Below are 71652 nucleotides of genomic sequence, written 5' to 3' on the forward strand. Positions count from 1 at the left end.
CTCCATAGTCTTCATGCGATGTCTTCTCTTGTCATAGTCTTCAATGTGAACTAGATGACCCGTTGCACCCATGGCGCAAAGGTCGAACGCAAACCAACTATTGGAAGAGTGTGCATTGTAATATATAGATACAGAATGAAACATATGGAAATAAACGCATAAGAGCATTTTCAGTTGGCATACATTTGGATTTATTCGAGCTAATATTCTTGATAGAGCAAACAAAAATATATTTTTTTACATCAAGAATTTCAGAAAGCAGAGCTTGCATACCTGCAATGAGCAGAGCAATAGACAAAGGAACAATATTTTAAAGTATTGTTGCTGCCAAAGCACAGCTTACGATACTGCATGCAGCAAGCAAGTGATAGTGATAGACAATTATGCAGAGGCCCTTGGATGTGCACTTGAAGGGAAAAACATATATTTCTTTCATCATAGCCTTTTCAAAAGCATACCACACAACAGTCTAAGCAGCAAATGACCGACAGTTAAACACATAGCATGATCTTAGATGATTACATAAGATTCAGAAGGATGATAAACGTAGAAGTCTTGGTAGGCATACATATATTAATGCTAAATTATATAACAAGGGGCTCTTGCAACTTGCTTATATTGAGTAGACGATCATCCACAATCCCTTGAAAGTGCATTTGAAGGCGAAAACATATGCTTGACCTTTCTCCATGCTAGATGGATGGCGCAAAGGGCGATAGCATACAAGTTTTCAAGCCATGAAAGTAGGGCCCGTGTGTCCCATGTTCTACTCTTTCTCCCCGGCGACCGCACTTTCACTCCGAGGGGCGCAACCGGCTGCTAAATGTGGACACGACCGAAACAATAAGGACCGTCGCCGGCGAAAAATTATAGTTTAGTTGCATATAATTGTATGGATTTGATGATTTGCAAATGATGTATCTGGTCATGAATATATATTTTTTTTGTGCTGACTAATCACTATCCACGGACGAGCAGCGCGTCCACAGGCGGTTGGGGCCAGATTTTGATACTTGTGGCTGTATATGCTCTTATATTCTAAGAATAGTAGTTGGAATAAGTCAGACAAAACAGTACAGATCATACAAGTGCTACAAATTAGCACCAAGATAAAATTACAATTGTGACACCGTGACAGAGAACCACACATTCTGGACACCTATACACACGCGTGGCGCATATAGCATAGAGTCACCACGTGGTTGACTGTTGGTCTTGGTTCCATCAACCAGTTCATTGGATTCGTTCCCCTCTCCCCACTGTACTCGTAATGGAGAGAAAGCACGGCTCCATCTTCACGGCAGCTCACTCTGCAGCTTGACGGCGGAGCGGCTCTCGCTGCAGCTCAGAGGCGCTGCGGCTACATCTGCATCTCGGTGGCCCGGCAGATTGGAGGCGCAACGGCTCGCCGGCTCCATGTGCATCTCGGGGGACCAGCAGCTCGGAGCTGCGGAAGTGGGTATGTCGCCGCCGTTGCTCGTATCGGCTAGCCAAATCCTCGCAGTTGCTGCTGTTGCTCCCCGTCGAAGGTGGCGTCTATTTTGGCTGTGCTGGCACTCCCTGAAGCTGATGACTTTCGACTGCAAGCGAGGCTCCAGCAAGACCACGGTGGCCGTCGTTGCCCCTCAGGTAAAAACTAACCTCCTTCATTGTTTGATGAATCTATAGAAGTTTTTGTGATTCAATTCCACTGTAGCACGAGGGGCACCATAATCTGCTCTTTTGCCAAGATTAGTGGAACGGCAAAGTACATCTTCATTTTCTGAAAAATAGAACAAAAAACAGAAGATGCAGGGAGTGAGCACTCGTAGAAGTAAACTCCAAAAGGAGAAACTCATGGTCTCGTCATTTACAATAGGCCCAGTTGGAAAATGGCCTGTCAGGCCGTCGACGTTGCTGACGTGGTGCACCGGCCGACATTATTGGTGAACTGTTGTCGGAGTTGAACTTGTTCATGGACAGTGATGGAAAGCATCCCTAAGGCCTGGACGAACTGAGCATAGTCGGAGAACAAATAAGCATTTTAACATAAGGGCATCACATAATTAGTTACAAAATCTGAATTCAAAAACTATGCTAGATCTGCAGTTTTTTTCATGCATCATCTGAGTTAACTATACTTTATGCGCAGCAGCAGCCTGAAGCCAAAGGAATGCAAAACTGTACAAACTAAGGTAAAAACATGTCCAGATCCTAATAACTTTGAAAGTCTGAGTCCTAATAGAACAGTTCAAATAATTAATAGTCAGAAGAGGCTAATTAAGGTACTTGTATAAGGTACTTAACTGGGCATACATAATATCTAGGATCAAAGAATTTAGATAAGATGCCAAGGGTTCGTCATTCTATAAATGGAACTCACCTGAACACTAAAGCCATGGTTGTCATTGCATAGCTCTAGATTAAATAATAAGGGCCATACCAAAAGATTTATGCATTAGTGCATGACCGAAGAGAAAATAAAATGACTCTATAATGCCCCATGCTATATGAACACCAAATCAGGGCAACAGAAGATCACCCATACAAAAAATGGAACTATGTGAGTATAAATTTTCAGGAAAACAATAGTATGGTGAGATGCATTGTGCACTAAGGATTATAAGCTCATGTATGTACATTTGAACAAATAGATGATTAAGAAAGGGGAACATGCAACAAAAAAAGATTTTGAAAAGTAGTAGTAATTTTACCTCTGTAACAGAGGAAGTACAAAAATGTATTGGTTGGCATTTCCTCCGGTTGGCGAATTGCCTGGGATAAAAAAGCAATAGCTATAATGATGGTGTTACTTTCTTGTGCAAGCACCAAAACTTCGCCAAAAAGTAAAATATACCGAGAGCATTACCTTTATTTTCCCTATAATCCTTGCCCTTGCTTCTAGATTATATGATGGCGGTGCAAGCTAGCCAACATCTTCAGATTAGTCCATCCAAAAAGCACCCCAAAGGTACCAGTTGGATTGATTGTATCATTCCTGAAACACCATTTCAGAAATTCAGTTGGTGCTTAATAGTAAATAGAAGTGCAGGACATGCTTATCACGCTTACTTAGGACTCATAGGCCTTATCTAATCCCTCTCCAAAGCAAATCATCTATTCGATGTGAAATAGGCAAGAGGTAGGCAAAAATGCTATATACCAAAGAGTATACGTCAATCTAAACTGAAGTATTGCTCACAAGGAACAGAGTATGATAACATGTCGTTGCTCACTCTAAAAATAAAATAAGTTGTTGGAAAGGAGGGGGGGGGCTATTTTATTTATACAGTTTAGTTTAGTGATTTAGTACAAATAAGAACATGTCCAAACCTGATAGGCACGACAATCTCAAATCTATGGGGTCAGTTTGGTTAGATCAGGATGAGCAGAAACGAAATGCACCATATACATTTTTAGTTTAATCAACAGATGTGCTATTCTCTGAATATGAACATCACATGGCCAATTTCTAATAGTACCCTACTTTTTTCTGTATGGCTCCTGTGATTTTTGAGTGCAAACCGATGAGATTAGCTTAACTAAATTATCTTAGAATCCCATAGAGACTACAGCAGCAGCAAGAAAGCATTATGGTTTTTCCCTAAAAAAATAAAGCATCATGGTTAAACTTATGCAGTTACCAACGCCTGTTTTATTTAAACAGAAGAAACTTAAATTAACTACAGTCTCAAACAATGCCATTAATTAGAGACTACAACAGCGGCAAGAAAGCATCACGGTTTATGTTTTGCAACTATCAAAATGAGAGCTCGTGCGAACAAAAGATAGTAAATTATTCAGCCTAGGATCATGGTTCAGTATACAAAATCTGAAACCTGAAAGTATCATGGTTTATGTTTTGCAACTACCGAAATATGAGCTCGTACGAACAAAATTATGTTTTGCATGGAAGTATGGATTGAGAAATCTGAAACCTGAGCAAGAAGGTCCATGCTTTAACATGTAAAATAAAGAAGAAGAGAACATCTCGAAAAATACAACTTGTCCTTCCGCTGCTTATCCTCTGATTTATGCATATGCATCCAGTAATATAATCAACCTGTACCAAAGTAAAATCATATGCTTGAGATAACTTGGCAGAGTATAAACAGAGAAGAATTCAAATGTACAACTTAGGTCTATCTCATGAAAGATGGGTGCTTGCATCCAAATCTTCCTCGCGATTTATTTATGCAACCACAAAATTCTTTGAAGAAAACATGAGACTGTTATGATTTAAACTGATTTAGACTCTCATGTGCGCTTTAGCCATTTTACCAATACTATTTTAAAAGCAAGAGATATTTTTAAACGACACTAACAGTGCAAGCTTAGATAATGCACCACAATATATAGATTCCAAATCAATTAATTGGCTTCTTGGACAATTATATCAATCTAAATCAATGAACCAACCTACAGGAGAGTTTTAGGCATGCAGTGTCACTACCAAATTTGAATTTGCTACGGGCACCAATGAAGAGGGGCCAGCTTGTCTGGATTAGGAGAAGACGGAACAGCCTATGTTTTTGAGCCTGCTAAAATCAAACATGTGTTATTCTTGTAGGAACGCATTCCATCTACGAAGATTAAAAAAAGGAACATAGATAAACCAAGTTGCTTCGGTTTCTTCATTATCAGGAACTATTTAATTTGAATACAAAGGCATCATTTACCACTTTAGATGAAACTGCATTGCTAGTGGCCACACCTAAGAGTTTGTATTATTTCTTAAATATTAACTCGTCCATAATAAATGACAGAAGGCTCTTCGTCTATGATTTAAGAATTCAATCAGATATGTAAGGAAACACTTATATACGTATATACATAGGCTAGGTTCAGAAATGTTCTATGAGGTTAGGAGTAAAGGAAATTGTATACTTTCGGAGAATTATATATTTAAACTTGCTCAGCTACAACCCAAGGCACGTGTGTGGATGTAAGTAACATGTATCTGTACATAGGCTTTATTGAGCATGATTTAGCCTTTGCTACAGCCTGCTATGGCGAAAAGGCCTAAATCTGAATATATATGCCACTAAAGTATCCATGTTTCTCTACAAAAAGGGTCAACTGTAATCCTAAATTGTGGTACTGAATTTTATGCACTCACCGGATAAACAATGGTCATAATACAAGTTTATGGCTGACACGTCACAACCAGCAAGCTTCAGTTTAGCTCCAACCTGTACACTATTTAGGAATGCATACAAGCAAGTCCTGTACAGAGCAACAACACGGACAAGTGCGTGCTGTATTTCAGAGATTAAAAATTGAGATTTTCAATCTGGGACAAATTAGATATATGTTGCAGCTAGAATTCTAATTGGAGTAATTTCCGCCGGAATGTGGTTTTTATACTAAATCCAATTAGATGGATTATTTTGTGTTTATAGCCGCCATAATCAAGGCTCTGAACCTGGTACTATTTGCATGATAATGGGGGTGCTCTCACACATCTGCAATAGAGATACTATTCTTTTCATAAGCTCTTACTTTTCTACCCATATTACTTAGTTGTGCCCCTATTTACTGCTGACACTACAAACTTTAGTTTATGTGGGTGTATACAAGATGTATAAAACATGAACCTGGCAAGAAAAATACAAGGGATTACCTGAATATATGATGCTACAGTATACATATCTTTCTAACTAAAAAATAAGCCTATCACTTTCTGCTCTAAGATTTTCCATGACAGAGGTCAGGCGTGGGCTATAGCTGGCGATCAACTTTCTTGTTTGATAGTCGTCGTTGACACATAAATGTGCAACACAAACTGAACCCATGAAACCATAGAAACATAAGTTCAGAAATAGAAGAACTAAAATGGATTTGTTCGGTTTAGTTTAAAGATGTGTCAGTTAAAGTAGACTACAACTAATCAAGTTGCTGGTCCTAACCACCGTACATAAATGAGCCCATACATATTTCACTAAATAGGAGAGGAACAATCAATTTTCGCAATAGCTAACCTGCAACTGTACATCTAAGAATCATTTTCCTGGGCATCCTCTGTCCTTTCCTTTTTATCTTCTCTGGATTTATCTTTTACCTCTACCAATGCATATACATATGGCATTCAAACAGAGTAGGTAATCGCAAGCATATGCAAACCCAAGACACAAAGAATCAGATTTGGAACAGAGAGAAGGATACCTCTGCAGTCACGGCACTGCAAATACGCAAAGAATCATATATATGCCTCTTCTCCATATAACGCCAACGTGTTCCGTATAAAATAATTAAACAACCTGAAAGCAGCAACATGTACTGACATAACAGAGAAACTCCAATCGCTAACATTCATAAGAACACATATCCAAAGGGTGACAAAGAAAGATTCAGGCTACATCACTTCCAACAGGAAGAAACCAAAAAAGGGAGTGGGAAGTAACATAACCTTGATAGTCAACGACATAGATGACCCAGCAACTAACCGAGGAAATAAACTCTGTTGAAGCAATCAGGATATGAGACAAGGAGTGGCAAACTCAGAGTCATTGAACAAATGGGATTTAGATGGTTCAGAGAAGTTTAATCTAAGAAGGGATAGAATCAACCATAACATCAAAATCAAACTATAGGAACAAACATGGGGGAGGCAGAGGGAGAAAGAGAATTCACCTTGTTCCCCATGACCCAATTCTTCGTCTAAATTCTTCCTGTTCTTTTCTGTCTCATATCTTTACACATCATGCTTAGAGAAACAGTAAACCAACGATTGAAATTAGATCATAAAAAAACTAAGGTAAAATTCGAAGGAAGAAGATGGCGAGATGGAGATGGGCAACCTAGATTGAGGACCACGACGAGGGCCGACGAGCAGTGTCCGACACATGACACGAGGGCCGTCTGGGCCTCCGGTCTCGCTGCTTCTTCCCCCCCCCCCCCCCCAGTGCCGTCCTCCTCTGCTCCTTCTCCCTCTACGGTCCTCCTCTGCTCCTTGGCAGCGACCTGTGACCGGTCCAGAACCACGGCCCACAGCGCTGGTTGATGGAAGATGGCGAGGCATCGTCCTGCAGGAGGCTGCGGGATGCGCTGGGGGAAGAACGACACGAGCGGCGACGCCGCCGACGACCATGTGCTGGGGCTTCAGGAGGAGAGAAGTGTAGGGGGAGGACGAGGCGGCGTAGTGGCGGCGGAGAGAATTGGAGAAGGGGACGCGAGCGATTGGTGTAGGGTTTCACCGTGCGAACCCCCACGCTCGCTGCAGAGTCTTTCTTTTTTCGAGCATGAAACAATAACGTGCGAGAAAACAGATGGTTGGATTATTGACAGCACCGTAAAACGCTACAGTAGCGGTAGATCGAGCGAACCACATTCATCGCACGACGTAGTTGCTCCAAAGAGGCGGGTTGCCTAGCATGATTTATATGTTCAATGTCTTCACATACCATCGTTGACTTCAATGTCTTCTTACATTTTTAGGGGTCATCTCTGGTAAGAAAACTGAATCAATGAGGGACTTCTACCTGTGTTATCCTGCAATTCTCACAAACACATGTGTTGGTAATGCACAACACTCATGCTCGACAACGACAACAAGCCAAGATCAACACCACCTCTGCTCTCGGGCGCTCAAACCGGACAAACATTGATGTTAGATATCTTTTGACATCAAGGAAAGATCCCACAATCTATGCCCAGAAATTCAACAAAGAGAACATAGCAGATCTGGACATATTTGGAAATTACACCATTTAGTACTACTTGTAATGACATTAGTTAACACTAAAACAAAACTACTCCCTCCATATCAAAATATAAGTCGTTTCTTTTAGGCTAATTTGTAGCCTACAAAAACGTCTTATATTTTGGTACGTCGGTAGTAGTTGGCAAGCCCAGCTTGCCAGCATATATGAATTAACATGAATGCTGCAGCTCAGATTTGACTAGAAAATAGATCAAATGTGATTTTTTTACAATGGTAACAAAATGGATCTTCTTACATATGATGCACAAAGCAGATCCAAGTATAAAGCTAACTACCGAAAGAACTCATGAAATAGGTCTGACATGAAAAAAAAAAGGACACTATGAGAATATACTCTACTGATCCCTGTCCAGGCAAGCTATGTCCTATAACTTTACAGTTCTGTACCATGCTGCACTGCACTCACTAACTTCTATCATTCAATTGAACACTTCTGTAGCTCCGAAACTTTTAGCCCTCTGTTCCGTTTGGAGACGCCCAATGTTGTGCCAACCTCGACAAGAGTTTCCAGTGATCTTTCGCTGTTGGCTAGAAGATCAGCATCGAATTGTATCGCATCCTGCCAATGTAGACAACATTTTAGTTTGGGGACTTGGAGCAAGAGATAACGTATTGTTTACGAAGTTGATTATCAGCATCTAAAAAGGGAAAAAAGCAGAGAGAAAGAATACAAACCTTCTCAAACACGCAGATTACCGTACTCCCTCCAAAAGAGAAATATCCAAACTGGGAGAAAGAAGATGAATTAGATAATTAACACACTAGCATAAGCAGCAGAACACCCGCAAGGACAGAGTATAAAGGAAACCTCATCTCCCTTGTGGACGTAGTCGCCCTCCTTTTTCACGAATGTGATGCTTCCTACCATAGTTGCTCCGATGGCAACAAATGCCACCTGAACCATGTGTTATTAAAAAAAGTGCATGATCAATTTATGCAAAGTACAGAAAGCTACTGGATGGCTGTACTAGGTGCTAGACTGTTGCATTAAATAAGAATTGATAATTAACGAGAAGCATATGGAAGTAAGGCCCTGTTCGGAAGCCAGGCTGAACGGCCTAGCTCCAGAGTTGAGAAGGAGAAGCTGGCAGCCTGGGTAGTGCAATTTTTGAGATGTAAAGCTGCTGATTCTGAGGATCTCAGCTTAAATATGGCAATGCTCAAGGCTTCTCAGTGCATTAAGTCATATAAGGGAAATGGAAAGCACAGACCATTTTTAAGAAGCAGTAGACATTGACATTAGTACTTTTGACATGCAGAGATAATCTAAATTGACAGTAGTACGATCTTGACAAATTATACTGTTGACCTCCGTAAGTGTGGTCCTTACAGCTGTGCGATTTACGCACAGTCCGCAAGGGTCATGCTATTAACATCAGACATGCCTTCAGCCTTCTCCATGCCAAAGCTTTTCAGCCAGAACGGGGAAAAGAGTACAGGCCATATGAGGAGTCACATTATATTCAATAAGTTTGGTCATGACAGGAGAGGCAAAATTAACTCAAATCTTCAATGGTCGGAATAGCAGTAAGCAGTTGCCTCATAGTATACAACAAAACAGGGTGAAAAGACAAACCTTCCCAAACTCCGAAGTTGAGATTATTGAGATAACTCTTTTATTTTCGGTGAACACATTACAATATTTGCTGTTTACGGCGATGGGATTAACCTGTCAATAGAAAGATATAAGCGCCAGTCATATAGTGCTGAAAAATATAGCACAGCACACAAATGCATCCCTTTCCACATGTGAGGAAGCATGTCAAGATGAGTATTCTTTACCGTGTACAAGCATCCAGGAATATCCACAAATTTCTCTACAGTTCCTGACACAGGTACATGAAACCTATGGTAATCCTGAAAATTGTACATGAAACCTATGGTAATCCTGAAAATTGTAAATTGAAAACTGCAAAATGCAGTACGTGTGCACGGGTTCTTGTAATGAGAATAAAGATTTACCTGAGGTGCAAGCCGAAAAATTACCAATGATCCATTTTTAAAAGCATTATGGTGTGCATCCGCCCCTAGGAGACCCTCAATTGAAAACTTGCGACCCTGGGAACAGAAGATAGGGTACAATGAGACTTCAACCAAAGAGGTCCCTTCATAGTTAAATTTACTCAATAAAACATGATGGTACTAATCAGAGTTTAGAAAAAATTACTGTGACTTCATATACTACCCTAGCATATAAAATCATAACTTTGTGAATCACGTTATATTTAATGTCCTGAGAGCACCAGATCAATCAACTTATCATAATTATCAGTACCAAACATGGCATACATCTGTATGGATCAAACGCCACTATGATAATAGTCTCAGAAACTTACCGATTATCGGCTTCAATATAAAGTATGTTATGAATGTCATTTAGTAACAAAATCTATGCCTTAAAGGCAATGCCTAATGAGTAACGATGGACAAGGAGCATTAAACACAAGATAAAAACTAACAGAAAATGCACTATATTTTATTTCTTATGATATGCACCAATGTTGTAGGTTATTTCCAATATAATACTGTCTCCCCCTTTACCATGCAGGCATGCCCCTGTCAAATCAGAATGCATTGCATGGAATGCACATAAATATTCAGTGAGATTAGATCAGTCATATTTCACAAGTACTTGCCCTTATATATGGACATTAAGATACTTATATCTTGTGATCCTGAACTAAAAAATACTCCCCTTATATATGGAGTAGTAGTAAAGCAATGACTTACCTTAATCCAAAATCTTGTGCTCTCATCGACAGAACTATAGGCCATCAAACGGCAATCAGCAGCACAGGTAGCAATACTACCATCATCAATGTGTGCAATGGGCCTGGCACTGGGTTTCAATTGTCTGATGAAAAATTCATTAAATGTCTGCAGAGACAAGTGTGGATTATAGTAACCTTGTAAGTACATACAGATACAAGGATAATAATGACAAGATACTTTTCTCAAATATGAAGATAAGCATATAACAGATAAAGTGAGCCTCCTTGAGTACTTCATAAGGACAACTAAACAAGGTTAAGAATGGATTAACCACAAGTCCACAAGTCCACAACAATCCAACATTGCTCAAAAATATTAGCACTTAAAACATGTTGTGAGATTTGTAGCTTTTTGAGGCAATGAAAACAAAGATAAACAGGCTCCTGTAAATGCATGGGCTATAATGCTGACGCACAACGAACATGTGTCATTTCAAATAGATGATGCATTCTTAGGAGATTTCGTGTTGGCTACTTATTGCTACAGAAAAGGAAAACACAACTGTTTCATGCTTCTAGTGGTTAAGCCAGAGTATCCACTATAAACACTCGAGAAGAAAAAAAACTGATTATTCCATTCAACATACCATTAAGACATTATTAAGATACGATGCAACGAAGAAACCTGACTATAAAGAGAGTGTATGCACTGACATACAAAGCTAGGACAAACAAGGGGGTGACATATGTCAAGAGGAGTGGAGGCATATATTGCACCTTAAAACTTTCAATAGGGTCCTTAGTCTCATCCATATTAATTTGACCCTGTATTCATATGGAAAAGATATCAAGGATGTCAACAGTAGTTTTATGAAACAAAGCCATAAACATTTTAAATGGAAGTGAGCGGTTCAGAAATAGGCAATTCCCGACCAGCTTATAGAAAAAAAATCTAGATTCAAGAACCTTGAGTAACCATTATAAAGGTGATGGGTTGAAGACCCTACTTTGAATTACTCCCTCCGTCCCATAATGTAAGACGTTTTTTAACACTACACTAGTCAAAAAACGTCTTACATTATGGGACGGAGGGAGTACAAGATGACATGCTTAAAATGAGCTTTCTATTCAAAGCGCAGTCTATGTATTTCCCTACTCACCATTTGAAGGTAAGTGGCCCAAAAGAATAACCGTTATGCTATAAGAGATGCTGCAGAAGTTTCATAAAACAACACTGTTTTAGGCAAGTTATTGCAATTCAACATTTTCCATGTTTATCATTGTGGATGGCCATTGATCCAAATTGCTTATGTCGCCTAAAAATGAGAAGTGAAAACTATTGGTTGCTACAACCGAAGTTCCTCCACTGCTAAAAAAAAGTGATCCAGCATATATATAATGTTACTTGCGGCCTTAAATCGTATTCCATGGAAATAAAATGGAGAAAATGTATAAAGGTTACATCCCACAGAGTACAGAAAAATAAACATTCCATACCGCAAATAACTCGAGAAACTTTGGAATATCTTTGGCAGATTCTGGCGAATTCATCTTCTTTCCTTGCTTCTCAGATAGGTTCTTCAAGATATCTTTGACACCTGCATATGGACAGTCCCAGTTAAACAGGTAGGTGTTAATGCAAAAGATTCTCGTTGGTGTCAGCATCCATCAAAAGACATAATACTAAGCCATGATAAGGACCAGTCGTGGGTAAGAAAACTTTGCTGGCATAACTGTACACTCTCAAATAGTGGCTCTCTGAGGTTGTAAAAAAGTTGTACCTAAAATCGTAACAGCAACATCATCCTCATCAATTTTCTTGTACAAACATGGTTTCTTAATGGCTCAAAAATTGAGTTATGTGTTGTCACCAGCATACACACAAGGGTATTTGAATTGGTGGTCAGAAGAACATTTAGTTTCAAGCTCACGTTGTCTCCAAGTGAACATTTATTGGGAACTCATCGTTATTCTAACTAGTAAAGATCCAGCAAACAAGATTCTTGAAATAATAATAGAAGTACAAACTTCGCTGTTGCTTGTCTAAGACAGTGGGGACCATTCAAATATATTTTTATCTGTATAATATTCATTCTTAAGATGATGTTTATTGTTCAGCATACCTGAATCAATGAGAGTGAGCCCTACTTTTGACTGATATAAAGCCCTCATGGACAACACTATCTTTCCATCTATTGCTTCTTCAACTAGCCTCTTTGTTCGCCGATCGAAAACCTAAATCATCGCCTTGAGTTAACGAATGAAAAGAGCAATGCAAATATGCAATTGAAATATATATACAATATCAAATAAGAGGTGGCACTTCGCACACCAATAAGAATATGACAAGTCAATATAACTAATGAAACATACCAGAATATGCGAGGCAGTAGAACCAGAGCGCAAACCAACATCATATGAGGAAAAATTAGCCCATTCACTAAGCTTAAACATCCACCTGCACATAACCAGTATTACTATATGACCAAGTATAAATTGCCCTTGCTAAAATGAAATTTCAAGAAAGAAACGTATGTGATAGATAGAAGACTAGAATCATCAGTACATGAAATGCCTTACCCATATGCAGCTTGCTTATCCGTTAGAAATCCCCCAGTCATAATCTGATTGCCAGTGCCCTCATCAAAGCAAAGTGTCATGTGTATCATATCATTTATTTTATCATACTTCCCCAGACTTTCACCACAGACAGGACAGTTACTGATAATTGGTTCTCTGAAATAAGGGACAGAGCATAACAAATGATACTATTAAATGTTACAGCCAATCAATACGGTTAAACTTGGAAACAGGACTAAACATGGAAAAGGTAGCTATTAATTACTTTTCTTGCTGATCAGCTAGTAGGGCTGCTAGTTCATCCATGTCAACTATGCCATCACCATTTGTATCTGCTTGGCGGAAAAGCTCTTCAATCTAAAGTATTATAGCAACTAGTAAGATATACTAACAACTTCAGAGAAGGAACCAGCTAAAACTAGAAGGGACATAACCTCTAAGAAAATGAGAATAAAGTTCAACCTTATTAACTGCTAGCCCATTACCAAAAGCTTTCATCAAGTCCGAGAATTCAGATAAGGAGAGCTTTCCGTCTTCATTGTAGTCCTGCCATAACAATAGTAATGTTGTGCTTTGTAGGGTGGAATATAATTACATACAGAAATGAACACAATACATGCAACGTGAAACTGAGTTTAAGGCATTTGAAAAGAATGTGGTTCTGCTCAAAGACTGGTGACTCAGAGCAACACACAATAAAGACTGAAGAAGACTGCCCTTGATAGAATGGCTAGTAGTAGCAACGGCAACACCAATAGTAAATGATGCACAACAATAATAAGACAGCTATGAACAGACATCAATTCATTTTGTAAAACTGATGAGAATAGATACAAGGAATAGCTGACAATTGTGAAGAGCTTTCGAATGATTTTTACTACTAAATCCTCAATAGATCTGATTTTGAACAACTCTGGACAGTTTATCTCGCTTCGCTATACTTGGATGATCCTAAGTTCAGATCATATTTTCTAACCACTTTCAGTTGCAGTATTCAAACGTCAATGTCTAAAGTTACTTAAAAAGACCATATGAAACTATGGTGTGCTCCGTTGTCAAGCGACAAGATAATCAAGTATCAATCATATATGAAAAGAGAATATGATTAACCAAGACTGAAAGCATACCACTATAGCTAAGACCCGGCGTGCAAAGCTTTGTTCTGTTTCAACAGGATCCTGCAACAGAACTACAAAATTCAGTACTTGAAACCTGGAAAATTCTCTGTGAGTGCTAATAGCAACACACAGGAAACAGAAAGAGCAGTTACTTCAATGTAGCAGGATACGGATATGGTTCCCATGGTGGTAGTGGACGATGATGGGTCCAACAAAGCAAGGTCCTCAACGTGTTCCTCCTCCAAGTCCTGCTAGCTAAAATGTTAGTCGATAATATTCAAAATGTCAAAACTTAAAATACCTCCAGAAAGTTGTACACATTACCAATTTATGTATTATGGTACATTAAGATCTGTTGTGCAGAAGTACTAGAAAGTTCCAGCCTAGATCTAGGAAGTAGGTAGACACGATGTGGAAATAAAGTATACATATCCACAGTTGGATCAAGATATTCAACAGTGTCACTCTCTTGAATCTTTAATAAAATGCTATCATAGTCTTCTCATGAATTAAGAAAAAGAGGAAGTGTGTTTCTTCATAGGTACATGAGGACAATCAAACCAGAGATATACTATAACTAAAGATTGAGACGGCAAAAACATCAGTGTTACCTTAGTGAGCAAGTCAAAGAGATCAACTTCACAGTAACCAACCAAGGTATTCTTAGAGAACCGGTTAGTCTGCAAAGTTGGCCAAAAAACATAATGTCATTGGATTGAACTGTTGCCTCGATTTACGGTTAAAAAGAATTCTTCAAAAGCTTCCAATCAGTAATTTGCTTATGCTGAAGCATACATGTGTGGACTGCTCACAGCGGAAATTAACACAATTAGCAGCATACCTCAAAAACAGATATTCGTGCAATATGAGGTCCATTTGTTTCTATTACAACTTTCTTTTCCTGCATATTCACAGAAAATATATGTAAATCTACACAGCTCCATAGTTAATAAAGTTAACCATGATATTACTGGATAAAGAGCAACAAGAAATAAAGATTACTCACTGAATTCCATACAGGCCTGTGAGTGCTGCAGGCAGTGTTTGTAGTTCAAAAACATGAGCAATGACAAGTAAGAAAAAGAGGGGAAAGGGTGTTAGATGTGTGACATACAGGCGTGCACGCTGTATATTCTAAAACAGAAGGAAAAAAATGAAGGCAGATTCACAAGGTGCAGCAGTTCAGCATTTTTCATATTTCGCTGTCATAGATCATCTGAATTCAAACACTTGTGATGAAAAGAATATTCGCGAAAAGCTAGCTGCGACCAAAATGCGGTGGGGTTTCTGCCTGTCACAGAACAGATTCCGATTCCAAGAGCATTATCCTGATTCCCAAGTCTTGTACTACTAGCACTCGCTATCATAGTAAGACCAGGAGCCTATCTGCTTGCTCCGGAACATGTGGTAGATTGATAGTAACACTTGCTAGGCACATCTATTCACGAACCATGAACAGCACGGAGGTTCATGGAAGCGTGGAGAGCAAGGGGAGGAAACATGGTACTGAAACAGTGTTTGTAGAGCTGTGTATCATACGAGCATACACAGGGTATATTTCGAAAGAGGAGAAATTTAAGCTCACGCAGATTCACAAGGTGCAACAGTTGAGAATTTCAATATTTTGCTGTCATGGTAGATCATCTGATTTCAGACAATTGTGATCAAGAGAAAACTCAGGAAATGGCCTGCTGCAACGAAAATAGGCTGGGTTTTTTGACTGTCAAAGTCTTTGTATTTCGGTGTCATAGATCTTCTGAACTCAGACACTAGTGGTGAAAAGAATATTCAGGAATGGACCCTGCTGCAACGAAAATAAGTTGGGGGTTTTCGCCTGTCGCAGAACAGATTCGGATTCCAGGAGCATTATCCTGATTCTTAAGTCTTCTAGTACTAGCACTCACTGTCGTAAGAAGACAGGGAGAGCTTATCTGCTTGTTCTGGAACGTGTGACAGACAGTAAAACTTGCTAGACACGTCCATTCACCAACAGCGTGGAGGTTAATGGAAGCATGGACGAGCTCGGATCCGGACAAGCATGGCCAGAAACTGATTAATTAATACTGTGGAAAACATGGTGTTGAACCTGTCGGTGGTCTCGGTGCGGTAGGTGCGCTCCCCGAGCGAGAGGCAGGCGAAGAACTTGTCCTTGAACCGCAGGTCCGCCTGCGCCATGGCACAAACCAAAATCAAACAACAGGAAATTGAAATTGAAATTGAAACAAAACCGCCAATTAGCAGCTCCACCCGCACGCGAACCTCCCCCGTCGGGGCCGGCGTGGGCGGAGAGGGGAGGGGAGCGGAGCGGAGCGCGCGCACCTTGACTATCCGGATGCGGGCGATGCCGGCGAACTCGTCGGCGGCGACGCCCTTCCCCGACTCGCTGGCGTCCCCCGCGGCGCCGCAGCGGTCGCGGCCGCGGTCGCGGCGCAGGCGCAGGCGGCTGCGGAACCGCGAGAAGCGGGACGGCAGCGGCGGCTCCACGCCGTTGCCGGCGCCGGCGCCGGCGCGGCCATTGTGGCGGGAGGTCGAGTGGGCGTGGCCCATCGGTCAGCGGCGGGGCGTGGGGCGCGGGGCGGGGGCGGAGTTGGTGCGGCGGCCTGGTCCGCCTGGAGTAGCAGTAGTCGGAGCCAGGGGGGGTTGGAATTGACGGCGGCCGGCCCAGGCAGGCAGGCAAAAAGGCGCGGCGCTTTCGACGCGGTGGGGAGGGAGGGAGGTGGGTGGGCGGGGCCCACATGTCGGCCAGGTGAGCGGGCGTGCGAGGACCGGCCGGCTTCCACGAATGGAACGGAACCGGCGCGCGTGCGGCCGACGTGTGGTCCCGGTGTACTGTCCAGCCGCATACCGCTCTTCAGAAGACGCAAATTATCACTCCTGCTTCTTGCCGTCGCGTCGCTCTGATGAACGAATATTTTTTGTTCATCGCAATTGCTAAATCAAAAATACTAAAGTCAGTATCGGTCAATTCTATGCAGATCTTGCACCAAGCGAACGATGTGGACGATGTAACGGGCGGCGATGTTATTGATGAAGGCGAGACGGGCAGTCGATGGGCATGGGGTTTGTGGATAGGGATGGGGGGTGTCGGACAGTCGGGGGTTTTAGGCGGATGATTGGGGCAATAGAAGCTTCGCCAAAGGAGAGGCCGCGCGAAACCGGCCAAAAGTGGGGTGGAATGGAGGCAGCTTACGACGGCTTTATAAATAAATAAGAATTCCAAGCAACCGATAGTTTCATTTTTCTTCTTTGTGTTTCTTTATTTTAAAATATATATATATTACATGTTAGTTGTCATGGGTCAAGTATTTGATTAGGTTTTTTAAAAATATCAACATTCAAGCAGCCAGGTCAATTTTATTACATTCATTGTGAAATCTATTTCGACGTTAAATGTTTATTGAGCAGCGTAGATTCGTTTTCATTTGTGAACACGGTTACTTAAGATGAAATAATACTTCCTTCATTCATAAATATGGATATTTCAACATGGAGTACACACGGACTGAAAATGAGCCTACAAGCATAAAAATGTGTCTATATACAACTGATGAAAGAAATTAGGACATTTTATACTCCCGACATCCCAAAATAAGTTACTGACTTTGTACTAACTTTGTTGCACGAGGGAGTGTATTTTTATTTTATTTTAACAAAAAAACACGAAGGAGTATATGTTACATTCACTTGAACCCCTTGACCAAAGTGAAAGCAGAACTTACCACAAATGTTCGATCTGCTTTGTTTTGTGGCCACCCAAGGTTGGTTTCGCCGTCACATGGACTAGCCTGGCCTTCCTGGTCCACGGTGCTACTCATGGACGGACGACCCGGTGCGTGCCTTCCGCGGATTTCCGGAAGCGGTCGTCGCTGATTGTGCAAGTCACGCGGTACCGCGAGTAGGGCTGTAGGTAGGCGACATCAGCGAAAGGATACGACGATTTTTGCAGCTTCCAGGCTTCTTGTGCTACCAGTGGGCTTTTCTCGCCTGTCCCACTTGACTCTGTCTGCTCTTTACAGGTTTTCTTTTTCTTTGCTTCGACCCATGGTTCTTTCCAAGCTGAGAGCATGGACCAACAACACGGACGATCGGATCAGAGCTTGCATATTCTATCTTCGTGTGGCAAATTTTCGTGTTTTGATCTTTTTCTAAAACCTATTCGAAATTTGACCCTAGTTTGAAAAAATTTCAAGATCTGACTCTTTGCTACCGCCAGAGTCCATGACGGTAGGGTCTAACAGCCTACCGTCAGGGACTTTGGCGGTAGGAAACATCGCTACCGCCAACCGGGCTGGCGGTAGTCTGCACAACCCTACCGCCAAGGTGCTTGGCGGTAGGCACGAGCATGCACTGTGTTTAATACTTAGGAGGTTTTTGCCGGTAGGGCATGCAACCCTACCGTCAGGGACCTTGGCGGTAGGCTGTTATACCCTACCGTCATGGTCCCTGGCGGTAGCAAAAGGGTCAGATTTCGGAAAAAATTCAAACTAAGGTCAAATCTCGAATAGGTTTCAGAAAAGGATCAAAACACGAAATTTAGCCTCTCCATGTCCAACATGGTGCCCACCCATATCATCCTAGCTAGTACTGTAGTACATTTTTTTCTTCATGTGATGGCAACACTGAGTTATATTTGTATCCTTATTTTATAGAGTATAGTAGTACTACTCTGTGGCTAAAACTAACTTAGCCTATACTTCGGTAAAAAAAATGATCCGTTCAATTTTGGGTTTCGATTCTGACTTAGCCTAGGCGCGGGCATGGAAGTTTTTTTTTGTTTGAGATATGGACGAATGGGAGTTACCCGGTGGTAGACGGGATGGGACGAACCAAAACTGGCGCGCACGTGTGACCGCGGCATGGTTCTGGCGTACCGTTAAACAGTGGACTAGTCCTACTGTCGGTGTCAAAACCGACGGATTTCGGATAGGGGGTCTCGAACTGTGCGTCTAGGCCGGATGGTAACAGGAGATAGGGGACACTTTGTTTTACTCAGGTTCGGGCCCTCTTGATGGAGGTAAAACCCTACTCCTGCTTGATTAATATTGATGATATGGGTAGTACAAGAGTAGATCTACCACGAGATCAAGGAGGCTAAACCCTAGAAGCTAGCCTATGGTATGATTGATGTGTATGGAGTTGATTCTGTCCTACGGACTACAACCCTCCGGTTTATATAGACACCGGACAGGATTAGGATTACATAGAGTTGGTTACAATGGTAGGAGATCTTGAATATCGCATCGCCAAGCTTGCCTTCCACGCCAAGAAAATTCCTATCCGGACACGGGACGAAGTCTTCAATCTTGTATCTTCATAATCCAGGAGTCCGGCTGAAGGTATAGTCCGGCTACCCGAACACCCCCTAATCTAGGACTCCCTCAGTAGCCCCTGAACCAGGCTTCAATGACGACGAGTCCGGCGCGCAAAATTGTCTTCGACATTGCAAGGCGGGTTCCTCCTCCAAGTCCTTCATAGAAGATTGTAATCACCAAGAGTAGTGTCCGGCTCTGTAAAATAAGTTTCCACATATTGCCATAGAGAGAATAATATTAACACAAATCAAATCTGCTGACGTATTCCGCAGTGCGTCAACACACTACAGCCAAGTCCTTCGAATCGTTTTTACTTTTTCACCTCAGCATGTTTTGCGAGGCGGTTTCCTTGGCACGTCTTGTCAAAGCAGAGATCGTGTACCCCTTTTACGGGATTCTCATCAATATGGACGTGGGTAACCCAACCGCGCCACTTATCATGGCGCTTGGGAGGCAAGCGAGTTTTACTAGGCAGGTGAGGACGCACAAACGCGTCCGCCTATATAAGGGGACAAGGATCCACCTCTTTACCTACGCCTTCTTCCTCCTCTGCCTACCCATCTCCTGCGCACCCGAGCTCCAGCGCCCCAGCCCGCACTTCCCACCTCAACCTTCTCCAGCAATGTCCGGAGCGGGAGGCAAGTGGATGGTCTCCTCCGTTACGGAGGGCAAAATCAAGAAGCTGAGGAAGGCCGGGTATCTGTCCAAGAACATCGCGCACCGGCTTCCCGAGGAGGGGCAGCTTATCCCCACCCCAAGGCCCCATGAGAGGGTGGTATTTCTCCTCCACTTCCTCCGCGGACTGGGTTTTCCACTCCACCCGTTTGTCCGGGGGCTCATGTTCTACTACGGCCTGGATTTCCACGATCTGGCTCCGAACTTCATCCTCAATATCTCGGCGTTTATCGTCGTGTGCGAGGCTTTTCTCCGTGTCCGCCCCCATTTCGGCCTCTGGCTCAAGACTTTCAACGCCAAGCCCAAGGTGGTGAGCGGCAGCCAGGCGGAGTGCGGAGGCGCCATGGCGGGCAAGATGGCCAACGCCCTATGGTTCGAGGGCTCTTTCATGGAGACCCTAAAGGGATGGCAATCCGGATGGTTCTACATCACCGAGCCACGCGATCCGGAATGGACCGCGGCCCCCGAGTTCCGATCCGGACCCCCCACGCGGCTTGTGTCCTGGAAAGAGATAGGCCTGTCGTGGGGTGACGAAAAAGAGGTGACCGGATTGCAAACATGCATCCGGTCCCTGGTGAACAAGCCAGTCCGGCTAGTTAATATAATCCAGGTTATGCTCGTCCGCCGGATCCTCCCGTGCCAACAACGGGATTTCAATCTGTGGGAGTTTGACCCGGCGCAGCATCAAACCCTCAGCAGGCTCTTCGACACAACGTACGAGGATGCCTGGAAGATGCTATTCAAGGGCGCTGAGGCTCCCGCATCCGCCTCCGAGGATCGCGGATACAGCTCGCAGCGTCACGCTAGCAAGGTATGCCATCTACACCTTTTATAGGATATTAAGCTTTTTCCATAGTTTGACTCTATGCGGGATCTAAACTCCCTTACCTTTAACAGGCTTGGCGGGCGATAGCCGAACCAATTAACTGTCCGGCTCCGTTGCCCGAAGACCCAGCCCCAGCTCTACTAGTGAAGCTGCTGGCTCCGGCGCCTTAGTGGTGCCGGAAAAGAAGGCCAAGAAGAAGAAGACCACGGGGACTCGAAAGAGTACCCGTAATGTGGTGCCGTCGGACTCGTCATCTGACGAGTCCGAGGCGCCCTCCTCCCACGAGAACGAGGAGGAGGAAGAAGAAAACTCTCCCCCTCCAGTGGAGGGAGAAGAGAAGAGGAAGGCCGCCCCAACGGGGGAGGCCGAGGGGTCTAGGAAAAGGAAGACCCCTCCGCCGGACTACGCCCCTGACGCCGAAGAGGGTGAAGAGGAGTGGCCGGACAGGGCCAAGCGTCCGGCAAAATCGTAAGTGTTCAGATACCAGAGTAACTCATAATATTTCTTTTGTTGCACAGCTTCCCCTAATGTCGAATATAATCATGCAGCCCACCCCGGACCGCACTCAACGAGTCGTCGAGCGGCTCCCTGGATTCATCAGACGTGAACTCTGTCCCGCCCGCTGTCTCCCCCCGCATTGCAGATGACGCCGAAGTGGCGTCGCAACGAGCTCCGGGGCAGGAGGAGGTGGTCCTGGAGGAGCCGCAAGGCGACCTCCCGGACCCCAGGAGTGAAGGGGGCAAGACCCCCCAGGGCTCCAAGTCCGGCTTTAAGCCGGACACCGTGCCGGAATCTTCAACAATTCCAGACCGCGGCAGGCGAACTCCTTCCAAGAGGAGCAAGCCTTCTGAGCCGGCAGCCTCCGTCCAACCGGAGGCGCCGGACAATCTGCTGGAGGCGCTTGAAGGCACCTCCATCGACGAGGAGCACCGTACTATTATGAGTACGGTGATCCAGAGGGTTCAGTCCGCCAAGAGCGGGCTGAGTGAAGTTTGCGCTAGCCTCCTAACAGGCTTCGAGGTAAGTAAAAATATGTGAAAATATTACCGCATAGACAGTAGCCCCTGATGCTCTGTTTGGCGTTCGGAAAGAAAAGCCGAATAGAGGATCTATTAAATTTCGCAGGAGTCTAATAATGAAGGGTCAATTTGCGTATGCAGGCTTCGCTGCTAGCCACCGCCGCACTGACTGCGGAGGTGGATGCCCTGAAACAGGGAATCGAGCGGTCCGAGCAAGAGCTCGGCCTGGCCAAGCAGCAGCTCGAGGAGAAAGAAGGTAAGAAATACCTTATAAAAAGGTGCCTATAGAGAGGCGTGATTGCAAAGAATAACAGGATTGAACTGCTTATTGTAGGGGCCACGACTGAGGTGGCGGCCCTCAAGCAGGCGCTGTCCGAGGCCGAAAAGAAAACGGCCGCAGAGCGCACCGAGCGAGAGAAACTTGGGTCGCAGGTCAGCGAGATGCAGCAAGAGCTTCAGGCTCTCATGAAAAAATATGAGAGTTTGGAGCTTGAGTCGAAGACCCAAGCGTCCGAGCTCGCGGCGGCCCTCGAGACTACCAAGTCTGCCAAGGCCGAAGCCCAAAAGGCCCTCCGAGAGTTGGAGGATATGAAAAAGATAGCAGCGGGTAAGGCATTCTTTATGCAAAGCAGAAATATAAAAGTAAACTACTTGTTACTTACCCGAATCCGGAGTTCTCCAGGGGCATTCGCAGATCTTCCCCGCAGCGTATCCGATGCCACCGCATTCTACCGAGCTGAAGAGGGCAACTCGACAGAGAAGGTGTTCTGGTCTCAGTATGCTGAGGCCGGACACCCTGTGCCCTTGAGCGACCAGCTGAAACAGCTGGTCGAACTCCACAAGGCGGCCGAACAAGCCATGAAGGGCTTCATAGTTCGGCTGTGGCCCGGAGAGGCCCTGCCTGGGAGCTACTTCGGGCTGGTGCGGCGGCTGGTGGAGGCCTGTCCAAGGCTCGAGGTCATCAAGCGCTCTGTCTGCATCGAAGGTGCCCGTAGGGCCCTTGCCCGTGTAAAGGTGCACTGGGGTAAGCTGGACGGTGAGAAGCTTGTGACGGACGGGCCGCCGCCGGGGAAGGAGCATCGCAAGACGGAGAACTACTATAAGGATGTTCTTGCGGGTGCCCGCCTTGTGGCGGATGAGTGCACCAAGGATATAATTTTTGAATGAATTCGCTCGTGTTTATCCTGTGCGCTGAAAACTTGTTCATATGCGCTAAGCAATGCTTATTGAATTTAAAATATTATTTTCTGTGCGGTCATTTATCAAAAATTGAGAGATGGCCAGTCGCCGGCTTCTGCCCCCATGCCACTAGTGCTGGGGTGTTCGGTGATAAACCTGGGCGCTCTTTTTCCCATGGTTGGGTCCTTCGAGGGAGGCGCTTAGCATGACGAACCAGGCAATCGGACTATAATGCTTGAACACTCTCACTTAGCCATAGAACTTTATAATTTTAAATTTCGGCGAAGCCCCTAGTTCGGAAGATCGAGTTCGGGGCACTATCCACGCTTTGGCTGGGGTCATCCAGCTCCTCGCTCGAAGCGGCATAAGCCTTTAGGGACTCGAAAAACCTCTCGAACAGCGACCGGTCTCTCGCCCCATCATGACAGTCAGTTTTAGCTTTCTCCACTGAGGTGCTTAACCCAGCTCAACCGGGGCACAATCGCAGTGGTTCTCCTAGTGCTACCTTAGCCGATATAGCGGAACGTAAGGCACCAAAACATAGGAGCCGGGCAAACCCAACTATTGACCCAAATCATGATTCGGAACCGATGCATATAGTGCTATAAGTTCGGGGTGCCGCACTTGTGAAAGTGTACGGACTTCTCACACCATATTAAAGGGTACTGAAGCCCCTGGCGTACTTGCCGTACCACAATGTACGGGCGCGACATGTCATTAATGAACATATATATGAAAAGAGTAATGCAAAAAAATAGACAAAAAGCTAAGCATTGTTTATGAAGAGGCTATTTATCAAAGCCGAACGATACAAATGGTGCGGTAAGCAAAAGATATTGGACTATTCAGTATGTCCTGACCAGGGGCAGGCCGCGGAATTATATATAAAGTAGGTATACCGCTCATAACCGAGACCACCTCGGGGTTCCATAATGCGGCATGGCTCCTCTTCCTCCCTGGATCTTGCATCGTTTGTGCGGCAATCGAATTGCCGAACAGCTCGTCCGAAGTATGGAGTCCTGAAAGTAAGAAAAAATTAAAAAAAAAGAATCCGGCAGCCCCTGGTACGTTTTAAGCCGTATTTTGGGCGTGCCGTTATTGTGCCCCTTCCCCTGTGCCCATGGTATTTCAAGGGCGTAGTTATGTACGCGAGGTACTGGTTTCGCTAGGTCGCGAAAGCTGGGATTGGGGCCGCATTGCTACGCTTGCTCAGAGTGTGCCAGGCGGTCCTACTGTAGGTTACTCCGGACGCGCTTGGCAGCGTATGGCTTTTTAATGGCCGGACTGGAGAATTGCCTAAGAAGGCTACTTTGTACCTCCGCTGCGAGAGCCGCCGTATGCTCCTCCGTACGGAGGGAGCGTTCGGTGTTTCCGTTGACCGTGATTACTCCTCGAGGGCCTGGCATCTTGAGTTTGAGATATGCGTAGTGCGGCACCGCATTGAATTTTGCGAATGCGGTTCGTCCGAGCAGGGCGTGATAGCCATTGCGAAACGGGACTATATCGAAGATTAACTCTTCGCTTCGGAAATTATCCGGGGATCCGAAGATCACGTCAAGTGTTACTGAGCCTGTACAGTTGGCTTCTACACCTGGTATGACGCCTTTAAAGGTCGTTCTTGTGGGTTTGATCCTTTAGGGATCTATGACCATTTTCCGCACTGTGTCAATGATTGGGTCAAGGACCAATGCGGCGAAGCCGCCATGACGGATGCTAGGATGGTCCCCTCGATCGAAAGTGATCGGGCAGGAGGACCATGGGTTGAACTTTGGGGCGACTGGCTCCATCGCGTATACGTCCCGTAGCGCACGCTTCCGCTCCCGCTTGGGAATGTGGGTTGCGTATATCATGTTCACCGTTCGCACTTGTGGGGGAAAGCCCTTCTGTCCATTGTTGTTCGGCGGCTTGGGCTCCTCGTCGTCGCTGTGCAGCCCCTTGTCTTTTTTTTCGGCTCTTAACTTGCCTGCCTGCTTGAACACCCAACAATCCCTATTAGTGTGATTGGCTGGCTTTTCGGGGGTGCCATGTATCTGGCACAAGTGATCGAGTATTCGGTCCAAAACTGGACGGGCCCTGAGTATTCTTTTTGAATGGCTTTTTCCGCTGACCGGATTTATAGCCTCTGAATCCGGCATTGACTGCCGTGTCTTCATTGCTGTCGCTGTTAACGCGGCGTTTTTGGTTGTTCCGACGTGTCCTGCCACTCTTGTCCTTGGTATCCGGATTACCAGGGTTCTTTGATAAGTTGTTACTGCGAGCTAGCCAGCTGTCTTCACCCGCGCAAAAGCGGTCATGAGTGTCATGAGGGCTACCATGGATTTCGGCTTTTCCTGTCCCAGGTGCCGGGCAAGCCACTCGTCGCGGATGTTATGCTTGAAGGCTGCTAGGGCCTTTGCGTCCGGACAATCGAATATCTGGTTTTTCTTTGTTAGAAACCGTGTCCAGAATTGTCTGGCTAATTCTTCTGACTGCTGAATTATGTGGCTTAAGTCGTCGGCATCCGGCGGTCGCACGTAAGTGCCCTGGAAGTTGTCGAGGAATGCGGCTTCCAGGTCCTTCCAAGAACTGATTGATTCTGCTGGCAAGCTGTTAAGCCAATGTCGGGCCGGTCCTTTAAGTTTGAGCGGGAGGTACTTGATGGCGTGTAGATCATCGCCGCGTGCCATGTGGATGTGAAGGAGATAATTCTCAATCCATACCGCCGGGTCTATGGTGCCATCGTATGATTCGATGTTTACGGGTTTAAAACCCTCTGGGATTTTATGATCCATTACTTCATTCGTGAAGCATAGCGGGTGTGCGACGCCTCTGTACTGGGCTATATCACGACGCAGCTCGGAAGAGCTATGTCTGTTGTGTTCGGCTCGGCCGGATTTGTTGTATCCGACGTGAAGATCATTGTCACATGTCGTAGGGCGTCTGCGCGATCCGTAGATCGATCTTGTCTGTCTTGCCTTGTCCTCCAGTATGTCTCGCAGGTCGGGCGCATTTTCCCGTGCCTTAGTTGTGCGGCATCGGGGCATGGCTTGGGTGGAGGGCTGAGAGGCCTCTCTGTCGCGGCCACGAGGTGGCCGGTCTGCCATGTCATGCGCAGGTGATGTAGGTGCTTCCTCCTCTGATCAGGGTAGCGGCCTGCGCTTCGGGTAACTCTTGGAGGGGCGTTCGAGTTCATACTCTTCGGCCGCGAGGACTTCAGTCCATCTGTCAGCTAGCAAATCTTGGGCAGCTTTAAGCTGCTGTTGCTTTTTCTTGAGGCTGCTTGCCGTGGCTAAAAGCCTGCGTCTAAAACGCTCTTGTTCGCCGGGGTCTGATGGTATGACAAATTCGTCGTCATCGAGGCTTGCCTCGTCTTCGGAGGGAGGCATATAGTTATCATCCTCGACCTCTCGGTCTGCCGCTTTCTCATGAGGGCTGGCTTCTCCATCTTCCTGTGCCGAATCTTGCTGGGGTGAGTGTTCTTCGGCGCTATCCAGGGTAGTATTATCTCCCGTGCCGGAATCACCGTTTTTGCTTTGGCGGGATTTAGAGCGGCGCCGCTGACGCCGGTGCTTTGGCTGTTTCTTGGGGGCGTCATCCCCCATTGTTCCATCGCCATCTCCGTCTTTTGGAGTATCCACCATGTATATGTCATATGACGAGGTGGCATTCCAGCGCCCTACAGGTGCTGGTTCCTGTTCGTCTCCTATATCGTCGTCCATGCCGTCGATGTCTTCGGAGCCGAAGTCAAGTATGTCGGTTAAATCGTCGACAGTGGCTACAAAGTGGGTGGTGGGTGGGTTTTGAATTTCCTCACCGTTCGTATCCCACCCTTGCTGACCGTAGTTCGGCCAGGGCTCTCCTGATAAAGAGAGAGACTTAAGAGAATTCAGGATGTCGCCAAAAGGTGAATGCTGAAAGATGTCCGCGGCGGTGAACTCCATTACCGGCGCCCAATCGGATTCGATTGGCAGGGGTGCGGGGGCTCGGAGTTCAGAGAGGAATCCGGCTCCTCGGAGTCACGGGCCACGCAGAGTGCGGGGCTGGAGTTCGGCTCGATCGCCTCTGAGATCGCAGCCCTGAGGCAGCGTCTAACCGCTGATCCTCGATCGGCGCAGTAGGTTCCGAATCAATGGTCGAAACCGATGCGTGTGCGGCCTCCAAGGCACTGTTTGGCAGCAGAGCTATATCATGCCCGTCGAGACAGTGCGGCACGCTTGACTGTGGCTCGAATCCGTCAAAGATCAAGTCCCCGCGAGTGTCAACCGTGTAGTTTAGGCTTCCAAACCTGACCTGATGGCCAGGGGCGTAGCTTTCGATCTGCTCAAGGTGGCCAAGCGAATTGTCCCGCAGTGCGAAGCCGCCGAAGACGAAGATCTGTTCGGGGAGAAAAGTCTCACCCTGGACCGCATCGTTGTTGAAGATCGAAGGAGCCATCGGGCCTAAAGGCGACGACACAGAGGAACTCTCAATGAAAGCACCAATGTCGGTGTCAAAACCGGCGGATCTCGGGTAGGGGGTCCCGAACTGTGCGTCTAGGCCGGATGGTAACAGGAGACAGGGGACACTTTGTTTTACCCAGGTTCGGGCCCTCTCGATGGAGGTAAAACCCTACTCCTGCTTGATTAATATTGATGATATGGGTAGTACAAGAGTAGATCTACCACGAGATCAAGGAGGCTAAACCCTAAAAGTTAGCCTATGATATGATTGATGTGTATAGAGTTGATTCTGTCCTACGGACTACAACCCTCCAGTTTATATAGACACCGGACAGGGTTAAGGTTACATAGAGTCGGTTACAATGGTAGGAGATCTTGAATATCGCATCGCCAAGCTTGCCTTCCACGCCAAGGAAAGTTCTATCCGGACACGGAATGAAGTCTTCAATCTTGTATCTTCATAATCCAGGAATCCGTCTGAAGGTATAGTCCGGCTATCCGAACACCCCCTAATTCAGGACTCCCTCACCTGCTGTCCCGGCCCGCAGCACTCACCCTTTCGTGGGTTCTTGGAAGGGGCCTTGTTACGGGCAACACCGGTGAAAGAAGACTATATATGATATGATTGCAACTTTCCGATTTCTTGTATCGGGCATTTTCCGTCCGCCCCACTTGACTTTGTCTACTCTTTACAAGATTTTCTGTTGTTGCTTTTCTTTTCATGGATGTCTCTTTCCAGGCCGATGGTATGGACCAACAACATAGTAGAGGACCAGAGCTTGCTTATTCTAGTTGCTCATCTAGTCACGTCGATATCCAACATGCTGCCCACCCACATCATCCTAGCTAGTGGTACCTTGTGTATCCTCGTGCCAACTGGTGGTAAGAAAGAGTCACTAAAAAAATCAATGTTCAAAGTTTTGTGTACTTTTTGAGCTTTGATTTTGTTGAGCTCCTCGGATATTATTTTTGGCTGAAAATTTGCAAGAAGCTCGGACATTTGATAAGGTTTGATGTCTCAAATTTTGATATTTTTTATATTTTGTGTGATCGTGTTTTTTCATTCTTTTCCCCCAAACTCGGTGTAGTACACCCAAGAGTAGTGGCTACTTTCTGATCTGTATCCTTGTCTCCTACTATGCGCTTGTAGCATTATGCTACTCACAAAAGGGAAACGAAATGCATCTTTTTACACCAGAAACAAAATAGCCCAAAACTTAATTGAAATTGTTTGGGCTTGAAAATTGGCCAAGTTGCTAAAGGGAAGAAAATGCATCAGTCTCTTGCTTAAGCTTGATATATTGCAAAGGCCTTTGACACCGTCACTTCACAATTTTTCCTTAAAGCACTAAAAAGAGTTGGTTTTGGCCCATATTGGTGCTCTTGGATTGCTATGTTTCTCATGACTACATATACTAAAATTCTTTTAAATAGCATACAAGGGAAAAGCTTTTGGCATGGTCGCAATATTAGGCAAGGCCATGCCGTATCGCCCATGCTCTTTATTATTGTGATGGATACTCTATGCAAGCTCTTTGCGAAGGCTGAAGAATGCGAGATTCTTAACACCTTCAGCGATAGGCACTCCTTTCCTCATCGTATGGAAATTTATGCAGATTATGTTATTATTTTCCCCAAGGCTAAATCACTAGGACGTCATGGCGACCAAATTTCTGCTAGACATCTTTGGTAGCTCGTCAAGGGTTACATTGCAACTTCAGCAAGAGTTCTATCTTGCAGATTATATCCGAGGAAGATCTATTGGGGATTTTGGAAATATGCCCAGGTCTCAAAGCTTTTCAGAGTTTGATTGACAAGTTGTGGGATAGGTTGGGCCCTTGGCTTGCTGGATTTCTTTACTAGAGTGGTCGATTAATCTTGGTCCAAGCGGTTTTGTCAGCAATCCCAATTTTCACCTCATGTCCCTTATCCCTCGCCATGGGTATTGAGAGCCATTGGAAAAATCCGTCGAGCTTTTCTATGGAAGGGTACCAAGGCGACTAATGGCGGGCACTGCCCGGTAAACTGGAAGCACGTTCGTCGTCCGAAGGAGAGTGGAGGAAAGGGCATATTGGATCTTGAAATTGTGAATTCGACGCTTCAGTTGCGCTGGGCCTGAAAGGTGCATGTGTGAATTCGACGCTTCGGTTGCGCTGGGCCTGAAAGGTGCGTCTTTCTCACAACCAGGCTTGGCACATTCTGCTAGATCCTTTGAATACAAGCAAGAGGAACATGTGTTAACATGCTGCAAGGGTCGGGCTTGGGAATGGCGAGAGATGGTTTTTGGTCTTACATATGGATACAAGGCGAAGGACCTTGCGCCGGACGTTCTGGTTGCTTTCTCTGGTCGTCCGGGAGCGCGAGAGCTATGTCTCACATTCAGCGAGACGTAGCGATCTCTTAGCGAGAGCGGGATTGAACCTGGGACCTCCAGGTTGTTTTGTCACACTAATAGTCACCGAGAAAACATCAAGTTTGTGTTAAACTTCTTTGGTGCAACCTACTAGAAGGAACAGAGCTAGTTTTTAACAAGTTTTCTATTTTTTATCTTTTCTTTCTCCATTTTCTTCTATGTAGGTTTCTTATTTTGTCCTTTTTATGTTCTTTTTCTTCTCAATTTTGTATTTTTACCATACTTTTTCATTTTTTCTTCGATTTTTGTTTTCTTTTCATTTTTTAATTCTTTCTACATTTGTTACTTCGGTTTTATTTTCATTTATTCCTTTTTGATTTACTTTGTTTCTTTTTCGGTTTTCCTTTTTGGTTTTCTTTTTTTCTTTTTATTTTCATTCTACATTTTTTAATATGCAACATCATTTTTCTAATACAAGTTTAACATTTCCCCAATACAAGTTGAATATCTTTTTAATACATGTTCAACATTTTTTCCAGACACATTTCAATATATTTTAAATTATTGATCAACATTTTTAAAATACAAGATTAACATTTTTCTACACGCATTTACATTTTTTCAAATACTTGAATAATATTTTCTAAATGCAATATTAAAAAAAATTTAACACACATGGCCAAAATATTTATATACAATTAACATTTTTGATATATATTATCAAAATCATTCATCATTTTTTAATACATGCTCAACATATTTCTATAAACATTTAACATTTCTAAATTGCTTCATCTACATTATAAAATATTTTTTCAACATTTTATATACATGATAAAAAAATTCATCATTTGTTTAATACATGGTCAGCATTTTTTATACAAATTTAACATTTATCAAATACTCGATCAACATTTTTTTAAATATTGCATTAACATTTTTATGCAGATGATAAATAAAATTCATCATTTCTTATAAATAAGATTCATCATATTTTTTCTATAGAGATTTAACAAATTTCAAATGTGTGATAAACTTTTTTCAAATACTGGGTAGAAAGATTTCAAATGCTTGATTAAATTGTTTTTAAATACATGATCAATTTTTTTTACACATTTGTTTATACTTTTTTGTATACGTGACAAGCATTTTCTCTATACATATTTAACATTTTTCAAATGTTTTTATAGAGTATTTTTGTTATATATATATATAATATTTTAAAGTATAAACAAAAGGAAAAGAAACAAAGCAAAAAATGAAAATAGAAAACATAAAAAAAATCAGAAAAGGAGGATGTGTCCTCCGGCGCTCCTGGGCTGGCCCATCTCGGTCTTCTCTTTAGTGAGGGTTCCTACCCTCTCGCAGAAGGCGAGATATTGGGGCGCCCGTCCGGGAGAGGAGAGCGGCCACAAAGGCTATGACTAGCGGACCATGGATTTAATAATGAGGATACCAAAGGGAAAATTAATGTTCACACTTTCCCTCAGGTTTTGTCCTTCTGGGAGGTTATCTCTGAAATCCTTGTAGAGCCAGATGTTGAGGACAAGCGGACATGGTACCAGGAGCCGAAAGGATCTTTCTCGACAAAACCTATCTATAAAGCACACTTCGGCGTGATGACTATTTCCAGCACTACTTGCACCATTTGGAAGTCTTGGTAGCAATTGAAATGCAGACTCTTCCCTTTATTGGTCGTCAGAGGGCCTGTTTGAACGACAGATCAACTTGCCAAGTGAGGTTTCCCCCATAATCCTTCTTGTTGCCTTTGTAGCTTATCTCAGTGAATGGTCCAACATCTATTCATGAACCGCGACGTCATTTCTTTCTTATGGAGTTCGGTGCTTCAGTGGCCTGGCTTGAGTGGGGTTGTTCACAATGATGCACGCTCGCTCAAGGATTGGTGGCAAGGGGCTAGGTCGTTAGTTCATGGCATGAAGAGGAATACTTGGAACACCTGTGCCTCTCGTTATTTGTAGTACTTGGAGGGAAAGGAATGGTCGGGTATTTGAGAATTACTTCACTCTGTTGCAAAGAGTCGTAGATCAAATCAAATTAGATGCCAAGCAGTGGGCTGAAGCGAGTTTGGGTCATTTTAGATTAGAGTAATTGGAGTTGTTCTTTTTGGAGGGTCTTTTTCCTTCTTGTATCGCCATTTTATGGGAGGTTCGTATTGGCTGATTGTACTCCATCTCCTATCTTTCATATAATACATGCACTCTCCTGCGTGATTTGACTTTTTTGCCACCAAGTATTGAGGGAGCATGTGACATTGGGTAATTACTAACCCCTTTGCTGTCTTCCCTCTCCAAGGAAAAACATGCATACTTGACCGGAAATGAGTGTTGCCAACGAGCGAGAGTAGCAGAGAATTCGAGTACAAACTACTTGTTGATATCTCGCACATTCTAGAATTCTCTATTTGGGTAAACTTGCATTAATTATTAACTATATCAACACTCTAAAACAATCAACCAATGTTTTATATATACTTATGGATCCTGCGGATATAGACAAATATAAACTAGTAGTACTAGTACACCAAGAGACAAACTAAAATTGACGAGTACTGTTGTACTTTTGGTTTGATATGATTTACAGTGAAATCCATTCTAACAAAACACTTTTCTAACCATCCCATACTGACTTGATAAATAAAAATTTGGTAAAATATAGTTTTAGTTTTGTATAATACAACATTTTTGTAATTATCAATTCTTAAGTTGTATGAAAAAAATACAACCTTGATATACATGGTTGCAATTACATTTGTAATTCTCATAGCTATCTCTATAAAACATTATTTAATACAATATACAGAAATAATTACATAGGTAACAATTGAAAATTTTCCGATCACATATTCATAAGTTATGTCTTGCAAAAAAGTAAAAATGTTTAGTATAAATAGTAATTTAATTTCATTATCTCGGTAGTAGCAGCAGTATTTTACCCTTCGCCACTTAGAGTTGTAGGTGGTTCAAAAGGTTGAGTTGTTTGTTCATTAATGCGGTGCGTGAGCTGGGTTCAAAATATTGTGAGACGGTTCGGTGCATATCCACTGTGGGCGTCAAAGCATTGAGAGGATGTTTCCCTAATATGAGAGGACCGGGCAGTATGCACCTATGAAATATTGGTTATCATGCCTACGACAAGTACTGGGAAGCCAAATGCGCAGAGGATAACTCATGAATAAATACTGGTGTCTCAATATGTCTCTAGAAACAGTGTTTGGAGATGTCGCTTTAAATCTGCACATGGTTTCAAAAATTTATGTATAGAATCATATTTTTGATTAGTGATATTTTTGCACTTATTACATCATTGTTTAAATAGGACAATTTTGAAATTTTCGAAAGAATAACTTTGTTATTGGTAGTAATGATTAATGAATGGAAGAAATTGTGAAATCCTTTATCAATATGTTTCCTCGAAAAATATGTTAAAAGATGGAAGAAAATCATCATATATAAGGAAACAAACTATGGGAAGCAAACCAAGTCCATTGGAGACCCACAAGAGCAACGGAACAAAAAATGACGCTTGCTACAAATGCGCCCAATGGTACCAGCGGTCGTAACAGCCGCAAGTCACGAAGGGGCGACCAACAAAGGGATTGTCGAAAATATGGTCATATTAGTGGTTTGTTAATATTTGGATGTGGTTTTCACTTACCAGTGTTTATTTTCTATATGGAGTTAGTGTTTATGCGTTTATGAAGCATTCCCATTTATGTTAATCACTCTTTGAATGTTTTTTCCTATGTGGTAGGACGCAACAATTAGGAGTCTTAAGGCATCCAAAAATGGGATAAGTATATTTTTCGTCCTTCAACTCTCTCAAAAGTATATAGATGGTCACTCAACTCTAAAACCAGCAAAACTCGGTTCTTAAACTTTTCAAACCGGATAACTTTAGTCTTTTGTACCGCTTCGAGTGATTTCCTTGATGACGTGGCATGGTTTTTGACTGACTCGGGTGGTTTTGATTGATGAAGTGGAGCCCGCGGGTCGCCAGGCACTGAAAGCCATGCTCGCTAGCACCGTCTACTGCCCCTGGCTGAGTCCCCTTTGAGCATGCCGAGCAGCCATGCCCTGCTGGTCGTAGCCGTTGTACGTACCTCCATTACTATCCCATGTGTACCCCCGTCCGTGCTTGCTGGTCGAGCTGCATTCCGCCGTACGATGGTCGCCGTGTCTACTGAAGACAGAGCCACCACTTGCCATGCCCGCTGCACATCGCCGCGCTCCGCTGCCACTGGGCTATGCCATGCCCTGCCGCGCCGCCTCGGTGTTGTCTGATACTGTACATGCGAGCAGCCGGCACGCACCGCGCTCCTGCATGAGCTTCTTAATGGCAAACGCCAGGCTAAGCGTGAGCATCACGCTGGGCGTGCACACATCGCACCCGAGCGAGGAGCCGTGGTCTAGGCTGTACTGCTTGAGTGCTTATTCAACGTTGATCACATAGGAGGGAGGCGTGCAGGTCCTCCATGGCCAAGTCATGCTCCTCTAGCCGCGCACTCGTGACCTGTAGCACCGCCTCAAGGTGTCCACTGCTAGGGGAGGGGATGTACCCGAAAATTGCACTGGCCGCGTGCCTCTGCACTGCTGGTCACACGCACAGCTCCGCCATGGCCCTGCTGGCCTCGCCGCACCTCGTCTTCCCGGCCCAGCCACCCGTCAGCTCCTCCCAACGCTCCATGTCTCTCCAATCTTCTGCTCTAAGGGGGCAACAACAGGCGGAGGCCGACGAGCGCAGGCAGAAGGACCCCACAAGTGTGCACATCAACCATTCGACGAAATTCCTGTTGCATGGGAAAACAGAACAAAGATGAGAAGAGGGGAGAAGAGAGAGAAAAAACGATGAGGTGGCAATCAACTTGGAAGACCAGGGTCAAATCCATGCCACGTCATCAATGAAACCACCCGAAGCGGTACAAGGGACTAAAGTTATTCGATTTAAAAAATTGAGGGACTAAGTTTTGCTGGTTTTGAAGTTGAGGGACCATTTCTATACTTTCGAGAAAGTTGAGGGACGAAAAATATACTTATCCATCCAAAAATTGTTCTATTCATGAGTGTTGTTACTGAACCCCATACCTACCAAAAGTTATGGAATACTTGTTGAGGTATTTATATGCATTTCATTTGTTACCGAACCTCCAAGGACAGACCCAGATCTTCATCGCCGTTACTGCCGCCATCAAGCTGTTGGGGAACGTAGTAATTTTAAAAAATTTCCTACGCACACGCAAGATCATGGTGATGCATAGCAACGAGAGGGGAGAGTGTGATCTACGTACCCTTGTAGACCGACAGCGGAAGCGTTAGCACAACGCGGTTGATGTAGTCGTACGTCTTCACGGCCCGACCGATCAAGCACCGAAACTACGGCACCTTCGAGTTTTAGCACACGTTCAGCTCGATGACGATCCCCGGACTCCGATCCAGCAAAGTGTCGGGGAAGAGTTCCGCCAGCACGACGGCGTGGTGACGATCTTGATGTACTACCGTCGCAGGGCTTCGCCTAAGCACCGCTACAATATTATCGAGGATTATGGTGGAAGGGGGCACCGCACACGGCTAAGAATATGATCACGTGGATCAACTTGTGTGTCTATGGGGTGCCCCCTGCCCCCGTATATAAAGGAGTGGAGGAGGGGAGGGCCGGCCCTCTCTATGGCGCGCCCTAGGGGAGTCCTACTCCCACCGGGAGTAGGATTCCCCCTTTCCTAGTCCAACTAGGAGTCCTTCCATGTAGTAGGAGTAGGAAACAAGGAAGGGGCGCAGCCCCTCCCCCTAGTCCAATTCGGACTAGGCCTTGGGGGGGCGCGCGGCCTGCCCTAGGCAGCCCCTCTCTCTTTCCCGTATGGCCCAATAAGGCCCAATACTTCTCCCGGCGAATTCCCGTAACTCTCTGGTACTCCGAAAAATACTCGAATCACTCGGAACCTTTCCGATGTCCGAATATAGTCGTCCAATATATCGATCTTTACGTCTCGACCATTTCGAGACTCCTCGTCATGTCCCCGATCTCATCCGGGACTCCGAACTCCTTCGGTACATCAAAACTCATAAACTCATAATATAACTGTCATCGAAACCTTAAGCGTGCGGACCCTACGGGTTCGAGAATAATATAGACATGACCGAGACACGTCTCCGGTCAATAACCAATAGCGGAACCTGGATGCTCATATTGGCTCCTACATATTCTACGAAGATCTTTTATCGGTCAGACCGCATAATAACATACGTTGTTCCCTTTGTCATCGGTATGTTACTTGCCCGAGATTCGATCGTCGGTATCTCAATACCTAGTTCAATCTCGTTACCGGCAAGTCTCTTTACTCGTTCCGTAATACATCATCTCACAACTAACTCATTAGTTGCAATGCTTGCAAGGCTTATGTGATGTGCATTACCGAGAGGGCCCAGAGATACCTCTCCGACAATCGGAGTGACAAATCCTAATCTCGAAATACGCCAACCCAAAATGTACCTTTGGAGACACCTGTAGAGTACCTTTATAATCACCCAGTTACGTTGTGACGTTTGGTAGCACACAAAGTGTTCCTCCGGTAAACGGGAGTTGCATAATCTCATAGTCATAGGAACATGTATAAGTCATGAAGAAAGCAATAGCAACATACTAAACGATCGGGTGCTAAGCTAATGAAATGGGTCATGTCAATCAGATCATTCACCTAATGATGTGATCCCGTTAATCAAATAACAACTCTTTGTCCATGGTTAGGAAACATAACCATCTTTGATTAACGAGCTAGTCAAGTAGAGGCATACTAGTGACACTCTGTTTGTCTATGTATTCACACATGCATTATGTTTCCGGTTAATACAATTCTAGCATGAATAATAAACATTTATCATGAAATAAGGAAATAAATAATAACTTTATTATTGCCTCTAGGGCATATTTCCTTCACAAGCACCCCGCCCTCCCATGCGTCTACCTCAAGTCGCTCCACAATGCCTTGCCTTCCAACGCCCCTCCATCCCTTCGGCCTAGCTCGGCAACCGTTGCCGAGGAGAATGACATCACACCAACACTCGACCCCAGTCCCAGCCGCCCACACCACTAGAGTACTGCCAATCGTGTCGTCGTGCCCTAACCGAGGCCCCCAACTCTCCCAGACCCAAGCACGTCTCTACCCTTGATGTCATGGAACTGCGACCGGTCGTTGCTCACCCCATCTTCCCTGACACGACACGACAATGATGCATCCAACTCTAACTTCCTCGACGCGACACATGCTCACGAGGACTCGACCGGTGTCATCCTTCTCGTTGCATTGTTGCATGTAGAAGGTCACATCGATGGAGCCATGGACTTACCGTGGACTCATGGAAGGGGCAAGCTGCATAACCAATGCCAACCACTGAAGAATCAACCAATGCAGATTTTTCTTCACTATTGTGTATTTCGGGCATTTTGGGATTACCTCAGTTGGAGCTCGAAACAAAATGAGGTTAGCTTGTTTATTTATAGAAAAAAGGCTAGATATGTTGGAGCAATCGAGTGCCCCGAGAGTATTGGAGATTGTTGGACAAAAACATTGAGGAGCGAATGTGTTTGCTAGTGCACACAGAGAGAATAGGCCCCTTATGGTTATTTCACCCTCGGGATTGCCCCGGCTATAAATAACCGGCCCCACCTACCGTGATGATCGGCGGCTTAGCTTATTTTTTTAGAAGATTGTTTGAGCACCCCTCTAAAAAATATTTGAGTGAATCCACAGATAGAAAACCCCAAAGCCCAAAACTTAGATAGTTGTCGAGCATCACAGAGATCTAAGTAGAAGTTTGAACCTATTACTCTTGAAAGCTACTAACTCTCTAGACGGTTAGGTTTCTGTCTGAGTGACCAAGAGTAATTTTTTTCGAAGACAAAGTCTGTGAAGGTTATGGACATCGTGTGAAGTATCTACCGACACAAGTTGATGAACTTTGTCAAGGAGAATAGGACGGTGATAGTTTTGCTCATGTATTCAATCACAAGTCCCTCTAACCATACGTAGCTCTTTTGCATAAGAGGGAATTGGTCGAGCAAATAACTTCTCGCCATCGAGCACCACTGGTTTCATCTCGCCTTCATATTACCCTTCCGCAGTTTACTTTCAGTAATAGTATCTATCGTGAGTTTACTTTTTGTGCTCTAGCAGCTCTCTCTCGAAAGCTTACCTATCCGTTCATCATGTTTTTTTTTAGAGTTCTTTTCTTTCGTAGATCTGCACATGTTAAGTTTATTTTTTGTGTTATACCGAGAGATTTCAAATTTTGAAAGAAATTTTAAATCTACCATTCACTCCCCTCTGGTCGATATGCTCCGGTCCTACAAGATAGAGAAAGAACTCCCAAGAATGCCAAATAGAGACCGAACTTCATGGAGGCCCTAATTTAAAAAGTTCAAATTTCAAATATTTCAGTTTCAAAAAATTTGTAAAAAAATACACATGTACCTAGAGATATAATGTACAAGTGTGTACATTTTCAGGTCAATACCTGAAAAAAAATCAGGTCAAAATCCGTTAAAACGAGAGCTACAAATTTTTTTTGAATCTGAGGCTTGCTTTTAACATACGTAATGTTCGTCCTCAAAGTCCATGATTTTTTTAAGCTTGCAATTGAAGGTATTTCATTATAAAATTTTACATCCGTACACTTCGTTGTATACATGTGTATTTTCCTCAGAAAATTTTCAAACTAAACAGTTTGTCTTTTGATTTTTTTTTTCAAAATTAAGGCCTCCATGGAGATTGGTATCCAAAATGCCCTACTCAAGATTTCCGAGAAACTTCCCCCCAAAAAAAATGTTCCCCATTTTTTCCAGTCTACCCAAAAAAATGTTCCCTATAAACCAGGCCGAAATTCCGAACGTAACTGGGCCATACTTTCCAGTTCACACATTGGTGACGCACATTTCTGGGCCCAAACACCCTGTGGCGCTAGCTGCTTTCTAATCCACACCTCACCGCCGTGGCCGCCTTATCCGCCGCGCGCGGTGCAGCTTCTCGTGGATTTCCCCCTAGCTAGCTAGAGCCACAGCTACAGCAATGGAAGCTCTCGCCTCGTCGCCGCGGGCTCTCTTCGCCCGCACCGCCTCTCCGACGACGGCGCTGGTCACGCCAGCAAGATGGACGCCGTCATCGAGCAGGCGTGTCAAGGCCGCCGCCGCCGCCGAGCCGGCCGGCGAGGCGAAGCCGGCTGCCGCAGCGGCGCCGCCGGCGCCCAAGAAGATCCTCAAGAAGAAGCCCGTATACTCCAGTAAGACCGATGCTTCGAAATACGTACATTGTTTATTCATTCGGTTCGAGCTTACTCGTGCTTGCCGCTGCGCGTGTGTCCCTCTTACTTAACTGAACTTGAATTGCATATGTTTCCTCTGTGCAGTGAAGAAAGGGCAGATCGTGCGCGTCGAGAAAGAAAAGTATCTGAACAGCATCAATGTACGTGTGTATTGTATCATACGCGCTACACCGTAGTACATGGATGCACTCAAAATTTTAAACAAGTTTGTACTGTTTGTGATAAAATCTGACCTTTTTCTTTGAGCTTGACTGGGGCATGAATATTTCTGTAGTAGAATTTCAAACCCTGTTTTCCAGAAATTTCGTCTTGATTTTACCAGCAGTGAGTAGCTTCATTTGCTGGCTTTTAATGACCGTGCGTGGTTTGTTAATTTCAGTACCTATCAGTGGGGCACCCACCCTTCTACAAGGGGCTAGACTACATATATGAAGACCGCGGCGAGGCAATTAACTTCGCCGATCCTAGGTTATATAATATATCTACTGCTGGTTTCAGTTTACTAATCGCCAAATTATCAAGTGTAGGTTTTGGACATCAGAATCTTTGAAGAGACCGGAGAGTATGCTCTGGTAATTATACATTGCTGCTTTGATCCTTAATTAGTTCTCGTTCACCATTCTTAATTTGTTCATCAACTTTAAACGGATCTTAAACAATTGTCCATACATGTCTCGCTAAATTTTCTCGTGACTGAATTATGGATCTATCTTACGTAGATCGCGTGGGTGGGGATTCCAACCCCGCCGGCATGGCTCCCAACTTATATGCTCATCAAGGTATGGTTTAACTACATATCATTCGTTATACCACAATACTTCCTGGTTACCCATTGTTTTTGACATAGACATGGTTTACCATGCAACCATTTGAACATCTTCTCCTAAATATTTGCTTATTCAAAAATTTGAACATCTAATTAATGATGAATACCCCCCTCATGAAGAAGCTCTATATTTTCTTTGGGGTTTTGTTTGTGATTGGAGTATGTTTCCTTATGCAGTCAGACAAACTCGACTACGAGAGGATATGATTGTTGGATGAGCAGTTGCAAGGGAGAACGATGTTCTCTGAATAAATCAATGTTGCTGTTCTCTGAATAAATCAATGTTGCTATGTGGCCATGTTGTGACATTGCTCCATGGATGCAAAACGAAGCAGTTGTAAATTGAAGAAACAATAGTGAAATATATCCAAAGTTTTTTTATTTAAGCATTTTCTTTTCCACCTTTTCAACGTTTGAGGTTGTTAACAATCATACCATGGATTTGACATACTGCCACTCTTAAACTTAACATGCCTGAAATAAGATGCATTTAAATTAGGCTATGTCTAAAAGGTTTGAATTGACAAGGTTTTGAACAATTTATATGATTTTGATTATTAGATCCAATAGTCCATTTAAATTGCAACCTTCCTAACATATATTTTCCCCCTTCCATTTAGGGCTTTTTCGGACATGTACTTCAACATTTTGGATGGGTCGAGAAATCTGTTCATTCTTCTGGCCTGTCTAGAAGAATACTAGATTATGCCCCACGCGTTGCTACGGGAACCTTAATAAAAACAAATGCATAAATAAATGCTGAAAAACTAAAACTATGCAAAAACAAATTTAAGATTGCTCTCAGTATATATTTTAAAAACAGTAAAGCATATAAAGCAGGTGATAAAATGTTATATAAAAAGAGAAAATGTTGGATTGAAGTCAACAACGTGCTTACATAAAATGTGTGTAAGATGACCTACATATATTTGCTCGAAGCCCACACAAAATTTAGTGAAACAAATTGACATGCATGGCTTGATGATGTGGATAGTTGCACGAAGAGGAAACATAGGTGTTGATTCTGAAACCGACGATCTTGGGTAGGGGGTCCTGAGCTGTGGATCTAGGAATAATGATAACTAAGTACGGAGGGGGACAATATTTACCCATGTTCGAGCCCTCTCAAAGAGGTAAAACCCTATGTCCTGTTTTGATTGTATTGATGTGAAGGGCAACAGAGTACAAGATGATCTACCTTGAGATTCATATGATTGCCTTCTAAACCCTAAGGCTAGTAATCACGCCTCTGAAGACTAAACCTCTCGGTTTATAAATGCACCAGGGGTACCTAGGTTATACACATGGTCGGTTGTCAACATGTCGACTTTTTTTGCGAGGGAACATGCCGGCTCCAAAGTAATTCTTGAAGTACATGCCAATACTCTGAAGATCTCCATCTTAGTCATGCCGAGGTTCACAGGCTTCGGAGGTCCTTCCTTTAGTGATCGGCGGGCCATAAGCCCGACCCATGGATTGCGGGCCTTACAGGTTAATACCCCTAGTCCAGGACACCATCAGTAGCCCATGTACTGTTCTTTGAAGCGTAAAACCGCAACTCCATCCTCGGACTGGTTTCTTCGGCTTGGCAGGCGAGTTCCTTTGTCAATTCGTATTTGAACCCGAACTCTTCAACGACTGAATCTTATCGGGTTTCTTTTTATAGTTGACCCCGACAACCATGTGTTTTGAACCTTATCCTCACATGAGAGGTCTCAGAGTCCTTTCTACGACGGCAATTACCCATGTCTGAGGTTTTCGAAGTAACTTAGTCTCAAAGACTTGCCACGTGGGTACTACCAGTAAGAGGGTTCAAACCCTGACAGCTTTATCGAACCGCCACCACCTGTCGTGAGGCTAGGCCAGTTATCATACATCGTTACTCGAGGCGACCTTTTTATTGGCATGTCTCGTCAATTTGGAGATCATGCCCGGGCTTTTAAGGGATATCATCAACAAGTTGATTTACCGATGCGTGTATAACAACACGATGCGTTGGGATACAGGCGTTTCGTATGGCTCGACGGGGGACTCTTGGTCTTTTACTGACCTATAAAAACAAGGAGGTCAGTAAATCATTTCCCCCATGCTTTCATCCCTCGCTCCATTGCTCAAAGCCTACCAGAGCTCCAATGCCCTCAGATCTAGCCCCAAAACTTCTCTCCTTCCTTCCAAGCTTCTCCATTCATGATGGTCGATGCCGAGCTGAAGGGGAAGTGGACGCACTCCACCGTCGCGGTGGGTGCCATCGAGGAGCTTAGGTCCGCGGGGTACGTACACTAGTGCAGAACCGGGCAATAGCACCGGTTCGTAAGGCCCTTTAGTGCCGGTTTGGTAACCGGCGCTAAAATGTAGGCACTAAAGGCCCCCCCTTTAGTACCGGTTCAGCACGAACCGATGCTAAAGGGCAACCACGTGGCACGAGCCAGCTTCGGGGGCAGGGAGCCCTTTAGTACCGGTTGGTGTCACCAACCGGTATTAAAATGTTGGGAGGGGGGGGGGTTGGTTTGCTGGTATTTTAATTTTGTGTTTTCGTTTGCTGGTATTTTACGATACTACATATTGTACACGTTATGCATATATATAAATAGAATTTCTAGTAGAACCGATCATTATATATATATATATATATATATATATATCATTGAATGTCTCACAACCACCATTAATTAATTCACACATATATACACACATGTATATATATATATATATTTACCTATATATATATATATATATATAGACACACACACACACAATTTCTCTTAATTGGTGCCTTCAGAGCCAGTGGCATTAGCCTAGCTAATTGGTGCCTTCGGAGCACGATAACAATTGGAAGTGGTTCATGGGGCGATAGCGGGTAATAGTATTCTCCTTTGGGATCTATGACCTGGTCGAGCAAAAATCCCGCTTTTTCCTCTTGAATTGCTTCTATGCGGTCCTGTGCTAGGAGCTTGTCCCGCACCTCTTTGAACTGTTAAGAAGGAGATCAATGTGCATGTGTATTAGTTGTGTGACTAGATATCGATAATGGTGTAAAAATTGTGAATAGTGTTCTGACAATCGATATCATACCCACTCCTGTCTTTGAGATTCGCTCCTTTCGGACGCCATCATGCGAATGTTCTCACAAACGTAGCATGCACATAGATCATTCCCCGACGCCTGCTGTCGTGGTTCCAACTCTGACAGTGATGTAGGGGGGTGTGTATGGAGAGGCTAGATCTTAGCTATGGAGAAGTTGTAAGCACGCGAGGATTACGAGTTCAGGCCCTTCTCGGAGGAAGTAACAGTCCTACGTCTCGGTGCCCGGAGGCGGTCGATTGGATTATGCGTGTGTGGATAACAGGGGTGCGAACCCTTCTTACTAAGGAGGGGGGTGGCTTATATAGAGTTCGCCGGCCCCCTCCTGCCCTCAGTAATGCAGGGTTTAAGGTACATTTAAGGTTGGGCGTTACTGATAACGCCCCTAATAAAGTGCTATAACACCATAAAGACTACTTAATAGCCGTCCGTTTGCCTGCGGAGTGACTTCAGGTCTTCTGGCAGTCGAGTGGTTGGCTTTGTGGTCGAGTGATAGCTTCTTGGTCGAGTGTCTTGAATCCATCGAGTGGGATACCTTCAAGTCGATTGAAATGTGACTTCTTCTAGGGACGTCCTTGGGTAGGGCTCTTTGGACAGGTCCGTGCCCCTACCCTAGGTACGTAGCTTCATCATTAGCCCCCGAATGGATTGAGGTTTGAGTGAGGAAAGAGTTGGAGAACTTTCCGACTAGCTTTTTGGGCTACGTGAGTGCCTCGTTTTGGGTCAATGGTCACGGATGACGTTGCCAACCTTTTTCAGTCGCCTTGATCCATTCCAGGCCTTTCGTCGAGTGAATTTCTTTACTTGTGACATACCGAGCGTCGGCGCGAGCGGGGTCTTCTGTTTTGACAAGTTGTTCTGCAGCCCGCGGATGTCGTGGGATTTCAGATTTTGGGAAGCGCGCGGGACGGGAGCGGCCGCAGTAATCGGAAGCGATAAAGCGGAAGCTCCTCGATCCCCGCGTCGCCTTTTTCGCCACGTACTACGCGCGCGTCTGCTGCGGGATTTGACTGGATAGTCTGGGCCTACCAGTCAGCCACTTGGGAGCGGCCCCTTATAAATCGCCGGCTCGGGGTTTCCAAGCAGTGCGCTCTCTTCTCCTCCTTTCTTCTTCCTTTCTCCCTTCGCAAGTCCTTCCGCCACCTCCGCTCTTGCCCTAGCGCCGCAGGCCCGTGCGAGACTTTGCCGGCGACGATGACGAAGGACAAGACCTCCGCTCTGGAGCGCGCGAAGAAGGCGGCGGCGCAGGGGAAAGGGAAAAGATCTGCTTGGGGCGGATCCTCCTCAAGGTCCGCTCTGCCCAAGGGCTGGATCCAGGGCGATTGGATGCCGTCGGTGATCCGGCAAGAGGATCTCGACGACATGGTCGAGGGGGGAGTCATTCCCCATGAAGCTGCGTGTCTCCCGGGGGGAGAGATCGAACCTCAACCCCGCGACGGTGAGTGCGTGCTCCTAGCCACCCACATCGACCGAGGGTTTTCTCTGCCGCCCCATCCTTTTTTCCGGAGCTTCTTGAACTTCTTCGGAGCGCAGCTCCACCACTTTACTCCCAACTCCATTGTATACCTCGCTGCTTTCATTTCCATGTGTGAGGCTTTCTTGGGTTGCCGCCCCCATTGGGGACTTTTCAAGCACATCTTTACCTGCCGCTCTCAATCGGTCAAGAAGGCCAAGTCGAGTGATGAGAGGACGCAGGTGATCCAGTTGTGCGGGGGCTTGGCGATCCAGACGAGGGGGAAGAGCTATTTTCCATCTATCATTTTCCCGGAGTCGGTTCGTGGTTGGCAGGCGACCTGGTTCTATTGCCAGGACCAGGCGACCCCAGGACAGTCGACTGGTCTTCCGCCTTTCTCCCTCGACCGAGCCGAAAAACCTGCTTCTCTGAAAGTGACGCCGGAGGAAAGGGGCCAAGTCAAAGTGTTGGCCGGTCGAGTGGTTGAGCTTGTCCGTGAGGGTGTGACTGGTATGGACCTGCTGGAGGTCTTCCTCCAAAGGCGCATCCAACCGCTCCAGGCCCGTGACCACCCGATGTGGCTGTACTCGGGGCTCGACGACACCACTCGGATCCACCCGGAGGAGGTCACCGATGAGATGCTAGAGGGGTGGCTGTCGAGCATCACGGGGAACAAAGACAACCCCCGAGGAGCCAGGAGGGTAATTCCACTCGACAACTCGTATGAAGTGGACCAGGTATGTCTTTATGCTCCCGACTGAAATCTTGTTTTCTGCATTGGTCTTCTTTGAGTTGGTCGATTGACTTTCGTCTTGTCTGTTGTTTTCCAGGCGACTATCGAGATGTACTCGACGCCCAACGGGGCACAGGAGGCGACTGAGGAAGGGGAGGCGAGCGGGGGCGAGAGCGGAGACGACCAAGGCGAGTGGGAGTCCGACGGAGGAGGAGAGGGAGGCGACGATGTCGACTCCAGCGAAGAGGAGGAGGAGGAGGAGGTTGAACCCCCCGCCCGGAGAGGCGATCCAAGCTCGCACACGACCCGGCGCAGGAACGCGGCAAGGCGACTGCTTCCGTTGGGCAGTCGTCGAAACGTCCTCGGACCTCTTCTCCTACGCCGACTGGGAAGGCTCCCAAGCACCCACGCGCGACGCTGTCCAAGCCACCGAAGGCTCTGCCCAAGATGAAGATAGCTGTCCCTACTATTTCCGGGTAATAATAAAACTTGCTTTCCTTCGTTGACCATGGACAGATCCTTGGTCAATTCATTGAGCTAACTGACTGACTTTCGAGATTTGCAGCGCTGCTACTTCTGAGGTCTCCGCCAAGGACGACGACCAAGAGATGGAGGATGCTGTTACCTCCAACCCTGGTACGATTGCTGACGTTCTGCTTTTGAGTCGACTGAACATTTATTGCAACTCTAGTCGATTGAATGTTTCCCTTGTAGCCCCTCCTCATGTTATCGACCTCCCGGACGACGACGACAACGAATCGCTGAGAGCGAGGAGGAACAAGAGGGCGTTGGCTGACAAGGCTTCCCAATCTGCTCCGGCATCAGAGGCCGTAGCTCGGGATGGCGGTGACGCCACTCGGGCTTCTGTGACTTTCGCCATTCCTCTGACAAGTGTGCGGCCTTCGACGTCGACTGCGGATCCGCCTTCACTTTTTGCCGCGTACCCTGTCCCTGAGGACCAAGCGGCTGCCGCAAAAGAGGCCATACGCCAGGCGGGTATCATGATGGAGCAAGTGAAGATGGCTCGGGAGGCCAGCCAAGCAGCCTATGACGCGAGTTCGACTCTTCAGAGCAACGTCCAGGTCAGTCGACTCAACACTTGGTCTGTTATGATATGCTGTTTGAAGAATCTCTTTTGCGAAGATCTTTGTATCTGTACACCCACTAGGTGTGTCTGCTAATTCTTGGATGAGTGGGGGCACGCTAAGTGCACCCACTGGGTGTAGTCCCCGAGACTACGGTGGACTGCTGGCAGTCGACTGTAGTCTTTACATTGTGTTACTGTATCTGTATTTCTTCACTCGGTCTGGTCAGGCCATGTCGAATGGAACTGTATCCGGTCGACTGCGGGCAGTCGACTTTTTTTTGGTCGAACCAGTGGGGGCACGCCGAGTGCACCCACTGGGTGTAGTCCCCGAGACTACTGTCGAATGTTTTTTGATCCGGCTGTGGTCTTAGAAACGTCGTCATTGTCTCTTAGTTACTCGAAAGCAACTTATCTTGGACGTCTGTCGACTGATTTTTTTTACAGAAATCCTGCGAACTTGTAGCTCGCTATACTGAGTTGGAGAAGCAGCAGATTCAACTGAACCTTGATCTGGAGCTGACCAGGACAGAGCTGCAGAAGGTCAGAGACGGCACCGCAGGTAAGACGACTTTGTCGACTGGTTAGTTTTTAGGCTTGAGTATCCTTCTGCTGTTTCCGAATCAACTATCATTTCTTTGCAGAAAAACTGAGCGAAGCTCTGGCGAAGAAGGATCAGGACTTGGCTGCTGCCCGTAAGGAGGCTGATGACAAGACCGCTCTGGCCGCACAGAAGCTGGCATCGGTCGGCCAATTAGAAGAAGAGAATACCAAGCTGAAGACCGCTCTGAATGAAGCCAACAGGGAGTGTACACGTTGGAAGAAGGAGAACCTCACCCTGAACGAGAAGATGGAAGGCATCGCTCGCAGGAGAGACGACCTGGAGAGCTACCTGAGGAGCCTCGCCAAGAAGTTGTACATCAAGCTTGAAGGTGCACATTCAGTTCCGACTGGGTTTTTTTTGTGTCGACTCAGTCTATGAAAATTGACTTATCCTTGGATCGTGTATGCAGAGTTTTGCCAGAACTTTGAGGAGGAGACTGGGCGGATCGAAACAGGTTTGGATCCAATCAATTCTCCCGTGAAAGATGAAGCTGCCATGAATCTGCTTCGACTGGAATCTCGCATTGACGGTGTCGTGGACTACATGGCTCGACTGAAGGTTGCCATGTCACGGATCGACCCGGCACTTTGGCCAGAGGCTACGCTCCAAAACGACCTTGAGTCTCTGATGACTCGTCTTAACGGAACCCCTGACCGAGTGCAGGAGTGGAAGAAGTCTTCTGCTCGGTGTGGCGCTGATGTGGCTCTGTCTCTGGTCCGCGTCCATTGCAAGGAGGCGCGAGAAGAGAAGATGGCTGCCATCCAAGTTGCCAATACCAGGAAGCACAGCTTTCAAGACTTCATGGAGACTTTCATTGCCGCTGCCACCCGTATTGCCGACAGGATCGACTTGGACGAGTTCGTCGCCCCTTCCAGTCCTCCTCCTGAGGAATGAAAAACTTTAAATTTGCCTCGGAATGCCGAGTGGATTTGTAACCGTTGAACTTCTGCCTTAAATTTGCCTCGGAATGCCGAGTGGACTTGTAACAGTTAAACTCTGCCGAGCCGAGGGCTCGGGTACTTTGATCTGAGGTCTGGGACCTTTTAGGCTTTATCTGAACTTGATTTCTCGTTAAATATCTTCATGGTTTGATTCGTCGAGTGGAACTTGATCTCCACTCGGAATAACCTTGTATTTGTGGCGTAACTTAGGCGAGCACTGGGCTGCAGCTAAGCCTCCGAGTGGGAGGTTTGCTCTCCACTTGGTAGGATTTTTAAACACTTAGGCGAGCGCTGGGCTGTAGCTAAGCCTCCGAGTGGGAGGTTTGCTCTCCACTCGGTAGAATTTTAAACACTTAGGCGAGCGCTGGGCTGCAGCTAAGCCCCCGAGTGGGAGGTTTGCTCTCCACTCGGTAGGATTTTAAACACTTAGGCGAGCACTAGGCTGCAGCTAAGCCCCCGAGTGGGAGGTTTGCTCTCCACTCGGTAGGATTTTAAAACGCTTAGGCGAGCACTGGGCTGCAGCTAAGCCCCCGAGTGGGAGGTTTGCTCTCCACTCGGTAGGATTTTTTCAAACTTAGGCGAGTGCTTGACTGCAGCTAAGTCTCTAAGTGGGAGAACTTAGGTGAGTACTAGACTGCAGCTAAGCCCCCGAGTGGGAGGTTTGCTGTCACTCGGTAGGATTTTTTCAAACTTAGGCGAGTACCTGACTGCAGCTAAGTCTCTAAGTGTGAGAACTTAGGCGAGTGCTGGACTGCAGCTAATTCCCCGAGTGGGAGGTTTGCTCTCACTCGGTAGGATTTTTTCAAACTTAGGCGAGTGCCTGACTGCAGCTAAGTCTCTAAGTGTGAGAACTTAGGCGAGTGCTGGACTGCAGCTAAGCCCCCGAGTGGGAGGTTTGCTCTCACTCGGTAGGATTTTTTCAAACTTAGGCGAGTACCTGACTGCAGCTAAGTCTCTAAGTGTGAGAACTTAGGCGAGTGCTGGACTACAGCTAAGCCCCCGAGTGGGAGTCTGGCTCTCCACTCGGTAGGATTTTTCAAACTTAGGCGAAGCGGATTCGCAGCTAAGTCACCCACTGGGGGATTTCGTACGCAATCAAAAGTGACAGCAATTATTGGAACACTCTTGTCTTTGATAAAAATAAACTGCAGAAATTTTTCTTATTACATCTCGTCCAAGGGAGAACTCAAGTGTAAAAGGGGCGGAGCAGTTCCGCATTCCAAGCTCGCGGCTCATCGATCTAGCGATCAACATTGTAGAGGTGATACGCTCCATTGTGGAGGACTCTGGTGACGATGAAGGGGCCTTCCCAAGTAGGAGCAAGCTTGTGTGGTTTCTGTTGATCCACTCGGAGGACCAAATCTCCTTCTTGGAACGTTCGACTCTTGACATTCCTGGCGTGGAATCGACGCAAGTCTTGCTGATAGATGGTCGATCTGATCATGGCCATCTCTCTTTCTTCTTCTAGGAGGTCGACTACGTCTTGCCGGGCTTGTTCTGCTTCGTCTTCGGTATAGAGTTCGACTTGGGGTGCGTTGTGAAGAAGATCACTCGGCAGAACTGCTTCGGCTCCATAAACCAGAAAGAATGGAGTCCTTCCAGTCGACCGGTTAGGGGTGGTCCTCAATCCCCACAGAACTGACGGAAGCTCGTCGACCCAAGCACCTGCCGCGTGCTTGAGATCACGCATCAGTCGAGGCTTTAGTCCTTTGAGAATCAGACCATTTGCTCTTTCAGCTTGTCCATTCGACTGGGGATGGGCGACCGATGCGTAGTCGACTCGAGTGCCCTGAGAGGTGCAAAAAGCTCTGAACTTGTCCGAATCGAAGTTTGACCCATTGTAAGTGATGATGCTATGCGGGACTCCATATCTGAATGTTAGCCCTCTGACGAAACTGATAGCAGTGCAAGCATCAAGATTCTTAATAGGCTTAGCTTCAATCCATTTGGTAAACTTGTCGACTGCCACAAGCACATGAGTGAAACCACTTCCGCCTGTTCTCAGTGGACCAACCATGTCTAGTCCCCAAACAGCAAAGGGCCAGACGAGTGGAATGGTCTTCAGGGCTGATGCAGGCTTGTGTGACATGTTGGAGTAGAACTGGCATCCTCCACACTTGTCGACTATCTCTTTTGCCATCTCATTTGCTCTAGGCCAGTAAAATCCCGCTCGGTATGCTTTAGCCACAATGGTCCGAGAGGACGCATGGTGACCACAGGTCCCCGAGTGGATATCATCAAGGATTATCCGACCCTCTTCTGGTGTTATGCACTTCTGACCGACTCCAGTCGCGCTTTCTCTATACAACTGTCCCTTTATGATTGTGAAGGCCTTGGATCGGCGGACGATCTGTCGAGCCTCTTCCTCGTCCTCCGGGAGTTCTTTCCTTAGGATATACGCAATGTACGGTATCGTCCAGTCGGGAGTGATTGCCAAAACTTCCATGATTAGGTCGACCACAGCAGGGACTTCGACTTCAGTCGGATCTGTGGCACTTTTCGGCTACGGGGCTTCTTCTGTAAAAGGATCTTCTTGGACTGACGATGAGTGAATGTGTTCTAGGAACACGTTGCTGGGAATGGCTTCTCTCTTGGAGCCTATCTTTGCCAAATCGTCAGCTGCCTGGTTTTTCAGTCGGGGGATGTGATGAAGCTCCAACCCCTCGAATTTCTTTTCTAGCTTTCTCACTGCATTACAATAACCAGTCATAGCCGGACTTCTGACGTCCCACTCCTTCATCACCTGATTAACCACCAAATCTGAGTCGCCATAGACCATGAGGCGACGGACGCCGAGTGAAATGGCCATGAGCAACCCGTACAAAAGTGCTTCATATTCTGCTTCATTATTGGAGGAATCGAAGTGAATCTGGAGAACATATCTGAGCTTATCTCCTCGGGGGGAGACTAGAACTACCACAGCACCGGAACCATTCAACATCTTAGATCCATCGAAGAACATGGTCCAGTGCTCCGAGTGAACTTGAGTCAGAAGTTGCTGTTCAATCCACTCGGCGATGAAATCTGCGATTGCTTGGGACTTGATAGCCTTCTTTGCTTCAAACTTGATATCTAAGGGAAGGAGTTCAATCGCCCACTTGGCCACTCGACCAGTTGCTTCTCTGTTATGCAGAATCTTTGACAGTGGGGCGTCGCTGACGACTGTAATGGAGTGGTCAGAGAAGTAATGTGCAACCTTCTTCGTGGTCATGTAAATCCCATATACAAGCTTCTGGTAGTGAGGGTATCTTTGTTTTGAAGGGGTCAAAACTTCAGATAGATAATAGACTGGGCGCTGAACTCTGAAGGCCTTTCCTTCTTCTTCCCGCTTGACCGTAAGTACTGTACTGACAACTTGTCCTGTGGCTGCAATGTAAAGAAGCAGAGGCTCTTTGCTGATTGGGGCAACAAGCACCGACTGGGTGGAGAGCAGAGCTTTGAGCTCTGCAAATGCTGCGTCAGCTTCTGGAGTCCACTCGAACTTGTCAGACTTCTTCATCAGTCGGTAAAGAGGCAACGCCTTTTCACCGAGACGAGAAATGAATCGACTTAGAGCGGCCAAGCAGCCTGTAAGCTTTTGGACATCGTGCACGCGTACAGGACGCTTCATCCGGAGTATGGTGCCAACTTTTTCAGGATTGGCATCGATCCCCCGTTCGGAAACGAGAAAACCGATTAACTTTCCACCTGGAACTCCGAATGTGCATTTTGATGGATTGAGCTTGATATCATACCTCCTGAGGTTGGCAAAGGTTTCAGCAAGGTCAGTCCGCAGGTCAGAACCTTTCCGTGACTTGACCACAATATCATCCATGTACGCCTCCACATTCCGACTGATTTGAGTGAGTAGACACTTCTGAATCATTCTCATGAACGTGGCTCCGGCGTTCTTGAGGCCGAACGACATGGTGACGTAACAGAAGCATCCGAATGGAGTGATGAAAGCGGTTTTGATTCGTCGGGTCCATACAGACGGATCTGATGGTACCCGGAATAGGCATCTAGAAAAGACAATCTCTCGCACCCCACAGTCGAGTCGACTATTTGGTCGATGCGAGGGAGAGGAAAATGATCTTTCGGGCAGGACCGATTGATATGTTTGAACTCAATGCACATGCAAAGTGACTTGTCCTTCTTGGGGACCATGACGACATTGGCGAGCCACTCGGAGTGGTAAATCTCTCGGATGAACTTTGCTGCTAAGAGCCGAGCCACCTCCTCGCCAATGGATGAGCGCTTCTTCCTATTTGGAGTCGAGCGTCATTGAGATGTGAGTCGGGGCAGCATCAGGGTCGGTCGGGAGAATGTGGGCTGGCTTTGTTTCACCGGACGACTGAAACGCTGATTCTGAGGCAGGCTTCTTGGCCCGTAGCAATTCACTCGGATCGGCAGTCTTTTGGTACTCTTGCAGCTCGACCACTGCCATCTGAGCATCAGCAATCTTCGAGCCTTTCTGAAAACACTCTTCTGCCTTCTTCCGATTGCCTGTAACGGTGATCACACCTTTGGGACCAGGCATCTTTAGTTTGAGATACACGTAACATGGTCGAGCCATGAAGCGTGCGTAAGCTGGCCTGCCCAAAATGGCATGATACGCACTTTGGAAGTCCACAACCTTGAATGTCAACTTTTCCTTGCGGTAATTCTTTGAATCACCGAAAAACACATCAAGAGCAATCTGGCTGAGTGATTCGGCTTTCTTGCCAGGAATGACTCCGTGGAAGCTCATGTTATTGGTACTTAGTCTGGACATCGGAATGCCCATTCCTTTCAAAGTTTCGGCGTACAGTATGTTCAGGCCACTGCCACCGTCCATTAGGACTTTGGTCAGTCGAGTGCCTTCGACAATTGGGTCGACCACCAAAGCTTGCCTCCCAGGGGTGGCAATGTGCGTAGGGTGATCAGACTGGTCGAACGTGATGGCAGTCTGAGACCACTTCAGATAACTGGGTGTTGCCGGAGCAACCATATTCACCTCATGGTTAATGACTTTCAGTCGACTTTTGCTTTCGACATCAGCAAAAATCATCAGGGTGGAATTGACTTGGGGGTATCCATCGTCACTGTCTTCCTTGTCCTCGACTCTGTCCGACTCTTTTTCCTTGTCCTTGGACTGTTTGCCTTGAAACTGCTGGATTAGGAGCCGGCACTGTCGAGTGGTATGCTTTGGGTAAATAAAATTACCCTCTTCATCTTTCTTGGTGTGGATGTGACATGGCAGATCCAAAACATCGTTTCCATCCTGATCCTTGACTTTCTTGGGCTTCCAGGTGCCCTTGGGTTTTCCTTTGAAGTTTCCCTGGGCTACGGCCAGGGCCTCCCCAGGAGCGGCTAGCTCGGCCTTCCACTTCTATTTCCGACTGGAGTTTCCTCCGGTTTCTTGGGCGACTGCCTTGTGCTTGCCACTCCGGAGTCGGTCCTCGTCTTCACCATTAGCGTACTTGGTGGCAATCTCCATCATCCGATTCAGAGACATCTCTCCAGTTCGACCGAACTTCAGATTCAACTCTCTGTATTTAACGCCTTCCTTGAAGGCACAAACTGGTTGATGGTCTGGCACATTCTCAACCGAGTGATGCAGTGTGATCCACCTCTGGATGTATTCCCTTAGAGTTTCATTCGGCTTCTGCACGCAAGACCGCAACTCTGTAAGGCCTGTAGGTCGCTTGTATGTTCCTTCAAAGGTTGTGATAAACACTCGGGAGAGGTCCTCCCAAGTGTAAATGCTGCTGGGTGCCAACTGATTTAGCCACGCTCTGGCTGAGCCCTCTAACATGAGAGGCAAATGCTTCATGGCCACCTCATCATTGCCACCGCCAATCTGTACAGCCACTCTGTAATCTTCGAGCCAAGTGTCAGGCTTAGATTCACCGGTGAACTTGCTGATTCCAGCCGCCAGCCTGAAATTGGGAGGAATTACTGCAGCTCTGATGGCTCGACTGAAACACTCTGGCCCTGAAGCATGTACTCTGCTGCTGGCAGGCGCATCTCTGTTGTGGCCTTCTCGATGAGCTCTGTTCCTGTCAACCAAACCTTGAACAAGGATGGATCTCGCATCAAAGCTTGGGTCCCTGGGGTCGACTGGAATCCTCTGCCCAACACTATGAGGGCGTCTGTCATCTTGCCGTCGAGGCGCATACGACCCACTCCTCGGGGGAGGGGTTGGCACTCGACGTCGATCATCACGATCGAACCGGTGATCATACTGCTCATTCCTCCTGTACTGATCATGCCGGTCACCACGTCCCTCACGCCTCGGGGGCGATCTCGGGCTGTGAGCCGACTGGACTGTATCTGTTGCAACGGATCGACTGTGGATCCTGTTCCGCGACTAAGAAATGGCGGAATTCTGGTTTCCCGCCGCCCGGAGCAACGCTCTGATCTGCAACAAGCCCCTGCCAGCCTCCGACTGGGAGGGCTGAATTGATTCTGCTATACGGGCCGCAGCGGCCAAATTCTGAACTGGGGTTCGATATACCTGCGGCGGCGAGAAGAGCTGACGCCGACTGGACTCGGGAGTTTGCTGACGTCGACTGGACTCGGGGGCCCGCTGACGCGCTTGCTCGTCGAGTATCCGCTGGAGATTTTCCAGTCGAGTGCGCTCGGCCAAGTTAGCCAAGCGCGCGTCCTCCAAGGCCCAGGCCTCGGGGGTTTCTCCAACAATAGGAGTGTGGAGCGCGTCCATGTTCCGGCAGCGAAGCTCCTCTCGCTGCAACGACGTGAGAGGTTCGGGGAGATACTCATCATGGGGATGCGACAGGTCGCCCCCACCCGCGCCTCCATCAGTGCGAGGGAAACCGGGAGGACTGTGTGTCCCATCGACCGCTAGAACCTCAGCCGCTGGATCGCTGCTGTCGCACTCGGATGCGGTCTCCGCGGAGCCAGTCGAACAGGCCGCAGAGGGATTCGTCGGGCTCGATTGCCGCGACTTGTGGGGCTGCCGACTGGCGGGCCACGACATGCCTCACCCACCGCTGAAGCTTCGACCGACCAGAGCGCTTGCGCTGGTGGGAGACGGGGCGGGGAGACGTCACGGGGGCCGACTGATACTGGGTCGACGGCTGTCGCAGGAGGACGCCACGAATGCACACGCGGAAGTGCGTCGCACCGCAGACGGGGAGCGCGTCGATGTCGAGCGGCGCCTCCTGAAGCCAGGCGGAGTCGTCGGCGATGAAGGTGAGCGCGCCGAGACGGATCTCACGGCCCTCTACCAAAACTCCGCAGGAAACCATGATCAAATGGATCGGAAAAGATCGCAACTTCTCCAACAAGGCGCTAAGATTCCTGCCCCACGGTGGGCGCCAACTGTCATGGTTCTAACTCTGACAGTGATGTAGGGGGGTGTGTATGGAGAGGCTAGATCTTAGCTATGGAGAAGTTGTAAGCACGCGAGGATTACGAGTTCAGGCCCTTCTCGGAGGAAGTAACAGCCCTACGTCTCGGTTCCCGGAGGCGGTCGATTGGATTATGCGTGTGTGGATAACAGGGGTGCGAACCCTTCTTACTGAGGAGGGGGGTGGCTTATATAGAGTTCGCCGGCCCCCTCCTGCCCTCAGTAATGCAGGGTTTAAGGTACATTTAAGGTTGGGCGTTACTGATAACGCCCCTAATAAAGTGCTATAACGACCATAAAGACTACTTAATAGCCGACCGTTTGCCCGCGGAGTGACTTCAGGTCTTCTGGCAGTCGAGTGGTTGGCTTCGTGGTCGAGTGTCTTGAATCCGTCGAGTGGGATACCTTCAAGTCGATTGAAAGGTGACTTCTTCTAGGGACGTCCTTGGGTAGGGCTCTTTGAGGTCCGTGCCCCTACCCTAGGTACGTAGCTTCATCACCTGCTTCAGGGCCTTTACGAGAATGGAATTTTGATCAGATAATAATTAATCAAGCATGATAATTAAAGAGATGGCAGCTAGCTAGTACTACTTAATTACTTACCTTGGGTCGATACCATTTCAGACTTTGTTTCCATGGGCCTGGAGTGGCCCTGATGAACTTTGCCCAAGCCCTGCCTGCCGACAAAGAAAATGAATAAATGGGTTATTAAATAGTTGTTATCAGGAAATGATGAACTAATTAAATAGACCGAGATATAGTTAATAGTGATTGAAATTACCTGTTGACTATCCCCTTCACGATGGTGTAGTCACTTGCTTTCTTAAATAGTGAGTCTAGTACTTCAACTGTTCCTTCATCAACTTTAATGATTAACAAGATCCAGTGAAATCTGCATGCACACACGTTTGCATGTCTTAATTAAGTAGGCATATGTAAGCAAAAACATGTAGCTATAGCTAGTAGGGAAAAACAGAATTTGTAGTACAAGACAGTGTGACTCACTGGAAGTTGTAAGGAAGTAGTATATCTTCATTGTATTTGAGTTCCTTGAAGAACTGTAGCATGCTTTCCTCTACACATTTTGCGTGATATGGATCTATTTTCCATGTGTATTCATTAATGGTATTTGGGTCAACAAACCCAATGCCATAGCATCCACCTTTTTTCATTTCATAAATCTTCATCCTGCATAATACCACAGAAAAGAATATAGTGAGGATAATTACAGGTAATGATTGATCAAAATGATCAGCTAGCTTGAGACTTAAATTACAAAAAGAAATCACTTACAGACAATAGCAACTGACGATAGATTTGTCGAGTGCGTCTTTATTGTATACCTGAAAAAGTTCTGAATACTCAATGGTCACAGCTTTCTTATGGTAGTAATGCTCCTCGTTGACATTCACCATGAGGGACTCTCGATTGGAAATCTTGGTAATGTCCATGTACCATTGATGCAATTCATACATTCTCTTTGGGAGCTTATTGACCTCCTCTGGCTCGACCAAAGGTTGACCCCGGGCATATTTCCGTTTTATTTCCTCCTCTCTAGTCGGAGACATGGGCTCGATATCGAGGAGTTGTCCAACAGTGATCCCGATCGATTTAGCCTGCGCAATATGCTCCTCGGTTATTACCACATCGCCCAGCCCGGGAACATTAACGGTTTGCCCACAATAATATTGGGCGCACCTACTCTCATGTGTTGTTGGCACAACAAGCGGGGGGATTGATTGCGCCGCCTGTTCTCCCAGCTGGGGAACGGTTTTACCACATTTTTTGCCAGCTGATTTGCTCAAGCTCGAGCTCGCCTCTTTCTGTAGACGTGCTCGATTTAACTTCCTGAGGTGGCGCTCATAGTCCGTGTCAATAGGCTTGGGAGCTGGTGGTCTAGCCATACGAATGAAGTGGTCAATCTTTTCCACAGGCACTTTCTCCCTTGGCGGCGGTGGCGGTTTCGGTGCAAAATGGGCTTCCACCTCGGCCTTCAATATGGCCACGTTTTCCTCCTCCGACTTGTCGTAAGGCCTCTGCGGAAGAGGCACGAGGCTTGGACCATATTGAAATCGCTTGCCTTTGCCTGTACCTCCAGTACTACCTCGACTTGTACCACTACGCACCATAGCTGAGGCGGCTCTCTTCCGTGATTGCTGAGGTGACAAAGACGGCTGACGTGGCTGAGTTGGAGGAGGAGGAGTGGCCTGAAGCTGTGCCGGACTTGGAGGAGGAGTGGCCTGAAGCTGTGCCGTACTTGGAGGAGGAGTGGCCTGACGCTTTGCCGGACTTGGAGGAGGAGTGGCCTGAAGCTGTGCCGGACTTGGAGGAGGAGTGGCCTGACGCGTTGGTGGACTTGGAGGAGCGGGAGTCTGCTGACTCGGTGGCGGACTGCGACGAGGAATCGGATGACGCGGTGTCGGTGGCCTTCGAAAGATGATGCAATCCTTTCTCCATAGGATGATACGATGGTTGGCCTCTCCTAGTGTGTGCTCATCGTCACCTCCAGGAATGTCAAGCTCTAGCCCTGAATATTGGTCCACCACCTCATCAACCAAGACACGAGCATAGCCCGCTGGAATTGGGTTGCAATGGAAGGTTGCCTCGGGGGGATTTGTGAAAGCAAGGGCGTCCGCCACCTTCATGGATATGTTCTTCATTTTGAAGTGTAGCTCGCAGTTAGTGTTCTCCATGATGTCATCCACTGGGTAGCTATCCAGCAATGCGTCGCTCGGGGCGGAACCCACGCTGCTTCTCGGCATGGATGGGACGGTGCTATTCATTGGTGGACCATCCGCTAGCTGCTGAGACCCCCTTTGCTGGCTAAGTGAGTCGATCTGCTCCTGCTGCCGCTGGAATTTGATTGCTAAGTCCGCGTGCGCTGATTCTAGGCCTTGAAGGCGTTCATAGTCTAGCTTCCTCTGCTCCTCCTCCACCTTCCTCTTCTTCTCCTCCGCAATCTTCTTTCTCGCATGGGTTCTGTAGTCGGCGTTCCAGTCCGAAAACCCCTCACCACGGAATAGCGCCCATGCCTCGTGTTCTTCCCGGGTGTTCAGGATTTCCCAGGGCACGCGTAAGCTCGTCGTTCTCTCTGTTGGGCTCGAACAACCCAGATTGAGCCTCTTCTATTGCAACAAGTAGCTTATCTTCGGCTCCATCCAGACATGCCTTCTTCAAAACTTTGCCTGTCTTCGGGTCCAACTCCCCCCCATGCGCATAGAACCAAGTCCTGTACCTGGGGGGCCAGCTCAATGTTTCTGGAGTGACACCTGCATCCAGCATCTCTTTCTCAGACTTATCCCACTTAGGCATTCCCTTCGCATAGCCACCTGCCCCCAGCTTATGGAACTTATCCTTTTTGCGGCATTGGCCTTGTTTATTCTCGACCATTCCTTAAATAATTCCGAATCCTTGAATTTCACGAAATCGTCCCAATGAGCACTTTGGTTCTCTAGTGTTCCCTCGAATACTGGAGTCTTCCTTCCTCCGTTGACGTACTTGGCCCATTCACGAATCTTGTGGTTCTTGAATGCAACCGCCATCTTCCTAAGAGCAGCGTCCTTGACTTTCTCCACATCTGCATCTGTAAAATGATCTGGTAGGGTGAAATGCTCCATGAGCATTTCCCAAAGCAAATGTTTTTGTCTGTCATCGACAAAAGTAACTCCTGGACGTGGCTTTGCTGGCTCTCTCCATTCTTGAAGGGAGATCGGGAGTTGGTCCTTCACAAGAACTCCGCACTGATGAACGAACTTGTCTGCAATCTTCTTAGGCGCGAATGGTTCGCCATTAGGTCTGATTGCCTCGATATTGTACTTTACGCCCTCCATCAACTTTTTGTTCGGGCCTCGTTTCGTCCTGTTGCCTGAAGATTTGCTCGATCCGGATGGCTGAAAGAAGAAAGATCGATTCGTTAATATATCTTCAAGTCATTTAAAACATGTGATGATCACCAGATGCCTGCTTATATAAATATATATACCTCGCCGGTCTTTGTTGTTTCAAGATCAACATTTTCTTCGTCATGTTCATAGTTCATGACTTCATCAATTCAGTCGTCGCGATCGAATATGATATCACCCTCCCCGGTGTTGTTTAGATATTCGGAGCCGTCATAATCTTCTTCATTCTGATCATCATCTGGCCCGCGAGGATCGCGTATGATATTGAACAGGGCCTCTTCTCCCTCTCTGTCGGTATTGTCCGCCATAGGTTTTGTTTAACTAATCCAAAAGAAATATGTTCAAATTACAATGCATGGATGCAATCAATTAATAAGGAAAAACTGAATCAATCATAGTACATAATAAGCATCATCGAATATAATCTCGAATACGTCGTCTCGAATAATAGATATGATCTCGAATACATCGTCTCGAATAATAGATATAATCTCGAATACATCGTCTCGAATAATAGATATAATCTCGAATACATCGTCTTGAATAATAGATATAATCTCGAATACATCGTCGGATCATGCGGCGCGGGCGGTGGACACCCAAAGAGAAGGAACCCTCACAGGATCATAGCTGAAATGAGATCCCTGAAGAAACTGCCAGGTATTGGAGAACCTGCCGCCCTCTAACGCAACCATGTAGCGATGGACGTGCTCGTCCTCCTCCCTGCCACGGCGATGTACCACCTCCGGCGGGGCCGGCTCCCTCCGCACCAAAACTGGCCCACGCGAACGCCATCAAACGAGATCAGGGTCGACGACCGGGGCCGGGTTCCTCATCAAGCGGCGCGCCCCTCCAGGCAGCACCTCCCAGTGCCAGCCCGGCGGAGCCTAGTCCCAGACATGGGTCACCCGGACGTCATCGCGGACGGGTCGACAGCGAGGATGCGGGCCGGGCATCGTCGAGAACAAATACTAGCTATATGCCCGCAAAAAGTAACATTTTTTAATGATTGGATTTTGATAACTAAAATTTCTAATATTTCTATATAACTAACATTCCTATAACATTTCTAACAATGCTATATAACTAACATTTCTATAACATTTCTAATACTTCTATAACTAAAAAACAGAAACTTTTTTTATAACATTTGTATATATATAACTAACATTTGTATAACATTTCTAATATTTCTATAACTAAAAAAAGAAAAATTTCTAACTTTTTTATAACTATTTCTATAACTAAAAACAGAAAAATTCCTAACAATTCTAACTTCTCTATAACATTTCTAACAATGCTATATAACGAACTATTTCTATAACTAAAAAAACAAAAAATTATAACTTTTTTATAACTATTTCTATAACTAAAAAACAGAAAAATTCCTAACAATTCTAACTTTTCTATAACATTTCTAACAATGCTATATAACTAACTATTTCTATAACTAAAAAAAGAAAAATTTCTAACATTTTTATAACTATTTATATAACTAAAAAACTAAAAGAATGTATGTGTGTGTGTGTGCTCACCGGCGAGGCGAGAGGCGACGGGGGGCGGCGACGGGGACGGCGACGGGCGCGGCGACGACGGGGATGGCGACGACGGGGACAGGGATGGGGCGGCGACGACGGGGACGGGCTGGGGCGGCGATGACGTACGGGGACGGGGACGATGCGCGGGACGGGCCGGGACGGCGTGGCGGTGACACGGGGATGGGGACGACGGTGCAGCGACGACTGGGACGGGGCGGCGACGAGGGATATGGAGACGGGGGTGGCGGGCGACGGGGCAGAGGAGAAGAAGCAGATGAGAAACTGAAATTTTTGAAGTGTTTAGTTATATAGGATGGACCTTTAGTACCGGTTGGAGCCACCAACCGGTACTAAAGGCCTGTTTTAGCCAGGCCAAGCGGCGGGAACTGCACACCCTTTAGTACCGGGTGGTGGCTCCAACCGGTACTAAAGGGGGGGCCTTTAGTACCGGTTGGAGCCACCACCCGGTACTAAAGGGGGTGCGCTGGCAAGGTGCTGTGCGGCAAGTTTAGTCCCACCTCGCTAGCCAAGGGGCGTCCGCACTGGTTTATAAACCCCCGTGCGGTAGCTCTCTCGAGCTCCTCTCCCAAGCAGGCCTACTGGGCCTACATGTTCTGTGCTGCCTTGTGGGCCTACTGGGCCTTTGCGGGCCTGCATCCTGGCCCAACAACAGGTTGGGTTTCTAGTCGTATGCAGGCCGCTCTGGCCCAGTAGGCGGGCTTTTTTTTGCTTTATTTATTTTTAGTTGTTTTTTTTGTGTATTTAGAGTTTCTTTGTGAATATTTTTGCTTTAGGTACAAAAAATTACAAACTTTCTGTTAGTGCCCGTAGTTTTTAAATTTGAATAGTTTAAATTTTGAATTATTTGAAATTAGTGTGAATCACTAGTTTGTGAATAATTTAACTTTAAAAATCAGTAAAGGCATGAAAGAATTTGTTTGCACATAAAATTTCTTCGCGTTTCAAATGCCAAAACACATAACTACCCTAACTATTACAGAGATTCCCTCCTGGGTGTGAAACACAAAAGAAAGTGATGATAGTGAAGCCGATCACATCCCAGATCTTTGGGTGTGAAACTTTTTCTTCGCGTGTGTCCCTTTGCGCCATAATCATGGAAAATCTTCGTCATTTAACGGGATGCTCGGGTCAATATTCACTATGAATGGAGCAATTTCATCAAACTTTTCATAATCTTCTGACATGTCTGTTTTGTCATCCACTCCCATGATGTTTCTCTTCCCAGAAAGAACTATGTGCCGCTTTAGCTCATCGTACGATGCATTCGCTTCCTTATCTTTTCTTTTTCTTGGCTTGGTAGACATGTCCTTCACATAGAAAACCTGTGCCACATCATTGGCTAAGACGAATGGTTCGTCTGCATACACAAGATTGTTGAGATCCACTATTGTCATTTCGTACTGCGGGTCTTCCGTTACCCCGCCTCGTGCCATATTGACCCATTTGCACCGAAACAAAGGGACCTTCAAACCACGTCGATAGTCAAGTTCCCATATGTCCTGTATATAACCATAATATGTTTCCTTTCCTGTCTTGGTTTCTGCATCAAAGCGGACACCACTGTTTTGGTTGGTGCTCTTCTTATATTGGGCGATCGTGTAAAATGTATTACCATTTATCTCGTACCCTTTGAAAGTCATTATATTCAAAGATGGTAACTGGGACAACAAGTACATGTCATCTTCAATAGAGGTGTCATGCATGGTACGTGTCTGCAACCAGCTGACGAAACTCCTGGTTTGTTCACGTGTAATCCAGTCATCAGACCGCTCTGGGTGTTTGGAGCGTAGCAAATTCTTGTGTTCATCCATATACGGAGCCAACAAGGCGGAATTCTGTAGAACTGTGTAGTGTGCTTCAGTGAGAGAATGTCCGTCCATACATATTATTTGTTCCCCTCCTAGCATGCCTTTTCCATCCAGTCTGCCCTTATGCCGCGATTCAGGAACACCAATCGGCTTAAGGTCAGGAGTAAAGTCAATACAAAACTCAATGACCTCCTCATTTTCATGGCCCTTGGAGATTCTTCCTTCTGGCCTAGCACGGTTATGAACATATTTCTTTAAGACTCCCATGAACCTCTCAAAGGGGAACATATTGTGTAGAAATACAGGACCCAAAATGTTAATCTCTTCGCATAGGTGAACTAGGACGTGCGTCATGATGTTGAAGAAGGATGGTGGGAACACCAACTCGAAACTGACAAGACATTGCACCAAATCATTCTCTAACCTTGGTATGATTTCTAGATCGATTACCTTCTGAGAGATTGCATTGAGAAATGCACATAGCTTCACAATGGCTAATCGAACGTTTTCCGGTAGAAGCCCCCTCAATGCAACCGGAAGCAGTTGTGTCATAATCATGTGGCAGTCATGAGACTTTAGGTTCTGGAACTTTTTCTCTGCCATGTTTATTATTCCCTTTATATTTGACGAGAAGCCAGACAGTACCTTAATACTAAGCAGGCATTCAAAGAAGATTTCCTTCTCTTCTTTGGTAAGAGCGTAGCTTGCATGACCCTGATGTATGCCGTCTTTTCCGTGCATACGTTGCTGGTCCTCCCATGCCTCATGTGTATCTTTTGTCTTCCCATACACGCCCAAGAAGCCAAGCAGGGTCACACAAAGATTCTTCGTCACGTGCATCACGTCGATTGCGGAGCGGACCTCTAGGTCTTTCCAATAGGGCAGGTCCCAAAATATAGATTTCTTCTTCCACATGGGTGCGTGTCCCTCAGCGTCATTCGGAACAGGTTGTCCACCAGGACCCTTTCCAAAGACCACCTTCAAATCCTTGACCATATCATGTACATCAGCACCAGTACGGTGGCGAGGCTTCGTCCGGTGATCCGCCTCACCTTTGAAATGCTTGCCTTTATTTCTTACGGGATGCCTGCTCGGAAGAAATCGACGATGTCCCAGGTACACATTCTTCTTACAATTAGCCAAATATATACTGTCGGTATCGTCCAAACAGTGCGTGCATGCGCGGTATCCCTTGTTTGTCTGTCCTGAAAGGTTACTGAGAGCAGGCCAATCATTGATGGTCACGAACAGCAATGCCTTTAGGTCAAATTCTTCCCCCATGTGCTCATCCCACGCACGTACACCTGTTCCATTCCACAGTTGTAAGAGTTCTTCAACTAATGGCCTTAGGGACACATCAATGTCATTGCCGGGTTGCTTAGGGCCTTGGATGAGCACTGGCATCATAATGAACTTCCGCTTCATGCACAACCAAGGAGGAAGGTTATACAAACATAGATTCACAGGCCAGGTGCTATGGTTGCTGCTCTGCTCCCCAAAAGGATTAATGCCATCTGCGCTTAGACCAAACCATACGTTCCTTGCGTCATCTGCAAACTCCTTCCCGTACTTTCTTTCGATTTTTCTCCACTGCGACCCGTCAGCGGGTACTCTCAACTTTTCGTCTTTCTTACGGTCTTGTCTGTGCCATCGCATCGCCTTGGCATGCTCTTTGTTTTGGAACAAACGTTTCAACCGTGGTATTATAGGAGCATACCACATCACCTTGGCAGGAATATTCTTCCTGGGGCGCTCGCCCTCGACATCACCAAGGTCATCGCGGCTGATCTTATAGCGCAATGCACCGCATACCGGGCAAGCGTTCAAATCCTCGTACCCACCGCGGTAGAGGATGCAATCATTAGGGCATGCATGTATCTTCTGCACCTCTAACCCTAGAGGGCAGACATCCTTCTTTGCTTGGTACGTACTCTCGGGCAATTCGTTGTCCTTTGGAAGCATATCCTTTATCATTACCAGCAACTTTCCAAATCCCTTGTTAGATACCGAATCTTTTGAGAATATCGCTTATTACGTTAATTTCTTCATCTTGATGTACTCAATCCATTCAAATTACATAATTCCAATGCTATAATCCCTATATTAAGATGAAGTAAGAAAGCGTCAGTCCTCTTATTTTCTGTCTTCTATGAAAGAATGTAGCTCGCTCTTTCAACCCGGGGCCCCCTCTGGGGAACTGTTTGATTTTTAGCATCGACCCCATTTCCTTTTGATCGTATTATGCTTGACTCGCTGCAAAACATTTCGCTTTCTGCGCCACGCTCGTACGTGGTTTACACTCCTAGCCTTTCATCTGACTTTGCCACCGGGCAATTGTTTGTTTTCAACTGGATTGGATTCCGAACCAAGAAAGATAGGCAACTTTCACTTGAAAGAAAGGAGCTTCAGAACTCTTGTATTCCACCGAATAAGAATAAGAATAAGAATAAGAGCAAGAAGGGGCTATCTTTGTGAAGGGACCGGCACCAGAAAGTAGATCATATGGCCTTTCTTTCGCCAAAATCAAGTAAAGCCCCGGCCCAAGAAATGCAGCAAAGCAAGTCGTCTTTGGTTTGGAGCTAAATTCCCGGATGTATAGGCTTGATCGAGTGCCTTACCTAAAATCGACGATATAAAGTGGGCTATTTAGCTTGCTCCGACAGAGGTCTCCTTCTCCCTTAGCAGCGAGACCAGTCCCTACCTCTTTTCAATCAATCTTTCATACCGTATGCCTTTTCTACGCCTAAAACAAGTTCATGTCTCTCCTCTCTGAAGTCGGACCTTATTGAAAAGTAGTACGCTTTCTTTCGTGGTGTTCAGGATCCCATGCTTTGTAGTTCACGCATGGCTTTCTCTAACGAAGCTAATGCCGAATTAAAGACCTTAAACGGAAAGACACAGGAGGTGGCGAAAAACGAAAAAAGATAAAGAGCTTACAAACTTCTCTGAACCCGGTAGCCAGCGGAGCCCTTATTCATGGGTTAGGGACTAGCATTGAACAAAGTTGGTGACAGCCGAAGAAAAAGTGAAAGGGCAAGTAAATAATCTAAACATGCGGGTAAGCAGCAAAAAAGGAATAAAAGTAACGCGCCCTACCTGTTAGTAAAGTAAGGCCTTCCAGAGCCTATCTAACACAGACATACACGCGGATGAGGACACAGAAATAAATGGACGTCGATCCGGTACTGAAATTGCATAGCAAAAAATGCAATATGTTCATACTTGATGAAACGCACATCATCCAATTCATGATTTAAGAACAAGAGAACGAGATATTGACTTTTTTTACATCTGTAACTACATTCTCACATTTCTTTTTTGATCTCATGACTTTTTATGCGATCGGAAAATGAATGAGATCAAAAAGATAGGCGGATGACTTGACCATAAGGTCGGATGTTTCCGTGAGCAGTAAGCAGCGGATCTCCCCTTTTTGGGGGAAAGCTGGTGGCCCTTTTGGCGTGTTAATTCTTTCGACGGGGCGGCCTTCTTCGTTCGGTAGATCCGGTCGAGGTGGTTTTCGTTTACCAGCGCGTAGGTGGTCTAAGTTCCTATGACCGAGTCTTTCTGGCCCCTGTGAACATATTTTCTTAATGTATTAAAGAGGGCCTCTCTAACCGGTGAAAAGTGGTAGGTGTCCACTAACGGCTATTCCTGGCTCGGCTCCGATAACGCAATTCCGGGAGGAGTCGGTAGTTGGGCACTGGATCCCTTCGGACCTGGAGAACGTGTGACACTGGGTCGGGGTTTGGTGAACCAACAGGTCGCTCCTTTAGTTGAAGTATCAGGCCCCTTTTTCGTTGCCTAGGTTACACCTTCGGAATACCCCAGACGGGGATTTCGCTCTATTCCCCCCAATCTTCACTTTACGCCACGCCGACTCTCCGTCGTGGAATTAGACCAAGGGTCGAAGACCCATACCATAGGACCCCGTCTCCCGTATCTTATCTTTCGCGCGTAGGAGATCGAGACACAGCCTTAGGGCTATGGGGAAAGTGGATCGATTGCCCTAGAATTACAACTACGTAGAGGGTCTCTACAAGTCTATAAATAAGTTCCAAAAAATTGATCGGTAGTAGTCCGGTCGCACCCGAACAATAATATTCCAGAGGGAAATGCACCTAAGATCAAATATTTTGAGCCGGCTTCCGTGGAAAATTCAGACTTTCTTTTTGATGCTGCGATCACATAAAAACATAAACTTTGAAGCTCAATAGCTAAATACATGGCAATTAAATCATGAGCCGGGATCATTAAGAGAATACTGCGAGTAGGAAGTGGAATTAATACAATGAATTCAGAAGCATCAAACCTCTCTTTTTCGAAAAAATCGAAACACATCGAAATGGTACCAGCCGTACTTAATAATAGAAGGATTTGGCAGAAATATGTAAAATTGTCCCTCCTAAAAAAATTATTCCAGAATAAATGGGCAATAGTTAGGAGAGGTGCGCCAGCGGCGAGCAGAAGCAAGGTTATTAGATACTGAAGGAAAGCCCGGCCAGAACCACACGTGCAAGTTTCCCTGCATGTGGCTCGTCCGTGATAACTTCTTTGGATTTGCGTGAACTAGCGGACCGATCACTAAGTGGTTAGTACCTCCAGCATGAGTGAACCTTTTCAGAACTGGTTAGGAATGGGCGCCACTATCCTAGCCCGGATCCAGCCAGGTTCTATTGATCATGTCCCCTTACCAACAGTTGTATCTTGTCTTGGGGCGTCTTTCTTTGGCTTTACTATCAAGCCAGACGCGGCGCCCTTTCGCATTATCATCTACCGCCCTTTCTTTCCTCCCGTCCCTTCACGCATGAAGATCGTCGTATGTATGTTCGACTTCGGTTGCCGGTGCAATAGAATTGGCGGGAGTATATTATGGCAGGGTTAGTCACCTGGGCAAACCAAAACCCTCCTCCAAGAAGAATTGTGCTATGCCCCCCCCGATATCCCTATAGAGCGAAAGAGCTGCCTGGTGATCCCTAGGTTGCAGCACGTCCGGTCGTTAACTCCTCGCTAGCTGCCGCCATTTCTAGGACCGACCGACGCCTCACCTGCATGCACATGTACCTACGTAGTGTAGTGTCGGTCGCACATTCATAATAGCGTTCGGACTCATGTGCCTTCCTGAACCAGGGGAGTTCCCTTGCTCCTGCTGCGTACGATTAGCCGGCCTTGCGGCGGCAAAAGGATTAGGACGTCCCCCCATGCTAAGGTTCCCTGCGGTCCGGCCGCATTAGGTTAGGGAGCTGGGCGATAATAGCTCCTCCGCATCCCAAGCGCGCTGCCCTCCTAGGCGCGCAACACTAAGTAATCCAAGCCAACCCACATTACTAACTAATGGTGGATAATCATCTTTCTTAGAGGTACTAAATACAACTCCATGAATGAGCAAAATGAAGGTTGCGTTAATGATAAAGATCTCTGGGGAAATCGCTAAAAAAAGATTGAACATGTGGTTCCGAGTTTCGATAACTTCTTCTACTTTCATTTCCCCCGTCTTCCAAATCGCAGAGTTAATTCAAAAGCCTATCTTCAGTACACTTCACACCCACACAATCTCTATTTGAAACTAACACTCCATTTCCAGATAGCGAGCGATCGCTCAGCAATGATACCGCGCCGGATGAAGTACCTATCCCCGGGGACCATGCTTTTTTACTTGTTTCCTTTTTTTCTTACTATACGAAATTCAGACGATTTCGTTTGTGTTCATGTTGGCGATTTCAGATGTGAATGAGGCCGGTCGTCTCCCCTTCCTATGGGTTCCCCAGTGACACATCAACCATGCCCCTTCCTTTTCTCCGATCATAAATAACCTGATCTCTTTCTTTCTAATTCATCCCTTCTTTCTAATTCAAAAAAGAAAGGGGGGGGGGCGGTAAGGCAGGCTCGCAACTTACAAAGGGCACTCGCTGCTCGCAGGCCCACTCTTTCTATTATGATTTCTATGTCTATGAAAGCTCCTTTGACTCCAGCCCCATAAGCTATTCTTTCACCTGCACCAGCTCTTGGTCTTTGTCCAGGACAAAGATATCGCAATAGTGGAATAAGGAAGTGCAAGTTGGCGATCGAAGCAAAGGAAAGATCAAGCCGAAGAGGATACCTGGGGCCATCTAAGACGGCTGTAGTAAATAGCTTACACGACTGATTAGGCTCATCAACCTATGGAACCTCACGCTATGTTGCTATGATTCTTTTATCACGAAAGCATGTCGGGCGAAGGAATAAAATGCGTACAACACTAACAAGAAGAGACTTGCCAAAGAATTCGATGCCTCACAGGATCCTGCAAAAGCGGAGTCCAAAAAAGCATGAGTCGGGTCGGCGGTTTCAGATTCAGATAGTTCAGTTCAATCATCATCTGACACCTTTCGGTGCCATTCCTTTTGAAACTGGCGTTTCTTTTGTCAAAGAATTCGATGCCCCTGCGAAAAACCGAGTCAAGAAAGAGGTAAGGGCCGGGTCAGAGGCGGAACAGACATTCAAAGCAACCAAACCATAGATCTAGCTTTGCAGGACAAGCATAACGAAAGTAAGCATTTGGCCAGACATTCAAATAAACCCTATATCTAGAAATCCATCATCCCTGTCTGAACGGTCTAAGCATCATATCTTTTTCTTTTCACTTTCGCTGCATCGTCTGGACATCAGAAATAGCTGCATTAGCAGCATCTCGCTACAACTCCCTTGGCAACCCTAGCACCAACAGGAACAACTCAGTTCAAGCTAGCAACAACTAACAATTTCTACTTCCTCGAACAAGAGCTTGCTTTTAGTTCACGTTAGCTACATTCGTTTTAATAGAAAGATGGGAAAGGCTAGGTTAGCAGAAGACTATGCTTGTGCCACAAACTTATTGCTTCGGAGAAGCATTTCTTCAATGAATCTTACTCAGTACAGTATTCATAAGGGACCTGTATCTAAATATTCTATTCTAACATTCCTATTTTGGTTGGAAGTTTCTCAAATGAAAGAGCACAACCCTTTCCATCACTTCTCTACATACTGGCATTCGGAGCTAGGAGCAGAGAAGAGAAGTCAATCAGAAGAATCGTAAAAGCCTGGAGCTCAAACATTGCGTTCTACACTATACTTTTGTTTTGTATCTCTGAAACAAGAGTGAAAAGAAATCAGCTCATCCACCGCTAACTAAACAGGGCGAAACTAGCTCTTCTTTGGTTTCCCTGGGTCCAAGTTGGGGCAAAACCTGCTCTTTTCCCGCAAAAAGTCTATCGTACTAGGTGGCGCGACACGCGACATAGGTAGTAAAGTAGTGATTTTGGGCCCAATTCATACTTCTTTTTTGATTGGAATTCTTATCCTAGCTCGGCCTACTCGCGAGATGTTAGCCTTCAGCCTGATTACATAAAGCATAGCACTTCTGATCGATTTGAATATTCCATTCCCTATTTCCTTGAGCGCTTTCACCATTAACCCATGGGTGCCAAGACCATCCCCCCGGCTCTTTCTTCTTCTACTTCATATAATAGAACACAAGGATCGAACCTACTTTGCTTTAAGTCTGTTTACTTTTTAACGCCGTCTACGGAGAGACAAGATGAGAGAGGAGAGAGGAAGCTGAACGACAAGAGCTGACGAAGTCCAATCAAGCTGAGGTCTGGAAAGAGTTAAGAAAAAACACCTTCTACCTGCATTCATGGGTGCTCAACGATAGATTCCACATCAAGATAGGCAAAGCGGGATACAGCTCGTTTATTACCTCAAAGAAAACAAGAAACAGGTCTTTTCTAATCACGGAACACGAGAATAGCATGCACGGGAGAAGGATTTAGGGAAAGGTACACGCTGCTTTTTCGGAGTCTATAGGGGAAAGGTACACGATGATTTTTCGGAGTCTATAGGGGAAGATTCCACCAGCCCCAATTGCTTTGGGTGAGAGATTGAACCTCCACTCGTTTCTGGTTTCTGCTTTCTCCCTAGGGAAAGAAGATATGATACTTTTCGAAGAATGCAATCCCCGCATTCCGGCCCTGCTCTGCAAATCAACATCTGAAGATCTACGGGTCACCATAGTCTTCTGATCCACTAATAAGATTCCGCGCTCGAGATGATGTGATCTGAACAAAAAGATAGATACATCCGAGCTGCCCAAGGATATGGTCTGGGTACCGATCTGCTAGGATAAGGGGGAGATCCTAGTACTCAAAAGGCTGGGTAAATTTCGAAATTAAGCGGAGGAAATCCACCAATAAGAGAGTAATAGAAAATACTGTTATCATGAAGAAATTCTTTCAATCCATTAAGAAGATACTTAATTCGTTATACAATAGAGACGGGGAAAAAGATGATGATAAAAAACTCCACAATAATAAGAAATCCAAGAAAAAAGATATAACGGATGAGGAAGGAGCTAAAGAACCTATCAACAATGATGCATCTAGTGGCAGTAATGATGCATCTACTTCTACTTCCCCTAACCCTAATGATGGTTCTAGTTCCACTAATGATGGAACAAATCCAAATGTGAAAACTAGTGCACCTAAGCACGACGATCATGGTATAATCCACCATTTTATATGGGGTGGTGGTAGTTCAAACGGTGGAGATAGTTCCAATAGTGGTTGGACTTCCTACTTGAATTCACCTATTGATAGATTTGTGAAAAATCGAAAAACATTTACCAATTTAGATCAAAGAGGTCTAAATGGTTTTATTGCCAAAATAATAGGGTTTATAGGTCCAACAACAATTGTGCTTCCATTCTTTTATAACAGTTGGATGCCGAGGATAGGTTTTTTTTTCCATGTTTGTTAGAGAGCCACACGACTTTCAAATAGGAGTTAGCGTATGACCATATACCACGTTTCACAATTATGGAACTCTAGTTATGGAATATGTATATATAAAATATTTGTTCCACGCTCAGGTAGGCTGGCGACAATATAAATGTATATATTTGATAAGTTTAAAGAAATAAATGATTCGCTAGGTTTATTTTTTATCGATAATATTTACTTAAGGGATACTTTTGACGTTATTCAGCGATTCTCACATAGCGGTCTTGGTTTGAAATCCCTTTTGAAACGTGAAATCATAAACAAGTTGGTTGAAGTAGTAATACCATTTTATGATGAGAATTCTAAGTCGT

At 45.9% G+C, this 71652-nt stretch overlaps 3 protein-coding genes across 3 annotated transcripts; 1 reads left to right on the forward strand and 2 right to left on the reverse strand.

Moving 5' to 3' along the window:
- Window positions 1–7864: 7864 nt before the first annotated feature.
- Window positions 7865–16772, reverse strand: LOC125529934 (phosphatidylserine decarboxylase proenzyme 2). The gene is made up of 21 exons (XM_087514208.1): window positions 16431–16772; window positions 16198–16277; window positions 15118–15142; window positions 14953–15012; window positions 14723–14791; window positions 14264–14359; window positions 14121–14171; window positions 13456–13539; window positions 13259–13350; window positions 12994–13149; window positions 12787–12871; window positions 12537–12648; window positions 11911–12011; window positions 11191–11238; window positions 10433–10579; window positions 9665–9760; window positions 9485–9559; window positions 9279–9371; window positions 8511–8597; window positions 8378–8428; window positions 7865–8261 (listed from the first exon to the last, which is right to left on the reverse strand). The coding sequence occupies exons 1-21, from the start codon at window positions 16656–16658 to the stop codon at window positions 8118–8120; spliced, it is 1980 nt and encodes a 659-aa protein (XP_087370334.1). The 5' UTR covers window positions 16659–16772; the 3' UTR covers window positions 7865–8117.
- Window positions 16773–38877: 22105 nt separating this feature from the next.
- On the forward strand, window positions 38878–40434 carry NDHO (NAD(P)H:plastoquinone dehydrogenase complex subunit O). The gene is made up of 6 exons (XM_087514209.1): window positions 38878–39180; window positions 39307–39362; window positions 39602–39667; window positions 39750–39794; window positions 39942–40001; window positions 40226–40434. The coding sequence occupies exons 1-6, from the start codon at window positions 38970–38972 to the stop codon at window positions 40253–40255; spliced, it is 468 nt and encodes a 155-aa protein (XP_087370335.1). The 5' UTR covers window positions 38878–38969; the 3' UTR covers window positions 40256–40434.
- Window positions 40435–65929: 25495 nt separating this feature from the next.
- On the reverse strand, window positions 65930–68067 carry LOC147982057 (NADH-ubiquinone oxidoreductase chain 2-like). Its single transcript, XM_087514210.1, has 2 exons — window positions 67846–68067; window positions 65930–67031 (listed from the first exon to the last, which is right to left on the reverse strand). Exons 1-2 carry the CDS (start codon window positions 68029–68031, stop codon window positions 66591–66593), a joined length of 627 nt encoding a protein of 208 aa, XP_087370336.1. The 5' UTR covers window positions 68032–68067; the 3' UTR covers window positions 65930–66590.
- Between the last annotated feature and the right edge of the window lie 3585 nt (window positions 68068–71652).

This window comes from Triticum urartu, chromosome 3A (assembly GCF_056163025.1).
Source record: "Triticum urartu cultivar PI428250 chromosome 3A, HENAU_Tu73, whole genome shotgun sequence".
NCBI classification, from domain to species: domain Eukaryota; kingdom Viridiplantae; phylum Streptophyta; class Magnoliopsida; order Poales; family Poaceae; genus Triticum; species Triticum urartu.

Bases quoted from the DNA above. Each gene is read 5' to 3' on its own strand.
- LOC125529934 (XM_087514208.1), bottom strand. From the start codon at position 16,658: ATGGGCCACGCCCACTCGACCTCCCGCCACAATGGCCGCGCCGGCGCC. The intron at 14,792-14,952 runs GTATGCTGCTAA...CCAACTTTGCAG, and splicing joins CACGAATATCTGTTTTTGAG to ACTAACCGGTTCTCTAAGAA. The intron at 14,360-14,722 runs GTAACACTGATG...TTTAGCTAGCAG, and splicing joins TCTTTGACTTGCTCACTAAG to GACTTGGAGGAGGAACACGT.
- NDHO (XM_087514209.1), top strand. From the start codon at position 38,970: ATGGAAGCTCTCGCCTCGTCGCCGCGGGCTCTCTTCGCCCGCACCGCC. The intron at 39,181-39,306 runs GTAAGACCGATG...TCCTCTGTGCAG, and splicing joins GAAGAAGCCCGTATACTCCA to TGAAGAAAGGGCAGATCGTG. The intron at 39,668-39,749 runs GCAATTAACTTC...TATCAAGTGTAG, and splicing joins TATATGAAGACCGCGGCGAG to GTTTTGGACATCAGAATCTT.
- LOC147982057 (XM_087514210.1), bottom strand. From the start codon at position 68,031: ATGAAAGTAGAAGAAGTTATCGAAACTCGGAACCACATGTTCAATCTT. The intron at 67,032-67,845 runs GTTGCGCGCCTA...GCTTTCCTTCAG, and splicing joins GTTGGCTTGGATTACTTAGT to TATCTAATAACCTTGCTTCT.